The sequence below is a fragment of the Dipodomys merriami genome, unplaced genomic scaffold (genome assembly GCF_024711535.1).
Source record: "Dipodomys merriami isolate MVZ:Mamm:240054 unplaced genomic scaffold, mDipMer1.0.p SCAF_807, whole genome shotgun sequence".
Classification (NCBI taxonomy): Eukaryota; Metazoa; Chordata; class Mammalia; order Rodentia; family Heteromyidae; genus Dipodomys; species Dipodomys merriami.
In genome coordinates this window covers 86-72,174 of record NW_027206410.1, presented here as the reverse complement: position 1 = coordinate 72,174, position 72,089 = coordinate 86, and the positions used below count along the sequence as shown (strand labels likewise).

The following is a 72,089-nucleotide window of genomic DNA, read 5'->3' as shown; positions in this document are numbered from 1 at the left end:
GGCCCATCTTGCTTCTTTCAAGCTAGCTCCATACACATCTGATTGTTACTAGGGAGTCTTTCCTGACTTGTGCTTTTCTCTTTTCAAAATGCCTGATTGTGCAGGACATTGAAAGGAATTCCTGAATTTTCTCAAGAGTGTAAATGACTAATTCAAGGCTGTTAACAGTTTCCCACTTAAACACACAAGTAGTAGGCCAGGATTGGTGGCTCACATCTGTAATCTTCGATACTTAAATCTGGAGGATGGTGGTTCCAAGTCCAACCTAAGCAGAAAAGTCTTGAGATCCCACCTTCAAAATAATCACAAAAGAAGGGCTGTATGTATAGCTTAAAGTGACTCTACAATCTGAGCAATAGCTGTCATAGTATAGGTCACTTTGTGCTTCTTGTACCACAGGGTCTTTAGTCCCAGGTTTGTACTAATAGCAACTCTTTAATTCCAACTTTGCGTATGTGAGTGTATGTGTACAACTTTACACACTCATGCACTTTTTGTGTACATTGAGTATTAATTAAGGTGCAGGTGCTTATGTTGCAGAGACTTCAAACAAATTTGAATCTTTCCAAATACAATGAACCATCAAGAATTCTACCACTGTCATTATTCAGTACAAAGTTTCCATTTCCAAAATGCCATTTCGCTAGATGGTGTTTATCTATCCAAATTTACTTAGTCTTTCCTCTAGTTGACCCTCATCCTTCCATACCATTGTACATCCATACACTCCCCAGATTATTGCTTATAATGATCATACCATGTTCCTGAAATAAGGATTCTTTAGTGAAAGAATTAGCATTTAATTGTTAGCAAGTCACCTTCTTCAGTAATAACTCACAACGAGCTTAAAGTTCTACCCTTAATTTGGTCGGGCTAGGTGGACACAGCATAATAAAATGGACAAAACATCATTTCAATGTCAGGTAGAGCACTATGGGACCTGACCTCATACCAATTTGTGCTAAACATGGCCCTCACAGGTGAGGGCAGAATACCTTTTTGTCCTTGTGGGACTCCTGAATTTCAGGGAAGCAGGACGCTGAGACTGAGCCCAACCCTTACACTTCTCAGATTGCTGGCCAAGTTTCAGAAAAACTCAATAATCTGCTCAAGGAAGGTATGCCAAGGTACAGGTGAAGAAAAGACAGGAGCTAAAAATTTGGCATGGGATTTCTGAGAAGACACCTTTATACTTACTAAGAACTTAGGGCTTTTATAAATGGCTCAGGATTGGTTGTGGTCAGACAGTGTGGGTATGCAAGCCAATGAGGGGACTGGCAATTTCAATACAGTGTCATACAATAGTGACAAAAAGAGAATAACCCCAAATGGGGCTTCACTAATCATCTACCTGATATCAAAGTATTGTGTCTGACCAGTACTGAGTGTGAACCTGGACTGCTGGGCATAGGACATAGGATGTGAATTGAGTTATAAATGGAGGGATGGGTTGATGAAAATAATTGTCAAAAGCAACAGTACACTCACATCTACCGGGGATCAGTCATAAAGGGACAGTGCACTCAACCATATGAACCCATTAGCACTGCTCATTCTTGGTTGCTGGCCAATCACTTCCTGGCTTATCAAACAGCATGCCATGTGGCAATGGTTTGGTGGACACAGAGGGCTAGCATATAAATATCAGTGAATACCTGGCATGGTAGTGGAGAGAACCAAGTCTTGGCCACCCTGCACTGCTCATTCCCAAGGTTCTCAGCCTGTTAGCTCCTTGTGGCAAACTCACTTCTCCGATGGGAACAGGTGCTGCCTGCAGGCCTCCCTGTTTTGCGCTCCAGGTCTCAAAAGTCCCCCAAAGGCTGGTCTAAAAGTGTGGGATCCTAATGCAGGCAAAGCCCAAGTGTTGGAAGTTCCAATTCATAGCAGTGACAGGGTGCTGCAGAGCTCTGTAATGTGTTGTACTTCCAAGGGAAGGAGGCACTGACTGTTGGTACATGAATGCAACAGGGTTTCCTGATCCTCCCTGCCCAACAGCAGCTGTTCTGGCTTGAGCAGTACAAAGGAATGAGGCATGAGACACCTTGGGGACAAGCACCCACCAGTAGAAGGGTGGCTAGGGCAGGTACATCTACAAAGAACAGTGCCAGTACTGGGGGCTGTGCTCTTTTATCAACTTCTCCACATTTCACTTTTCAAAAACATCTTAGACTTTAGAGTAAGTTTCAACCTATGGACAATTTACATTAGTGTTTCTCTGGACTGTCCCAGCTCTCCCTCAATGCACATGTCATAAAACATATGAATCAAAGCCAGAACATTTCGACTGAAGTCAGATTAGTCACTAAACACAAACCCTATGCCAACCTCACCATTGCCTACTTCTGCCCACCCTTCTCTCACTCAGGAGTCTATCTGGCCCTGCAGATTCCTGCTCTCTTTCCCTTTGAGGAACAAAAGTGCCCACCATACCTCCATGGTTAGACATCGTGAAGGGTTCCACTCAGCATTTGCTGTCTTTGTAGGCATACATTGTCGAATGTCAACAGACTCTTCCTCTTTGCCAGCAGTCCACAGAGCAACATATGCTACAGTCATCTCAGCGAATCTCACTGGGACACGAGTTCACCAAGCTTACACTTGTTCATGGTACTCGTGTTAGAAGTCAGAGTCTTGTACTTAATAGGTAGGTGACCTATACTCCAATTTTGTGCTGGTCATTTTTAAGTTGTGATCTTGCTTCCTATCCAGGTAGATGCCAGGGCCTGGACTCACCTATTTTAAGCTTCCTATTTTAATGAAGTTGATATGCATCCCTAGCTTAAGAGGAGATGTCACCCACTTTTTGGCTTGGGTTGGCCCTGAATAATGATCATCCACATCTCAGCATCCTAAATAGTTAGGATTACACAGGCGACTCACAGCTCCAATGTGCCTTCCTTCTCAACACTACCCACTCAGCAATGACTGACAGTTTTCTCTCCTGTTACTCTTACCCTCTGGAATTTCAGAGAAGAGACACACATTTTCTTCTTCATTGTACTCTAATTGCTCCCAAGATTGCCTGAAATTGTACTGTCTATCTCCCCTCATTGTAGGCTCCATAAGGAAATGATACCCCCAGATCCTGGATGTTTATGCATGAGGAGGTAGGTCCCAGTGACACAGAGGTAAACTTAGTTATGAACCCCAAAGGGAAGTCCTGCTACTCCATCTGTGGGCTGTCAGTTCCTTCTGCAACTCCCTCAGCTACTCCCTCAGCTACAGTCATCCTCCATGCACTCACCACACTGATGGGTATGAAGACAGCATCATGCCAATTGGCCAGGTCAAACTCCGGGCACCCAGTGATGGAGCTGGAGGAGTTGCACTTGTCCCCCTATCCAACCTGACATCCAGTCCCTCCCTTCAACAGGGTTCAATCTCTGTGGATGCTCCTCTCTACAAACTCTCTCAGTCTCTCTCTAGAAGTAAGGAACAGGTATATGTAATTGAGAAAAAGCAAACACAATCTCTCATCATGAATGGGCTAATTTAAATAGTGAAAAAACCCACAAATTTATACTGAACCCCTCTCCCCACTTCTTTTATTTATGTACAAATCTCGAGGCTCCTCATGGGAGGAATGGCCTCCTGGGAAGGATCACAGCACTACCTGAACCAAATAGATTTGATGAAATGTCCCCAGAGAACACACTGGATACTCTGAGTAGAACAACACACAAACCACAGATTTTAAAGAAATTGTCTAAAATAATTTTTTAACCAAGGTACTCACAGATGCCCCTCCCATAATCTTGGGAAAGATAACAGTAGAGCAGCCATCTGGATCCTGTCCAAAGTGGTTATAGGGTGTTTGGAACCAAGCGATTTCCTTGGCCCAATCCACATCACAAAGAGGCAATATGGATGCTCCTACTCCAATGGCTGGGCCCTTTACTGCTACAATATTAGGCTTCTTAAACTGAATGAAAGTATTCACTAAATTTCTAAATTAAAAAATATAAATGGGGAACAAGTAATAACATTGCATGTGTGAGCAGATGACAAAAATCTATTCTAGATTGCAAGTTGCCAAACAGAAAACGTGCAAATCATAAAAGCTAAGATTTGTTAAAAAGCCTTCTCCCAGAAAAGGTAGACTGTGGATCTACTGGTTGCATGCCTGGATATCACGCAAAGGTGGCTGCTCCCACCGGTTGTAGATGACATAGCCAGAAGTGCTTTGGGTATTTACAGTGGCTCTTGGCCACTCTGACCATTATATGTAGCATTTCCAACTTTCTCTTTGAATACCCAAGGATCATACTGACTTTAGGGCGTTCTTGTGTTGAAGAAAGAAAATTCAGAGTGAACTTGGCACCAAGATTGTCTGGTAGTGACTAAATGGTATTGACTAAGGGTAATAACCTGCCCCTGCTAGGAGACTTTACACATTGAATCTGGAAACAACGGGTATTTTCTAAGGTCTTATAAACTGAACTAAATTAACTTAGGGATATGGAGCTAGGCTAATTTAAGACATGAGGTTGGAAAGAAACATCATCAAACATCCCAATGCCTGTATCCCATTATGTGTTGGTGGATGCTACTGGCACAGGAGATTGGAGAGCAAAGCAGGCTTGGGGGAAGGTGGCCTTTGCAGGGGACAAGAAATTGACACAAAGCACAGCCAATGCTTTGTTGGAGTTTGTTTTTACAAGCTTTGTAGTTCCAGGGAGGTTGATGCTTTACTATATAGGGAATCTGCTTCTTCCTCCCCTGCCATATAGCTGATTCTGTTTTCAGAGGTGGTTTCTTGTTCTGATTTCACACAGTAGAGGAAAGCATGAACTTATACCTACATATATACAAAGTGATTCTTTTTATGTAGTTTGATTCTGACCATTGAAGAACAACTACAAGTTTTCATATACAGAGTTCTAAGTCAGGGCTTTACTGAAAACAGCCATTGAGACACTTCCTACTAATTCCCCATCCTCTGAACACTATCAAGATGGAATATAGTCCTGCATCTCCCCTTGCCCCCATGTACCTCCCCACCACAAGTCCTGAGGGTTGAACTCAAGATCTGTTTAGTTGGCTGGCATTTGACTATTTGAATCACACTTCGAGTCCTATCTTCACTAAGCACATGGAGGCTCAATTTTTACAGAGATTTCTTTTTTGGGGGAGAGGGTCTGGTCGTAGGACTTGAACTCTGGGCCTGGGCACTGTCCCTAGCTCTTCAGCGCAAGGCTAGCGTTCTACCACTTAGGCCACAGCGCCATTTCTGGCTTTTTTTCTTTTTGCGTATGTGGTTCTAAGGCATCAAACCGAGGGCCTCAGGCATGCCAGGCAAGTGCTCTACCACAGAGCCACCATCCCAGCCTTTAACAGACTTTTCAAATTGAGCTTTCCAAGATTGTCTGGATGGATTTTAGACATTTGAGTAGCTAGGATTACAGATGTGAACCACCTGTATCCCTCTAGATTATATTGTAAGGAGGGAGGTTGGGAGGTTTATAAAGAACACAGGAGTACAGGGCTTGCAGAAGAAGATTCCAGCAACTGGTGTGAGGTGTAGTCCATTAGGTGAGGCCGACCTCATCTCAACTTTGCCATTTTCCCCCAAGGTTAGTACTGTTTTTACAGTGCAAGAATTAATTATTTTAAATTAGCAAGCTACACTAATATCTGAGTATTCCAAATGAGATGGCACAGGCCTTGTTAGAAAGTTCACACTGCGGTTTAATGATAAATCTGTGGTGCATAAAGACATAAGAATCAAAAACTGTCCACTATTCCATGCTTTTCCCATGATATATTTGTACATATATAAAAAATTCTGGTCTCAAAGTCTATGATGAAAATCAATACCAGGATTGATACAGGGTTGATACATTGTTTTATAACTGCAATTTCTATTTTTGCCTGGTGTGATAATAATGTCAAATGAAGTTATGTCTCTGTTTTAGAGATCCATGCTAAATTTACCATCAGCCCTCCTCAGAGGAAGAGTGCCATGATGATGTGTGAATTCATTTGTAAATATGAGTTGAACAGAAACTCAATTTGTTAAAACACAGCGACCCATCAAAGCTCTGTAGAAATGACCTGTCAGGAGAGACCTCTCCAGGCCACAAAGCTGTAGTTTCATGAATTACAAAAATCCAGCTGCAGTACATCTAGCGGTAAGAGATCATGATGGACCTAAAGAGGAAAATGTGTACAACTTTGTTAAGTATATATAGGGTTTTGTTTGCTATCCATGGGTCTTGAACATAGGGCCTGGCGACTGTCTCTGAGCTTCTTTTTTATTGTGAAAATACCATACAGAGGGGTTACAATTACATGGGCAAGATAATGAGTACATTTCTTATCAAGCATTGTTGCCTCCTCCTTTGTTTCCCCATACTATCCCTTCCCTTCTCTACCCCACACACCCTCCTACCACCACCACCCCACCCACCCCAGTCCCTCACCCGACCAAATTTGTAAAGTTTGTTTTTCAACATAACGTCTTGTACATCTCATTGTTGTAATGAGTCCAACTCTAACCCAATTTAAACGATTTGTTTTTTTCCCTTCCCCTCCACAAATTATATAAACATCAAATACAGTGAAAGCAGGGCTTATACCATGGTGGAGGTACATACAAAGCAATAAAGAAATCATCTTTTAAGTATGTTGGAAACAATCACAAGAAAGAAAAAAAGACATTTGAATCCTTATCTTGGAGTTCATTTGAACTAACATCAACTTGTCTGACAGTTTCTGTTTGTCTTAGACATATACTAGTTATTGCAAATAAGGGAAACTATGGGACCTATATTTCTTTGGGCTTGCCTTACTTCACTTAATATAATTTTTTCCAAGTCTTTCCATTTCCTAACACATGGGACAATGTCATTCTTTCTGATGGAGAAATAGAATTCCAAGGCTAGTCTTCTACCGAGTTCCAACAACACTTCCAGTTTTTCTGAGTAGTTTATTGGAGATAAGAGTCTTATAGACTTTTTTTTTCTGGGCTGGCTTCAAACTGCAATCCTCAGATTTCAGCCCCCTGAGTAGCTATGATTACAGGCATGAACTAACAGGCTCCTGGTTTCTATATCTATATCTATATCTATATCTATATCTATATCTATATCTATATCTATATCTATATCTATATCTATATCTATATCTATATCTATATCTATATCTATATATATCTTTAAGAACTTACAATTAAAGCCCACAAAGATTAAAAGGTGCACAATGCAGTATACTCAATTTTTATTTTTTCCCACTGGTTCATCGGTTAACTGAGTTAAAGATTTGCCGCAAAATTAGTTTATGAAGACAGAATTCCTTCTGCAAAGACCCTTGACATGGTTAGATAATAAGTCAGACCCTCATAGAAGGGAGTAGGAATTGTCTCGGAAAACCAGGCAACAAGATCTGAATTAGGAAGTAGTGTGCTGCCTTCCTCAGCTTACTCAGCTTTATTATCTGAAGAAGGAAGGATTGAGTGGGAAGAGGTCAAGTTCTAGGGGCAGTTTTGGGGTTTATTTTGCTCTCTCTCCAAATCCTCTAGTACCGGACTGCTGAGTAATAGCCTCTTCCTTTGAAAACTCCCCACGTTATCTCACTCTATCATGAGAGGAGATCTCACTTCTGTGGAGAGGAGCTTGCTTTTGCATCCTTCAGACACATAGTCTGCAGACATCAAAAGACCAATGCTACAAATGGAACCCAAGCTACTCAGTTTTATAAATGATGTAAGGGCCATTTTATGACAATGAATCTGCAAACTGACCATCATCAATCCAATAGTTGAAATAGCAGCCCTAGACAGTGGATGATGTAAGATGTTATTTGATCTGCATTCTCACTTCCCTTCCTTTCCATTTTGGATATTTGCCACAATGTGGATCTTAGCATCAAAAAGTTTAAGAAATTGAGACATGACCCCAGAGAAATAAGCAAAAAAAAATATACAGAAAGATTGTTTTGTGTAATGTCCTCTTAGGCAAATAAAGTTTTTTTAAATAAAATGAGTAAGAAAGAAAAAGGTTAAGTGAAATTGATTTAAATAAGTATTTTTTCTGATTCTCCCATATTCCATTAAGAAAAATTCTCGTGACAAAAATAGATTCACTCAAAGCAGCAATAACGCAGGTTTTGCAGAAGCACAATGTTTCTGTTTCCTATAATATCAGCTGAACCTTCTATGGGAGCCAGGAGAAGAACATGGCAGTGGGACGCTGGTAGAAAAAGTAGGAGTGAGGATCTGATGAAAACATGCATCGAAACTCACCTAAAAGTGCAAGAGATGCGGTTTCTGCTTAACTATATGTATCTATCATTTTTCTTTTTCTAATCCCAGTTCTACAAGCCTCAGCCACTGTCAAGGTCAGATGTACAAAGTCACCACAGAAGACAATGGTGTGTGTGTGTGTGTGTGTGTGTGTGTGTGTGTGTGTGTGTGTGTGTGTGTGTGTGTGTGTGTGTGTGTGTGTGTGTGTGCGTGCGTGTGTGTGTGTAAAAAGTGAGGCTTAAAGTCATGCAACATATCCTAAACTATGGTTTAACAATAAGCAGTGTCCACACATTGATATGAGGTTTTGAAAGTCTAGAGCAGAATTATATCCACTGATTAAGGTTTATAATTTCAAGTCAAGTAATAAGGCAGTGCCTTCTAGTACTACATCACAAAACTCCAATTAAAGAACCCAGAATAATAATGGGATTATAGCATTTCAAACCACAGGCATGTTATTCTGGGGAATAATAGAGATGAGGAAGACTGAGGTCCCAGGCTAGTCTAGGCAAAGTGTTAACAAGAAGACCTTATCTCAAGAAATACTTCTGGCTAGGTGGTTCATGCCTGCAATCCCAGCTCTGAGGGAGGTGTATGGACTCAATGCCCCAAAATTACTTTAAATACTGAAAACAAGAAGGGGGCTGGTGGTTTGGTAGAGTGCATGCCTAGCATGTATAAGGCTTTGAGTCCAATCAAACAACAATACTATAAAAAAGCAAACAAATGTAAGATGTGTTCATTAGATGGATTCTAATACCTATGCAAGAAGCCATAAAAGTACGGCTTCTTTCCACTCTATAAGAAATATTTTGAATTTGGTGAAGTTATGAGAAGTGTGCAGCACAAGTTCTATGCAGCTGTACATTATCTATACAGCACTCTTAATCACCATGCCTGAGACTTGCTGGATTTCACTTAGACTTAAAATCAGTTATTGGCCTCTGGTAAGCAGACATTTATGTCAGACCCATAGAAAGAGCAGATAAGTTGATTGAGTCAATTGAGTTAAATGATAGACATCTGGAAACAACCTGCTTAAACTGTATACAAAGGAAAACCACCAACACTAGAACTTAATATTTGGTTATTCCCAGTGCAAATTGAGATGTGTGCAGTTGTAGAGCTTTCCTGGCCTTTGCATGCTGGCTTTTCAGATACTACTCAATGTGCATGCATAGAAAGCTTCATTGCTGTGTGCTCTGCCACAACACTAAGACCATTAGTGTTGTAGGATGATAGGGAAACTCCTCACAGAACACAACATAGCCATTGTTATCTTGCACGAATAAGAAAGCTGTCAAGCTGGGCACCAGTGGCCCATGACTGTGAACCTAGCTACTCAGGAGGCAGAGATCTAAGTATGGCAGTTAAAAACCAGGCTGGACAGGAAAGCCCTTGAGATACTTATCTCTAATAAACCACCAGAAAACTAGCAGTGGCACTATGGCTCAAGCGATAGAGAACTAGCCTTGAGCCGAAGAGCTAAGAGACAGTTCCTAGGCCTAGAGTTCAAGACCAATGACCAACAAAACAACAAAAAAAAAAGAAAGAAAGGAACAAAGAATAAAGAAAGAAAGAGAAAGAGAGAGGAAAGAAAGAAAAGAGAGAGAAAGAAAGAAAGAAAGAAAGAAGGAAAGAAAGAAAGAAAGAAAGAAAGAAAGAAAGGAAGGAAGGAAGGAAGGAAGGAAGGAAGGAAGGAAGGAAGGAAGGAAGGAAGGAAGGAAGGAAGGAAGGAAGGAAGGAAGGGAAAATTGAAAAACAGAAAGACACCTGTCAAGATGAGAGCTATGGCAAAGCTTCAGCCTCTGCAGATAAAGACATCCTGACCTGGGAGATGGCTCAAGGACAGAGGAATTGCTCTTAGTAAGAGAAAAATTTTCCACTGAGCACATACCACTACAATGCAGCAGATGCCCAGCACTTGCCTACTGCCCCAAGTCCGTGTGGCCAGAGTCATTAGCAGCCTAGCTGCCAAGTCCCCTCTGCTTACCACCTCCTGGGAACATTGTGGACCAGCTCAGAAGGAGGTTTCAGAAGAGCATAAAGAGCCATGCAGCAAAGCAGTGGTGCAAAAGCACAAAGCACATGTCTCTCACCTCTGGGTTTACAGTTATTCTCAGATGATTTGTGGATAACAAGACTTGGGGGAAGCTTCCTGAAATTACTCTGTATCCATAGGCACTCTTTGTCTGCCTCACACTGAAAGGCAACAACTTGTCTAAAGGCTGGTCTCCTCTGTTGCCAATAAATTCCTTTTCCCAGTCATCACTCCTGTAACAGACATATGTATGTTGGCTGATAGCACATCCTTGAATAGAGATGTACCTGCCAAGGTTTTGAAATCACAGTGGTCTGTGAAGTCCTATCACCAGTTGTCTTCCACTATCATCTCAGAATTAGACCCAAAGCGGGTTGCAATTCCAGGACTTATCAACAAAACACTGTCCATATGAGAACCTTGTCAAAGTCTACTTAAAGATACCTTTTAGTTTAATTCTATGTCTGACAGAATAACCACCCCCTACTTTTTTGGTCTAGGATATGTACAGCTCTAAACTGGGAGACTTTTAGAGAATGAGATTAGAGAGAATGGGTCTTCTGGACAGGATCTGCTATAGGTATGACAAGGTGGAAGGAAAAAGGAAACAGCGTAAGGAAATATGATTAACAAGGCCGAAGTGGTCAAAAGAAATCTCTCCAATGCAAGAAGGTCCTTCTGACAAACCTGTTCTTGTTGGGCCATGGCCTGGTATGGTGGTGCCACTATAGACTCTGGTCCCATTAGAGCAACATACATGTCAGGGCTTCTTCATTCCAGGGCCTAGGATGACTACGAGAAGTTCATTCCCTGTTCCTACCTCTGCTTTCTAAAAGGGTACATACATCAAGGGGCTCTCTTCTTTCCCGCTACAAACATTCTACCAGTGTTCCCTCATGACACAACTCTTCAGTGCTAATCTGGGTTTTTTTCCATGAGTCCTAATATTTTGTCTTCTGAGCCTAACATTTGTTTTTTGTTTTTGTTTTTTGTTGATATTTTATTTTTTTACATTTTATTTTTATTTTATGTTTTTTCTTGCTGCAAAAATTAATTTTATTTAATGTGCAAATACTATACAGAGTTGTTACAATTACATAGGCAAGATAGTGAGTACATTACTTATCAAGCATTGTAGCCTCCTCCTTTGTTTACCCTTCCCATCCATTCCCATCCTCCGTGCCCCCCACCCAATCCCCCTCCCACAAGTTGTAAAGTTCGTTTTTGACATGACAAATTGTACTTCTCATTGTTACAATAGGTCAACCTGTATCCTTATTTGAATAACTTCTTTTTCCCCTGCCCCTCCACAAATTATACCGACATCAAATATAGTGAAAGCAGGGGTTATACTGTGGGGGAGGGACATACAAAGCAACAAAGAAATAATCTTATAATTGGGTAAGAAACAAATGCATGAAAGAAAAAAAAAACATATAAAATACATATCTTAGGGTTCATTTTCCAAACATCTCCTTATCTGACCTTTTCTGCTTGACGCATATATATACTAGATATTGCAAATAAGGGAAATCATGGGACCTATGTTTCTTTGGGCTTGGCTTACTTCACTTAATATAATTTTTTTGAGTCTTTCCATTTCCTAACAGATGAGGCAATGTCATTCTTTCTGATGGAGGCATAGAATTCCATTGAGTATATATACCACATTTTCTTGATACATTCATCTACTGAGGGGCATCTGGGTTGGTTCTAGATCTTAGCTATGGTAAATAATGCTGAAATAAACATAGTTATGCTGGTAGCTATAGTGTGGTCTTGTTTGTAAACATTTGGGTAAATGCCCAAAAGTGGGATTGCTGGGTCATAGGGGACTTCTATGTGGTGTCTTTTGAGGAACCTCCATACTACTTTCCAAAGTGGTTGAACAACTTTACACTCCCACAAACAATGAAGTAAGGTTCCCTTCTGTCCACATCCCCTCTAGCAACTATTGTTATTAGAGTTCTTGATTTTTGCCATTCTAACTGGTGTGAGTTGGTATCTCAATGTTGTTTTGATGTGCATTTCTTTTTATGGCTAGGGAGGTTGAGCATTTCTTCCTGTGTCTATTGGCCATCCTTCTTTCTTCTTCAAAGAAGTTTTTCTTTAAGTCTTTAGTCCACTTATTTATTGGGAAGTTGTTTCTTTAAGGATTTGTTGTTGGGGGATTTAATTTTTTGTGTTCGAAGTATATTTTAGATTTGAGACCCTTGTCCGTTGTATGACTAGTGAAGATCTTCTCCCAATCCGTGGGCTTTCTATTGATCTTGCTAGCTATGTCCTTTGTCATGCAGAAGCTCTGCAACTATATGGAATCCCATTTGTCCAACATTTCTTTGATTTGTTCTGTTTCTGGGTCTCTATTAAGAAAATTTCGGGCAGCGCCAAGGAGACCTAGGGTTTCTCCTATTCCATCCTGTAATGTTTTCAGTGTCTGCTTTGACTCCGAGGTCTTTGATCCATTTGGAATTGATTCTGTTACATGGTGATATATAAGTATCTAGCTTTAGTTTTCTACAAGTAGTTAACCAGTTTTTCCAGCACCATTTACTGAAGAGGCTGTCTTTGTTCCATTCTATTTTTTTATCTCCCTTATCGAAGATTAGATGTCTATAGGTCTGTAGGTTCATTTCTGGGATTTCAATTCAATTCCTTTGGTCCTGAGGTCTGTTCTTGTGCTAGTAACAAGCTGTTTTGATTACTATGGCTTTATAGTAGAGTTTGAAATTTGGTATTGATATTCCTCCAGCAGTGTTCTTTCCGTTGAGGAGTGTTTTTCCTATTCGGGGTCTTTTATTGTTTCATATGAATTTTTGGATTGCCTCTTCTATTTCCTTGAAGAATTAGGTTGGAATGTTGATAAGTATCACATTGAATTTGTAGATAGCCTTGGGAAGTATTGCCATTTTCACGATGTTAATCTTTCCAATCCAGGAGCATGGGAGTTTTTCCCATTTTCTAAGTTCCGTTTTTATTTCATTTTTCGTTTTTGAAGTTTTCATCATAGAGGTCCTTCACTTCTTTGGTTAAGTTAATTCCTAGGTATTTTATTTTTTGTGGGGCTACTACAAATGGAGTTGCTTTCTTAATTTCAGCCACACTTTTCTAACATTTGTTACCTTTTCCTCCTTTTGGTGCTGGGGACTGAACAGAGAGTCTTGTGCATGCCAGGGATGTACTCTACCTTTGAGTTGCATCTTCACCCAGAGCTTTGTGTATCATACTAGTCAAGGACTCTATTAAGTATTTGATACAATTACCAAGGTACATGAGAATAAGGGAGATGCTGCACTTAGCATTTGGACAAAATAATCACCCTGTCTATAGGAGTCACCTCAATGTTGGCTTGTGTGGCAATGAGTGCAGACCTCTGGCTGGGAGGAAACAAAAGCCATGCCTGAGAAATATATGGTGATCTACTTATATAATTATCAAGAAGAGTTTTCTGAGGGGTGAGGCAAGAGTTATTAATTGTGAAACAAGAACTACTTCGTCAAGAGTGTAAACTAATAATCCAAAGCCACCAGAAAAGGCTCATAAATGAGTATTTAAGAGAAAACAAAAAAATATTCTTAGTTATTTGTTGTTGGGGGAATTAAATTTTTTGACTTCCAAGTATATTTTAGATATGAGACCCTTGTCCGTTTTATGGCTAGTAAAGATCTTCTCCCAATCTGTGGGCTTTCTATTGATCTTGCTAGCTATGCCGTTTGCCATGCAGAAGCTCTGCAACTTTATGCAATCCCATTTGTCCAATCTTTCTTTGATTGGTTGTGTTTCCTGGTCTCTACTCAGAAAATTCCGGGCAGCGCCAAGGAGACCTAGGGTTTCTCGTATTCCATCCTGTAATGTTTTCAGAGTGTGTGCTTTGACTTCGAGGTCTTTGATCCATTTGGAGTTGATTCTGGTGCAGGGTGATATATAAGGATATAGCTTTAGTTTTCTACATGTAGTTAACCAATTTTGCCAGCACCATTTACTGAAGAGGCTGTCTTTCTTCCATTCTATTGTATCAAATCCTCAAAGAAACAACTGCCCAATAAATAAGTGGGCTAAAGACTTAAAGACAAACTTCTCTGAAATAGAAAGAAGGATGGCCAATAGACACATGAAGAAATGCTCAACATCCCTAGCCATAAAAGAAATGCAAATCAAAACAACATTGAGATACCACCTCACAACAGTTAGAATGGCAAAAATCAAGAACTCTAACAACAGATGCTGGAGGGGATGTCGACAGAAGTGAACCTTACTTCATTGTTGGTGGGAATGTAAACATGTTCAACCACTTTGGAAAGAAGTATGGAGGTTCCTCAAAAGACTTCACATAGACCTCCCCTATGACCCAGCAATCCCACTTTTGGGAATTTACCCAAATGTTTACAAACAAGACCACACTAAAGCTTCCAGCACAACTATCTTTATTGCAGCATTATTTACCATAGCTAAGATATGGAACCAACCCAGATGCCCTTCAGTAGATGAATGGATCAAGAAAATGTGGTATATATACACAATGGAATTCTATGCCTCCATCAAAAAGAATGACATTGCCCCCTTTGTTAGGAAATGGAATAACTTGGAAAAAAATATATTAAGTGAACTAAGCCAGGCACAAAGAAACACAGGTCCCATGGTTTCCCTTATTTGTAATATCTAGTATATGTATGAGTCAAGTGGAAAAAGTAAGATAATGTGATGTTTGGAAAATGAATCCTTAGATAGGTATCTTAATGTTTTTTTTCTTTCATGCATGTGTTTCTAATGCATTTATAAGATTATTTCTTTTTTGCTTTGTATGTCCCTCCCCCACAGTATAACCCCCGCTTTCAATATATTTGATGTCAGTATAACTTGTGGAAGAGATGGGGAAAAACAAGTCCTTTAAGTATTCAGGTGGACCTGTTGCAACAATGAAAAGTACAAATTGTCATGTCAAAAACGAGCTTTACAATGTCGGTGCGGGGGAGATGGGGAAGGATTGTGTGGGAGGGGAGGGGGGAGGCTGGTAAGGGAGGTGAAGGGTAAACAAAGGAGGAGGCTGCAATGCTTGGTAAGAAATATATTCATTATCTTGCCCATGTAATTGTAACCCCTCTGTACAGTATGTTCACAAATAAAATAAAATTTAAAAAATATTCTTAGTCACGGGCTGGGAAAGTGGCTCAGTGGCAGAGTGCTTTCCTTGCACGCATGAGGTCCTGGGTTCGATTCCTCAACCCCACATAAGCAGAAAAAGCCGGAAGTGGTGCTGTGGCTCAAGTGGTAGAGCGCTAGCCTTGAGTTGAAGAGCTGAGGAACAGCACCCAGGCCCAGAGTTCAGGTCCCACGTCCAGCAAAAAAAAAAAAAAAGAAAAAAAATATTCTTAGTCAAATACTGGTAGATATGCTAGGTGGGACCTCCATCACAGCTTGGCCTCAATCCTTAACCCACTGAGGAGTGAGAGTGCTTTGGCCAGACCTGCCTTCAGTTCTGACCCAGCAGCCTTATTGGGTTTGGGGATCATCCAACCTGATCAGTTCCAGTACTAGAGACCCAGGAATGTCAATTTGCTGGCCAACACCTACTCCCTAGGACTTCCACATTAGAAGCTCATTGCACTTTGATATGCCTTGGGGCAAGGACAGAAAACATCTTGCTTCTAGTCACAGATCACCCCCTGGGGAAGTTTACTTTCTAATGAGTGAGATCAGCTTGGCTTAAAGATCTGTACCCCACTCATCTCCACCCTACCAACCTCAGGCCTGGTAGAGGAAAGCTTAGGGAAATTACTATTTCCCAACTTTACTAGCAGCAAGGAACTTGCAACTCACCCAGTAGTATCTTTTCCTTAGAGCTTTCTAATAGTTGCTAAATTCCCATAGGTCCTGTTTCTGAATAAAAAGGGGCTTACAGGTTATTGGTGGCCATGCAGGAATGCCTGGCACAGACAACCTACCTGAAGCCTCACTGCAAGAAGAGTGAAAGATTCTGGCAAAAAGAACCCTTGACTGATGTGGCCTCCTGTGAAAACAGAAGTGTTCGACCTCTTCCTGGCCATTGTAGGTTCTAAGCAATTGAGATTTCCATCTTACTCATGTAAAGTAACCATACCCAATAGGCTAGCTCCATGCATCCCTTTTGTCCTTACAACTCCCCCTGGGCCTCAGATAGCTTTGAATGCTGGAAAAGTGAGTATGAGAATGGGTCATTGGGCCATGTCTCCCCTTCTCTCCTTCACTTGGAAGGACAGAATCAAGCAGTTCTTGATACACTATGGGGCTGGTCAGCTTTTCACTCCCTCAAAGAGCTAGACTCACTTCTGTCCTTAATGTTGCCAGATGCCTTGAGAAACTACCCTGGCAACCAAGATCTTGCACTCATCCTGTGAGTTCTGCTTCACTGTAAGCACAGGGATCGGGGTTCCTGCTACAGTTTCTGGAGAATGTGACTGCAATCCCTCTGATGGGGCATGAGACAAGAACCTATCATTGTGTGAAGGAGAAGTAGATGTGTAATGGCCAGTATTCATAACTGCCTTTTGTGGTTCCATTCCCAAAGAGGAATGTGTAATGGGTGGCAGGTATAGCCAGTCCTGTGTCAGAATGAAGGAGGAAGAGGCCCTGCTACCTCAGTGCCCAGACAAGCCTTGAACGTCAATCCTGTCAGTACTCCAAACATCAAATTGGTACTAGGAAAATTGTAATATCTAGTTTCAGTTTTCTTTCTCTTCAAACTGCTTTTTTGCTACTGGCATGCTATTGAGAGATTGCTAACTTTAAAACTGGGCCAGGGAAAATAAAAAATATTGGCATTTGTCATACTCCTCTTCAAAATAGAAGAAATACCATGAATTTGAAACTCCTCTTGAGCACCAGTCCTATATTGCTAAGATTAAATCCTGCTGGCCACCTTTATATTTCAAATACATTGAAAGAATAAAAGGGATTCTTAAGAAGAATAAGGACTAAGAGTATAAAATGTATACTTCTTTATTTATATAAATAAGGCTTTCATATAATTATATTTAAAAGAAATCTGTATTTTTACATTCACCACCAGTGAGTTTCTGACAGGAAAGGCTGTGCATAATGATACACAGCAAGGATCCCACTCCAGGACAACAGGAGCTCAGGAAAGCACCATTAATTTGAGAAGTAGGCAGGCTCTGACACTCCTGTTGCACTGCTAGCAATGGGAAGTCTTAAACTAGTTCCTCCACCAAGTCTTCTTCAAATTCCCCCTGTTCATCAGCAGTGTCATCTTGGCACTGCTGGTACTCGGACACCAGGTCATTGATATTGCTCTCAGCTTCAGTGAACTCCATCTCATCTATGCCCTCACCTATGTACCAGTGCAAGAATGCATTGCACTGGAACATGCCACTTAACTGCTCTGAGATGCACTTGAAGGGATCCTAGATGGCTATGTTTTTGCCGATGAAGGTGGCCGACATCGTGAGTCCATGTGGGGGTGGGGTGGGGGGGAAGGGAAGGGGGGATGTCACACACAGCCGTCTTCACATTGTTGGGGATCCAGTCTCCAACGTAGCTGCTGTTCTTGTTCTGCACGTTGAGCATCTGTTCATCCACCTCTTCATGGACATTCAGCCTCGGAAGATGGCAGCCGCTGTCAGGTAGCAGCCATGGCGGAGATCACAGGTGACCATCAAGTTCTTAGGGTCAAATATCTGCTGGGTGAAGCTCGCGCACCGAGAGAGCATGGTACTGCTGGCTGGCACGGCTGGCCAGGGGCACAAAGCCAGGCATGAAGAAGTGCAGGCGGGAAAGAGCACCATATTCAAGGCCAGCTTGTGCAGGTCTGCATTCAGCTGGCCAGGGTAGCACAGGCAGATGGTAACCCCGCTGTTGGTGCCTGACACCAGGTGGTTCAGGTCGCCATAGTTGGGCGTGGGCAGCTTCAAGTTACAGAAGCAGATGTTGTACAGGGCCTTGTTGTCGATGCAGAAAGTTTTATCTGCATTTTTCCACCAGCTGGTGGACAGAGAAGATCGCGTTGTAGGGTTCCAGCACTGTGTTTGACACCTTCGGGGAGGGCATGACACTGAAGGTGTTCATGGTGTGGTTTGGGTACCCCTCTTGAATATTGTTGAGAATCAGGGTGCCCATGCTTGACCCGGTGCCACCTCCCAAAGAGTGGGCCAGCTAGAAACCCTGTAGACAGTCACACCTTTCTGACTTCCGCCTCACCACATCCAGTACCGGCTCCACCAGCTCAGCTTCCTCTGTGTAGTAGCCCTTGGTCCAGTTATTGGTTGCCCCACTCTGGCCTATCAGACACAAGCCATGATGGGACACACACTCCAAGAATATTTACTGTGCCATTTGCATTTTGAAGACAACAGGACTCTTCTGAGCCAACCTTTGCTTTTAATTTAGATAACTTTGGTGAAATAAAGGAAATGTTTTCATTGTATCTGGGACCCTACAAATCACCCAGGTTCTAAAGAAATAAAGACAATGTGGAGGAAGATACATTTTAACCCAAATCAACTACTTGTAGAAATGAAGAACAGAGCCTGCCTCAATACTGGAAATGTAATTAGTTTCACAGGAGGGACAGGAGCACATTGTGATCATAGGAAAGCTAAGCTGCAAGCACTTGTCTGCACCTTGCTCACACATAGCTATGCTTTGATTTCTGGTGTCCTGAAGTAGTTCTCTGTTATTGCCCGGCCTTTGAAATGACCAGCAGTGCTGAAACCTTGTTGGAGGCTTTCCCTGATTGCTGATCTTTCCCTTCAGAGGCTTCTTTGTCATGGGGGGCTTGCAGAGTTGCACTGATCTGAGCTGTCTGAGTGGCCAGGGGCATGACTCCAGTGGACTGGAATAGGTGGGTTAGGTGAGGACAATATCTAGGTGTATAAAGGCTCAGCCCAGCACTGGAGTGCCTGGATTTTAGGACCCATAGACCATGATGACATACCAAATATGAAGTTGTCTGGCCTGAAGCTCTGGCCAAATGGTCCTGATCTCACTGAGTCTAAGGTTCCAGGCTCTAGGTCCACCATGATGGCCCGAGGAACATATTTTTTGCCTGTGGAGACAAGAGTTGACGTAGGCCTATAATTGACAAGAAACTTAGGGGCAGAGCTTATGATTCTGAGTGACTCTCAGCATTCATTACAGAAATTACAGCATTTGAGACATGGAAACAGAAAAGATTGGTTCAGCCATTGAGGGATTTTTTGAAGAGGAGATTAGCAGTGGTTCTCTCACTTCAGCCCTCCCTTCTTTTCAGGCCTCCTGGTCACTTCCGCCTTTTGCACACCATCCCATCCCTGCCAATCCTCCAGGGATAGTCAGTCTTTACTGATGCAGTCAATATAAGCTAGCTTATGTGGATTCAGAACAGACAGAAGAAAGTAGAAATGCATTTGGAAGGTGGATGGAAAATGCCTCTCAACTGTGACTACCCTTTTTGCCCCTTGGCCAATGAGACAGTCATGAGACAATCAAATTGCTTCAGCTTTCTTGTCATCAAGAGGTGATTCAAACTTATCCATTCTCTTTCTTGACACTGTCTCTCAAATTACAGAGGAACAATATGGTAATCTTGCTTCACAAAAAAAAAATGGAAAAGACAACATTGAAGGAAAAGCTCATTGCTTCATGATGAGTGTTGGGCTGTTAAGAGCCAGTTGTCATTGTTGGAGTTTTTTAAAGTTACTCACCCATAAATCCTTACAGGTGTCTTCCTTGCCAAGGTAATTCAAGTCATTGATTGATATTAGCCTTTAAAACTTCCATGGAGATGTTGAATATTTTTGTGATTACCATCTTGTGAGATGAAATCCATTTCTGACTTAGTAAGGAATGGACTTGAGAATTCTGATAATTCTCTTAGAACTTCAATTCTGAAGGAAGCTAAATAAATCTTGATAGGATAAGAACAAATATATGTGAACTAATCCTTCCTCTTCATCCCTTTTCCTTCCCTAGTACTGTTAATTGGGCCACTGGCTCCTCTTCTCCAGTTCCAAATGCCTCAGGCCTTAACCCATTCCTTCTCCACCTCCTCACATTTTTCTCGTCTCCATTCCTGCCAGTTTTCATCTTCAGGTTCACCTTTAATTCACCTGCTATTGTCTCTGCACATTCCAACACTGTAGATTCCACCAAATGTGGCTTGTCAAGGGAAATAATTATACACTATTTTCTTCTCATATACTTGTACTGTACTCTATAGTAAATCCACTGGCTACATAGCATGTACCTGTTATTAAGTATGATGTCATGTAGAGACACTTGAATGTGTGTGGCAGATTATTTGTAGGTTCTATACAAATACTATTTTATATAAAGAACTTGAGTGTGTGAAGATGTTGTTATTGGTGGGGGCCCTCGAGCCCATTCCACGAGGATACTGAGGGGTGATTGAATTTTAACTAATGGTGCTGTTTTCATACTTCTTTAAATGAACTTATGAACTTATTAAAAGACTATTTTTTCAGCCCTTTGTTTACGGATCAAATCTATAATCCTAGCTAATCAGGAGGCTGAGATCTGAGGATCATGGTTCAGTGTTGTCTCAGAAGGGAAGGAATGTACTTGGAACTCTTATTTCCAATTAACCACACACACGCACACACACACACACACACACACACACACACACACACACACACACACACACACACACGCACCACAACACAACACAAAGCTAGAAGAGAAGCTCTATCAATTGAGCCACTAGTAGACTTCCATGTGAACAGTGACCTGATGGAGCCTCACAGGTGTCTGCTGCACCAGACATCCATTAAAATGGCTAAAGGATGCAGATATCTCATACAAGCTGTGTGACATCTCTGATTGGGTCTGGGATGGATATGGCCACAGACTGTCCTATGACCTTGAGAGTCATATAGCTCTCTCCTACAGACAATTAAACCCTGTACAAAGGAACCCAGTAAGTACCTTCCCTTAGGACCCCTCCTGTCTAGCAAGACATTTGATATTCTCTTCTTCAATAAATCATTGCTGTTTTATTCTTCCCTCTGCATCCATGAACTCATTTTTTGAGATCATAGAGACAAAAGATGTGATTCAGTTATTAGGTTTTCAGTATCAACATGATGGCCTGCTTCAAAACAGAACTTTTTTTTTTAATTAATTGTATTTTATTTTATTTGAGAACATACTGTACAGAGGGGCTAAAATTACATGGGCAGGATAATGCATACATTTCTTACCAAGCATTGCAGCCTCCTCCTTTGTTTACCCTTCACTTCCCTTCCCCGCCTCCCCCCTCCCTCCACCCAATTTTACCCCCCTCCCCCCACCCAATTATATCCCCCTCCCCCCCCACACCGACATTGTAAAGCTGGTTTTGACATGACATTTTGTGCTTCTCATTGTTGCAACAGGTCCACCTGAATCCTTAAACGACTTGTTTGTCCCCATCTCCTCCACATGTTATACTGACATCAAATATAGTGAAAGCGGGGGTTACACTGTGGGGGAGGGACATACAAAGCAACAAAGAAATAATCTTATAAAAGCTTTAGAAACACATGCATGAAAGAAACGAAACATTAAAATACATATTTAAGGGTTCATTTTCTTAACATCACATTATCTGACCTTTTCCGCTTGACTCATACCTATACTAGATATTGCAAAGAAGGGAAACCATGGGACCTATGCTTCTTTGGGCCTGGCTTACTTCACTTAATATAATTTTTTCCAAACCTTTCCATTTCCTAACAAATGGGGAAATGTCATTCTTTCTGATGGAGGCATAGAATTCCATTGTGTATATATACCACATTTTCTTGATCCATTCATCTACTGAGGGGCATCTGGGTTGGTTCCATGTCTTAGCTATGGTAAATAATGCTGCAATAAACATAGTTGTGCTGGTAGCTTTAGTGTAGTCTTGTTTGTAAACATTTGGGTAAATGCCCAAAAGTGGGATTGCTGGATCATAGGGGAGATCTATGTGAAGTCTTTTGAGGAACATCCATACTGCTTTCCAAAGTGGTTGAACAAGTTTACATTCCCACCAACAATGAAGTAAGGTTCCTTTCTGTCCACATCCCCTCCAGCATCTGTTGTTGTTAGAGTTCTTGATTTTTGCTGTTCTAACTGGAGTGAGGTGATATCTCAATGTTGTTTTGATTTGCATTTCTTTTATGGCTAGGGATGTTGAACATTTCTTCATGTGTCTATTGGCCATCCTTCTTTCTTCTTCAGAGAAGCTTCTCTTAAAGTCTTTCGCCCACTTATTTATTGGGCAGTTGTTTCTTTGAGGATTTGTTGTTGGGTGGTTTAATTTTTTGAGTTCCAAGTATATTTTAGATATGAGACCCTTGTCCGTTGTATGGCTAGTAAAGATCTTCTCCCAATCCGTAGGCTTTCTATTGATCTTGCCAGCTATGTCATTTGCCCTGCAGAAGCTCTGCAACCTTATGCAATCCCATTTGTCCAACCTTTCTTTGATTTGTTGTGCTTCCGGGTCTCTATTGAGAAAATTTCGACCTGAGCCAAGGAGACCTAGGGTTTCTCTTATTCCATCCTGTAATGTTTTCAGAATGTCTGCTTTGACTTCAAGGTCTTTGATCCATTTGGAGTTGATTCTGGTGCAGGGTGATATATAAGGATCTAGCTTTAGTTTTCTACATGTAGTTAACCAATTTTGCCAGCACCATTTACTGAAGAGGATGTCTTTCTTCCATTCCATTGTTTTAGCTTCCTTATCGAAGATTAGATGGCTATAGGTCTGTAGGTTCATTTCTGGGTTTTCAATTCCATTCCATTGGTCCTGAGGTCTGTTCTTATGCCAATACCAAGCTGTTTTGATTACTATGGCTTTATAGTAGAGTTTGAAATTTGGTATTGATATTCCTCCAGCAGTGTTCTTTCCATTGAGGAGCGTTTTTGCTATTCGGGGTCTTTTATTGTTCCATATGAATTTTTGGATTGCCTCCTCTATTTCCTTGAAGAATGAGGGTGGAATTTTGATAGGTATCGCGTTGAATTTGTAGATAGCCTTGGGAAGTATTGCCATTTTCACGATGTTGATCTTGCCAATCCAGGAGCATGGGAGGTTTTGCCATTTTTTAAGTTCTGTGTTGATTTCCTTTTTCAAGATTTTAAAGTTTTCATCATAGAGGTCCTTCACTTCTTTGGTTAAGTTAATTCCTAGGTATTTTATTTTTTGTGGGGCTATTACAAATGGAGTTGCTTTCCTAATTTCAGCCACACTTTTCTCATTGTTGGCATATAGAAAAGCCTTTGAATTTGGGGGTTAATTTTATAACCTGCTACTTTGCCAAAGTTTTGAATCAGCTTGAGTAATTTGGGAGTGGAGTCTATGGGATTCTTTAAATACAAGATCATGTCATCTGCAAAGAGGGAGAGTTTTATTTCTTCTTTCCCTATTTGGATCCCCTTTATGTCTGCATCTTGTCTTATTGCTGTAGCTAGGCATTCTAATACTAGATTGAAGAGAAGTGGAGAGAGTGGACATCCTTGTCTTGTTCCTGAGTTAAGAGGAAATGGCTTTAGTTTTTCACCATTGAGTATAATGCTGGCTGTAGGTTTGTCATAAACAGCCTTTATTGTATTGAGGAATGTTCCATGGATTCCTAACTTTTCCAGAACCTTCATCATAAAGGGGTGTTGGATCTTGTCAAATGCTTTTTCTGCATCTATTGAGATAACCATGTGGTTCTTATACTTGCTCCTATTGATGTGATGAATAATATTAATTGATTTGCGTATATTAAACCAGCTTTGCATCCCTGAAATGAATCCTGTTTGATCATGGTGTATGATTTTTTGGATGAATTGTTGAAGTCGATTGGCCAAAATTTTGTTGAGAAGTTTTGCATCAATGTTCATCAAAGAAATGGGTCTATAGTTCTCTTTCTTTGATGAGTCCCTGCTGGTTTTGGGATGAGGGTTATGATGGCTTCATAGAATGTGTTCGGTAGTGAGCTTTCTCTTTCAATTTCATTGAAGAGTTGGAGGAGTATTGGTGTGAGCTCTGCTTTGAAGGCCTTGTAAAATTCCGCTGTAAAACCATCTGGTCCTGGACTTTTCTTAGCTGGGAGGTCTCTTATTGCTGTTTCTATTTCAATGCTTGATATGGGCCTGTTAAGCTGGTTTAACTCATCTTGGTTTAGTTTTGGCATGTCAATATTTGCTAGGAAAAGGTCCATTTCTGTCAAGTTCTCAAACTTATTAGCATAAAGTTTTGAGAAGTATTCCCTTATAATATTCTGAATCTTGGTTGTTTCCGTGGTGATGTTTCCATTCTCATCTCTGAGTTTATTAATTTGGGTGTGTTCTCTCCTTTTTCTGATAAGGTTTGCTAAGGGTCTGTCAATTTTGTTAAGTTTTTCGAAGAACCAACTCTTTGTTTTGTTGATTCTTTCTATAGTTTTTTTGGATTCTAATTCATTTAATTCTGATTTAATTTTGAATATTTCTTTCCGTCTACTGGATTGGGGTTTATCTTGCTGCTCTTTTTCAAGTAGGTTTAGATATGTCATTAAATTGCTAGTTTCCGATGTCTCCAATTTGTTGATGTAGGAGCTCAGAGCTATAAACTTACCTCTGAGTACTGCCTTTGCTGTGTCCCAGAGGAGCAGGTAATTTGTGTGTTCATTTTTGTTGAATAGCATGAACATTTGAATTTCCTTTCTAATCTCTTCCATGACCCACTCATGATTCAGCAGTGTGTTGTTCAGCCTCCATGTGATACCGGACTTTCTTTGGTGGCTTTTGGTGTTGAGTTCTAATTTTATTCCCTTGTGGTCAGAGAGAATGCAAGGTATAATTTCAATGTTTCTGAATTTAGACAAGTTTGCTTTGTGGCCTAAAATGTGATCTATTTTAGAAAACGTTCCATGTGCTGCTGAGAAGAACGTGTATTCTGATGCTGCTGGGTGAAATGTTCGGTAAATGTCTGTTAAGTCTAGTTGATCTATGCAGCTGTTTAGATCTGCGGTGTCTCTGTTGAGTTTTTGCCGAGTTGATCTATCTAGTGGGGAGAGTGGTGTGTTAAAATCCCCAACAATTAATGTCTTTGGATCTATATGGGATTTGAGGGAAAGTAGTGTTTCTTGGATAAATTTGGGTGCTCCATTGTTTGGCGAATAGATATTTAGAATTGTAATATCCTCCTGAAGGAGAGATCCTTTAATTAGTATGTAGCGACCTTCTTTATCTCTTCTCACGAATTTTAATTTGAAGTCTATTTTATCTGATATTAGGATTGCAACTCCCGCCTGTTTATGAGGGCGGTTTGCTTGGTAGATTTTGTTCCAGCCTTTAACCTTGAAAATATGTTTGTTTTTATGGGCAAGATGTGACTCCTGCAGGCAGCAGATAGAAGGGTCTTGTTTTTTAATCCAATTAGACAGACTATGTCGCTTAATTGGAGAGTTCAGTCCGTTAACGTTAAGAGATAGGACTGAGAGGTATTTGGGAGTTCCTGCCATGTTATCCACCTTCTTGGGGGCTGTGAAAGCTGGGTTCTTCCTAAGGTTCTTGGATTCTCAGTTTAGGTGCAGTTTTTTGGCCTTTGTTGCGTTCTTGTTGGTTTTCTATGTGTAGGACATCTTTAAGAAACTTTTGTAGGGCTGGTTTGGTGGAGATGTATTGTTTCAATTTTTCTTTGCTATGGAAGGTTTTTATTTGGCCTTCAGTTATGAAGGAGAGTTTAGCTGGGTACAATATTCTTGGTTGATAGTTGTTTGTTTTTAGGGCATGGCATATGTCATTCCAGGCTCTTCTTGCTTTGATTGTCTCTGCTGAGAAATCTGAGGTTATTCTAATTGGTTTCCCTTTATAGGTGATTAACCTTTTCTCCTTGACAGCTGTAAGGATCTTTTCCTTGGTCTGGGTTGATCCTGTTTGGATGATAATGTGACGGTGGGATGTCCTATTCTGGTCTCGTCTATTTGGGGTTCTAAAAGCTTCTTGTATCTGAATAGGCCTATCTTTTTGTATGTTTGGGAAGTTCTCTGCTAGGATCCTGTTAAACAAATTTCCTAGACCATTAACTTCTGTTTCTAGGTGCTCCTCTACACCCATTATCCTTAGATTGGGCCTTCTGATGGTGTCTTCCAGGTGTTGGATAGATCTATCATATTTCTTGGACTTGTCTTGGATGGTTGTATGTTCTTTCTCTATAATATCTAGGCTGTCTTCCATCCCTGAGATTCGATCTTCTGCATGGTCTAACCTGCTGTCAAGACTCTCTACTTTGTTTTTTATCTCTTTTCCTTCTAATTGGTCAGCTTTGATGGCTTCAAGTTCTTTGTTGAAGCTCTGTTTTAGGTCTTGTATGAATTTCTTTACTTCCTTAATTTGGTGTTCAGTGTTTGTTCTCAAATCACTTAGTTGATTGGTTATGGTTTCTTTGGACTCCCATTCCTTCTGTTGGGTTCCATTCAGCATTCCCTTTGTGGTCTCCCTGACTTCCTTCAGCTCTTTGTTAATGGATTCCATGAATGCCTTTAGTGATCTTTGTGTATTCTCTACCTGGTCTCTTAATTCGTGAATTACTCTTTGATTAGTTTCCTCCCTTCTGTGGGATTCCTGCAGTTCTCTTTGAGTGTTCTCTGCCTGCTCACGCCATTCCTCCCTTTCTCTTTGAGTATTCTCAAGTTGTTCACGCAAATCCTGTATCAGTTTTTGAGAAGCTTCCTCACGCTTATGATATTCCTGTATAAACTTCTGGGATGCCTCCTCTCTCTCCCTATCACGCTCATACAGAGTCCTTTGTACATTGTCAAACTTCTCATTTATCATGTTTGCTATTAGTGTTTGTAGAGCTGTTTGGGAACTCTCATCTGGATTATCCTTTATCTGTTCTAATCCCTGATTATCAAGGTTGGGAATTGAGATACCCGAATTTGCCATTTTTCTTGTGTTTTTCCGGCTTACTCGGCCCATTTGAGATGAAGATTGCACCACAGTTTTGTGCTAGAACACTATCTTAAGGCAACCATCAACCAAAGTTTGCATTTGTACCGTCAATGGTCTACAGATACAATCTAGTTCAACAGATAGATCTATTCAACATCAAACGACTATATGTTAAAGGACTTGGAACCGCAGAAAAGATTTAGGAAAACCACAAATTATTATGATTAGGGAGAGATGTGGGTAAAAAATGGGAATAGATTGGTGTGGGGAGGCACAGGGAGAGTTAAAAATGTCCTAATCACAGTGCAGGAAATGGGTTGTGTAGGATGCAAGTAGAGAGAGAGAGAAAAAGAAGAGACGGAAAGGGGAATAAAGAGAGACCAGAAAAAGAATACAAACGTAAAAATTAATGTTATTATAGAGGCTAAAAGACCGTCTATTTAGAGAGGAACGTGAATATGTTCAGAGAAGGGGAGGGACATAGAGGAGATGTGAAAATCTTTAAGGATGGGAAAGGGAGAAGAAAAGATCAGAAGTTCAGTAGAGCTAGATAAAAAACAAAAAGATAATTAAGAAAGAAAGAAAAAGAGAAAGAAGACAAGAAAAGAAAGGAAAACTCTCATTCACGTATTCCTAAAATAAAAATTATAAGATGAGAAAAAAAAAGTTACTGGAAAACAATTATTTTTTCAGAAGAGGCAAAAATTAAAGATTAATAAAAGTTTTAGAAGGGAAAAAAATTACATATATATATATATATATATATATATATATATGGTAACAAAAAACAAAAAACAAGCAAAAAAAAGAAAAGAAGAAGAAGAAAAAAAGAAAAGAAAGAAAAAAAAAGTCTTTTGATTTTTTTTTTGGGGGGGGGAGGAGTGGGAAGAATCCTGTATCTCCCTTTTGTCTGCAACCAGTCTCTTGTTGGAGTCTCTGGTCAGCTTGAGGTCCTGTGGCTTGATTGGTTTCTTAAGTCGGTTGTTTGGAAGAGGCAGAAAAATGCTCTGCTTTACCCAAGATTTTGAGATCCCCCTCCCAAGTTAGTTTTCTGGGAGGGTGGTCTGCTTTGAGAGTCACAAAAGAGGGGGATGTGGTGATGAGGCTAGGTTCTGGGTAGAGTTGAGGCCTTTCAACAAACAGTAGCTTTTCCCTGGGGCTATTTTGTGATAAAGCTCACAGCGCCCAGCCTGGAGCCATTCTCAGGGTTTCTGTTTTTCAATTGATTGTGGTGGCTGCTAGAGGGAGGGACAGCCTCTGGCTCTGGTTACCCAGTGAGGCAAGGCACTCCGATGGCTGGCGCCTGAGCTGGGTGACTTTTCCCTGGATGGAGCTGAGTCTGGCAGGTCACTTCGCCGTTAAGTTCTTGTGACCTGCTAAATGACTCATTTTATTCCAAGGCCTGAGCTGGAGCTAGCAGCTCCTCCGAGCTTTGTCGGTATCCAAGATGGAGATCACCGGTGCTGGGGGAGAGGGGTGGCCTTCCCTCCTCTGCTCCCTGAGGAGTGAGGACCAAGGGCTTGTACTCACGCCGAGTCTTGGATCCTGGGTCATCTCTGGTCTGCAAACAGCAGGATGAAGATGTTCGCTCCTTGTCGGTTCTTGTTTGTGTTGAGTAGAATCCGCTCATCCGCTGCGTCTGGCTCCTTCGTCCCCGACTCTCTGTGTCTCAGCTATGACTCCACGGCGGTGGTCGCCGCCGCGACTCCGCCGCCGGAGCGGCAGCTGATGCGTTTCCTTGGCTTCCCCTCTCTTGTCTAACTCTTTGTCCTGTGATGGCACACTTGGTGTGATTCTCTGGCTTAGGACTGTTCACTGGAATTCTAAAACTACTTTCTATGCGAGAGCTTGTTCAGATTCCAGCTTCTCCTCCGCCATCTTCAAAACAGAACTTTTATCTGCTTCCTGGGCACCAAAGCTGGTGGATCCTGAATGCTTTTATCTTGAGCCCTTTTTGTGTTGCCACCAAACCTGTGCTAGAGTATCATCAGTGCCCAAGGGACACACCGGGAATGCGTTTGTTCCAATCACACATGGTATACCTAGGTGTTGAGTCTACAAACATGATGGGTACTCACAGATGTGTGACTTAGTGATGTCAGCCACTCAGCACAAGGTTTCCCTGGACCAGAGTCTCATCCCCATGCATTGGGTGGATGATAGGTGAAACCTTTGTTTCTCATACACAGATTATATCCTGGTTGTTCCTAGCAAATGAATTCCATAGACCCCAGGGGAAACAAGCTGAATCCTTCTTTTAGTCATTTCTTCCCTAACACTGACACATCTGCTCCTTGAAGACACCATGGCCACATACCTCTCAGTAGAGGCTTTCCAAGACCCTACTCCATCATGTCACCCACCCACTTCAGATCTTTTAGCAGCCACTTTCCTCTAATAAACACTTCCCTCACGTCCAGCCTCCCCTATGAAAGTCTTCACTGTTGGGTTTTTATCCTAATGTAGAGGTCACATGCTTAACTATCAAGGTCATGGTTATTTGATATCTTTGGGGTCTACACACAGGACTGCTCAGGGCAATATTGATCCAATGTCTATGGCTCTGTTCACAAGACTGCTCAGTGCCATGGTGATGGGATGTATAGTGTCTGCATATGGGACTGCTCAGTACTATAGTGAATGATGCAGAATATCCATAGAAGGGCACCATTTTCCCATTGAGATTTTCAGCTTTCATTACTTGTGTATAGCTGGTATTCCACACAGCACTCTAAAATCTATGGGAATTTAGGAGAGAGCCTCTTTATCATGAGTTAGCAGAGAATGGAATAAAATAGAATACTCAGCTGTAGTGGTGGTGGCTTTAGCTGGTATTTCTTGATACTCAGCAGACTAAGATCTGAGGATCTAAGTTCAAGGCCAGTCCAGGCAAGAAAATTCATTGAGATTCTTATCCCTAATTAACCACCAAAAATCCCAAAGTACAACTATGACTGAAGTGGTAGAGCACTAATCTTCAGCAAAAAAAAATCCAAATCAATGTTTATGCATTAATTTAAGCCTTAGGACCAACACACACACACACACACACACACACACACACACACACACACACACACACACACACAACCATTTGTCCAGCACTGGTGGCTCACACACCTGTAATCCTAGCTATTTAGGACGCTGAGGTCTGAACTTCAGAGTTTCAATCCAGCCTAGGCAGAAAAGTTTGAGACTTATCTCCAATTAACCACCAGAAAACCAGAAGTGGTCCTGTGGCTCAAAGTGCAAAAGCACTAGCCTTGAGGGACAGTGTCTAGGTCCTGAGTTCAAGCCTTTCGACTGACAAGAAAAATAAAATGTAACACCTGGATCAGGTCCTTTGTCTCCTTTGTTTGAGGAAAGAGTCTACAGACAAAAAGGAAGAGGTAAGACAGCATAACTTTATTGAAGGAAAAGACCATCAGAACCCTTGCTAGACAGGAGAGGCCCATGGGAGGGAAGGCACTAGTTGGTGTGGGTTATGTAGGTATTAATGAGGTGTCTTTAGGAATGAACTATATGTCTCTCATGACCATTGGACAGTCTGCAGGTCATATCACTCCCCAGGCCTAGTCAGAAGCTCCACAAAGCCAACCCAAGATCTTTATGCATTCTTTAGTCCTTCTGAGTAAGTTATAATTTTGGTACCTACCTCTGGGGTATAGTCACCTCATCACAGTGTTCATTGTTCCAGGGGCGATGGGCCATGATATGATGTCAAGGAGCCTGCACACATGACTGCTCAAGGCCAAAGTAAAAGAGAACTTCTGTGGGAGAGAGACTTTGCCTCCATTGCACAGACATGCTCTTTTTATGCTCTGATAACTCTGGGCGGTTTTTCCATGTTTTCTCATTTTTTTCTCCAATGCTTTAGATGGAAACCAGGACATCATGCATGTAAGGCAAGCACTTTCCCATTGCACTTATATTTCTTTCCTTGGATTTGTTTTTAAATGAGCAGTAGATTTCATCTTTGTGTATAGGAAAATAGTTATCAAATATCTCCATTTTAAAGCTTTCAGCTGATGAAGTAGCACAGTATTTTTTATAATCTAAAATAGAAATATTCTGCCTTGGATATGTCCAGAGGCCTCAGACATAAAAAGGCTTGGGATAACTGCTGTGCAATTGGAAAGGCCAGGCTGAAGCCTTTTCCTTTTGCCCCAGCTTGCTGTTGCACCAGTGCTCCTTTCACCAGAAATGCTCATTTTCTCCATTTCTGCTCCTTGACACTTAGCTAGAGGAGTCAGCTCCAGCCCTCTGAGAACTCTCTATGGGGGTGCGGAGTGGGGATTCCAGTATGGGAGAGGGCTTCTCTTCCCCCTCCATCTTTTGTGCTGGTCTTGGGCTTGATCTCAGGGACTGGCTCAGTCAGTTTTTCTGTTTGTGTATTTTTTCTTGCTTGTTTGATTTTTAGTCAAGGGTAGAACTTAGGCAACAGTTTCACTTCCAGATATTTGGGCTCCTAATTAGTGATGAGTCTCATGAACTTCCCTACACAGGCTGGCTTTGAACCTCATTCCTCAGATGTTTGCCTCATGAATAACGTGGATTATAAGCATGAGTCACAATCACCTGGCAGAGAGAGGGGTCTTCTTTCAGACATACCAACTACACAGTGACAAAGATCAAGAGGGGTAGCCTCTTTGTTTCAGCTGACCCCATCTTTTTCCATCACATCCAGCGTCAGCCCTGTACCAGCTATGGAGAAGAGCTTGGTGCTTCTTCATGCCTGATCTGAATTAATTCATTGATCATACTAATAATAAATAAAATATTTCATGAGTATGTTTGTCTTCTCACCAACAGGAACGGATCTAGAAATCAAGAATCATTTATACCTTAGCTTTCCAACTCCAGAATGTAGAAAATTACTCACGTTGCATATGCCTTTCTTTACTAAGTGAATTAGATCAGAACAGCCTTCACATGTGCTTCTCACCCAGTGGAGATGATAACAAGGTAGCAAGATGTTGGGCAGTCTTGTATAGAAATTGGGCAAGGACCATAAAAACAAACACATTTTGACTTTGAAAGGCTGGAACAAAATCTACAAAGCAACGGTCCCCATAAACAGGCAGGAGTAGCAATACTAATATCAGATAAAATAGACTTCAAATTAAAATTAGTTAGAAGAGATAAAGAAGGTCGCTACATACTAATGAAGGGATCTCTCCTTCAGGAGGATAGTACAATTGTAAATAGTTATTCGCCAAACAACGGAACACCCAAATTTATCTGAGAAACACTCCTTTCTCTCAAATCTCATATAGATCTAAAAACATTAATTGTTGGGGACTTTAACACACCACTATCGCCACTAGATAGATCAACTCAGCAAAAACTCAACATAGAAACCACAGTCCTAAACAGCTGCATAGATCAACTAGATTTAACAGACATCTACTGAATATTTCACCTAGCAGCATCAGAATACACGTTTTTCTCAGCAGCACATGGAACATTTTCCAAAATAAACCACATTTTAGGTCACAAAGCAAATTTGTCCAAATTCAGAAACATTGAAGTTATACCTTGCATTCTCTGAGACCACAAAGGAATAAAATTAGAACTCAACACCAAAAGCCACCAAAGAAAGTCCTGTAACATATGGAGGCTGAACAACACACTGTTGAACCACCAGTGGGTCATGGAAGAGATTAGAAACAAAATTCAATTGTTCATGATATTCAAAAAAAATGAGCACACAAACTACCAGCTTCTCTGGGACACAGCAAAGACAGTACTCAGAGGCAAGTTTATAGATCTGAGTTCCTACATCAACAAATTGGAGAGACCTGAAACCAACAATTTAATGAGACAGCTGAGCCTCCTTGAAAAAGAGCAGCAAGAAAAACCCAATCCAGTAGATGGAAAGAGATAAAGAAAGTTAAATCAGAAATAAATGAATTAGAATCCAAAAAAATCATAGAAAGAATCAACAAAAGAAAGAGTTCGTTCTTCAAAAACATTAACAAAATTGAGAGACCCTTAGCAAATCTTATCAGAAAAAGAAGAGAACACACCTAAATAAATAAACTCAGAGATGAGAATGGTAACATCACCACCGAAACAATCAAGATTCAGAATATTATAAGGGAATATTTCTCAAAATTTTATGCTTATAAGTTTGAGAACTTGCCAAAAATGGACCTTTTCCTAGCAAATATCGACATGCAGAGACTAAACCAAGATGAGTTAAACCATCTTAACAGGCCCATATCAAGAATTGAAATAGTAATAGCAATCAGAGACCTCCTTTCTGCTGTTTTACAGCGGAATTCTACAAGGCCTTCAAAGCAGAAATCACACGAGTACTCATTCAACACTTCAATGAAATTAAAGAGAAAGTTTACTACCGAATTCATTCTATGAAGCTATAATAACCATCTTCCCAAATCCAGGCAGGAACTCATCAAAGAAAGAACTATAGACCCATATCTTTGATGAACACTGATGCCAAACTTCTCAACAAAATTTTGGCAAATCAGCTTCAACAATTCATCCAAAAACATCATACAGCACAATCAAACAGGATTCATTTCAGGGATGCAGTGCTGGATCAATATACGCAAATCAATAAACATAATTCATCACATCAACAAGGGTAAGGACAAGAACCACATGATTATCTCAATAGATGCAGAAAAAACATTTGACAAGATCCACCACCCCTTTTGAAGGTTCTGGAAAAATTAGGAATCCATGAAACATTCCTCAATACAATAAAGGCTGTATATGACAAACCTACAGCCAGTATTATACTCAATTGTGAAAAACTAAAGCCATTTACTCTAAACTCAGGAAAGAAACAAGGATGCTCACTCTCTCCTCTACTCTTCAATCTAGTATTAGAATGTTAGTTACAGCAATAAGACAAGACCCAAACATAAAGTGGATCCAAATAGGGAAAATGAAGTAAAACTCTCCCTCTTTGAAGATGAGGTGATCTTGTATTTTAAGAATTCCATGGACTCTGCTCCCAAATTACTCATGGTGATTAAAAACTTTGGCAAAGTAGCAAGGTATAAAATTAATCCCCCAATATCAATGGCTTTTCTATATGCCAACAAGGGGAAAAGTGAGGCTAAAATCAGGAAAACAACTCCATTCAGAATAGCCCTACAAAAAATAAAATAACTAGGAATTAACTTAACCAAACAAGTGAAGGACCTCTATGATGAAAACTTTAAAAACCTGAAAATGGAAATCGAAACAGAACTTAGAAAGTGACAAAAAACTCCCATGCTCCTGGATTGGAAAGATCAACATGGTGAAAATGGCAATACTTCCCAAGGCTATCTACAAATTCAATGCGATATCTATCAACATTCCAACCTCATAATTCAAGGAAATAGAAGAGGCAATCTAAAAATTCATATGGAACAATAAAAGACCCAGAATAGCAAAAACGATCCTTAACAGAAAGAACACTGCTGGAGGAATATCAATACCAAATTTCAAACTCTACTATAAAGCCATAGTAATCAAAACAGCTTGGTATTGGCACAAGAACAGACCTCAGGACCAATGGAATAGAATTGAAAACCCAGAAATGAACCTACAGACCTATAGCCATCTAATCTTTGATAAGGGAGCTAAAAAAAATAGAATGAAAGAAAGACAGCCTCTTCAGTAAATGGTGCTGGCAAAAATGGTTAACTAGTTGTAGAAAATTAAGCTAGATTGTTATCTATCTCCCTGCACCAGAATCAACTCCAAATGGATCAAATATCTCAGAGTCAAAGACAGACACTCTGAAAACTTTACAGGATGGAGTAGGAGAAACCGTAGGTCTCCTTGGCACAGGCCAAAATTTTCTTAATTGATACCCAGAAACACAAGAAATCAAAGTAAAGTTGGACAAATAGGATTGAAGGAAAGTGCATAAGCTTCTGTATGGCAAAGGACATAGTTCGCAAGATTAATAGAAAGCCCACGGATTGGGAGAAGATCTTCACTATCCTTACAACAGACAAGGGTCTTATATCTGAAATATACCTGGAACTCAATAAATTAAATCCCCCAACAACAAATCTTCAAAGAAACAACTCCCCAATTAATAAGTGGGCTAAAGACGTAAAGGGAAAATTCTCTGAATAGGAAAGAAGAATGGCCAATAGACACATGCTCAACCTCTCTAGCCATAAAAGTAATGCAAACCAAAAAAATATTGATATACCACCTCACACCAGTTAGAATGTCTATAATCAAGAAGTCTAATTACAACAGATGCTGGAGGGGATGTGGACAGAAGGGAACCTTACTACATTGTTGGTGGGAGTGTAAACTTGTTCAACAACTTTGGAAAGCAGTCTGGAGGTTGCTCAAAATACTCCACATAGAGCTGCAATCCCACTTTTGGGCATTTACCCAAATGTTCACAATCAACAACACCCTAAAGCTCCCAGCACAACTATGTTTACCGCAGCATTATTTACCATTGCTAAGATACGGAACCAACCCAGATGCCCCTTGGTAGATGAATGGATCAAGAAAATGTGGTATATATACACAATAGAATTCTATGCCTCCATCAGAAAGAATGGAATTGCCCCATTTGTTAGGAATTGGAAAGACATGGAAAAAAATATATTAAGTGAAGTAAGCCAGGCCCAAAGAATCATAGGTCCCATGGTTTCCCTTATTTGCAATAACTAGTATATGTCTGAGTCAACCAGAAAAGTTCAGATAAGTTGATGTTAGGGGAATGAACCCCAAGGTACGTATTCAGATGTTTTTTTTGGTTTTTTTTCCTTTCATGCAATTGTTTCTATCATATTTACAAGATTATTTCTATGTTGCTTTGTATGTCCCTCCACCACAGTATAACCCATACTTTCACTGTTTTTGATGTTGGGATAATTTGTGGAGGAGAAGTGAAAAAACAAATCGTTTAACTAGGGATACAGGTGGACCCATTGCACCAATGAGATGTACAAGTTGTTATGTCGAAAAACGAACTTAACAACTTGGGGGAGGATCGGTTGGGGGGAGGGGAGGAGTATGGGAAGGGATGGGAAGGGGAAAGGAGGAGTCAACAATGCTTGATAAGGAATGTACTCGTTATCTTGCCCATGTAATTGTAACTCCTCTGTATGGAATTCTCATAGTAAAAAAAGTAAAAAATAAAATAAAAAGATGTTTGAAAGGGTGGCTCGTCTGAAATCTGAGCTATTCAGGAGGACAAGATCTGAGGTTTGAGGTTTGAAGCCAGCCATAGCCAAAAACTGACACTTTTGTCTCCAGTTAATCAACAAAAAACCTCAAGTGTATCTCATGTGACAGAGCCCTAGCCTTCAGCACAAAAGTGAAGAGAGAGTATAAGGCCAAAAATTCAAGCCCTAGGGCCATCACACACATATACACGCACACACACACACTCACACACTCACAGAGTGGGAGAAGCTACGTGGACTAAATGAACAATTGGGACTCTGCCAGTGGTTTTTTGTTTTGTTTGTTTGCTTTTGTTGGTCATGGGGCTTGAAGTCTGACGCTAGGCACTGTCCCTCAGGTCTTCAGCTCAAGGCAAATGCTCTACCACTTGAGCCATAGCGCCACTTCTGGTTTTCTGGTGGTTTATTGGAGAAAAGATTCTCACGGACCGGGCACCAGTGGCTCATGCCTGTAAACCCATGGTTTCCCTTATTTGCAATATCTAGTATATGTATGAGTCAAGCTGAAAAGGTCAGATAATGTGATGTTAGAAAAATGAACCCTTAGATATGTATTTTAATGTTTTTTCTTTCATGCATGTGTTTCTAACGCATTTATAAGATTATTTCTTTGTTGCTTTCTATGTCCCTCCCCCACAATATAACCCCCGCTATCACTATATTTGATGTCAGTATAACTTGTGGAGGAGATGGGGGAAAAAAGTCGTTTAAGGATTCAGGTGGACCTGTTGCAACAATGAGAAGTGCAAGTTGTCATGTCAAAAACGAGCTTTACAACGTCGTGGGGGGGGGGAAGGATTGAGTGGGGGGAGAGGGGGGAGGCTGGGAAGGGATGTGAAAGGTAAACAAAGGAGTAGGCTGCAATGCTTGGTAAGAAATGTATGCATTATCCTGCCCATGTAATTGTAACCCCTCTGTACAGTATGTTCACAAATAAAATAAAAAAAAAGAGTCTCACGGACCGGGCACCGGTGGCTCATGCTTGTAATCCTAGCTACTCAGGATGCTGAGATCTGTGGAACGCGGTTCAAAGCCAGCCCAGGCAGGAAAGTCCGTGAGACTCTTATCTCCAATAAACCACTAGAAAACCAGAAGTGGTGTTGTGGCTTAAGCAGTAGAGTGCTCACCTTGAGCTGAAGAGCTGAGGGATAGCGCCCAGGCCCAGAGTTCAAGTCCCATGACGGAACAACAACAACAAAAAAGAGTCTCATGGACTTTTCTGCCTAGGCTGGTTTTGAACCATGATCCTCAGATTCAGCCTCTTGAGTAGTTAAGATTGCAGCCATGAACGACTGGCACCCAGCTATGCCAGTGTTTTTAATGATCTCCTTCCCTCATGAGTTCTGCTTGAGAATGTGGCTTCTGCCTTTGGACAGTGGCCACCGGTAGCGCTAGCTCTGGTCAAATCCAGGCAGGAATTTCTGAAGCTTCTCTGACCCTGTGTACCCAGGCACCCTCACCACCAGCCCTCGCTGCCAACAGGAATTAGTAATGAACAATCACATGACCAGATGAAGTGCAGAAAATTCCATGCTTAGTGATCTTTTACTCTAAATAGCATTTTTAAAAGAAACGTTTGGTAACACAATGAAGAGACAAAGGTCAAGGGGGGAACCAATACAACAACAATATAAACAAAACAATATGTTGGAAATGATCTGTACAACTTGGGGCTGGGTGATGGGGGTAGAGAAAGCAGGAGAAAATTGAGGGATGGGGTAACAAGTTTGTCAAGAAATGTATTTATTACCTTATGTAACACTAAACTGTACATCATCTTGACAATAAAAATAAATAAATAAAAATGTATAAATAAAAGGAAAATTTCAGCATAGCAGACTGGGAGTGAAAAGTCACGTTTATGAAAGCACAGTCAAACAAGAATAGTTTCTTAGGTTAGTGAAGGAAAAGATGATGTCATATTCATTTTTATATTACTCAGCCTCAGAAGACAATGAGCACATATTTAAACATACATTTTATGCGAGGCACTATTGTCTCATGGATACAATTCTAGCTACTCAGGAAGCTGACATCTGAGGACCAACGTTCAAAGTCAGCATAGGCTGACAAGTTTTCAAGACTGTTATCTCCAATTAATTAGCAAAAATAATGATACTAGAGGCATAACTATATGGCATAGCACCAGCCACAAGCCAAAACAAAATAAAACAAAGAACCCCAGTAAGAATGAGAGATCCATTTTTCAAGACCTAATAGTGGGACACACGCACACACACACACACACACACACACACACACACACACACACACACACACACACACACAGGTAAGCAGGATGCTAGCACTGTATGCCAGAGATTAACTTGTAGGTATGCTAGAAACTACTTCTCAGGAGATCTCTCCCAACCCTGAGCAAAGGACAGGCTCTCTGAGAAGATCCTCTCTTCCCCTGGCAAGTCCCACATATGCACAGCCCTCTGTCCTCCAATTAAATCACTTTGTTTTGTGTTTGCTGTTATGTGGTCTTGAACTCAGGACCTTTTACTGTGATGTAGCTTATTCACCTTTTCAGTGCTTACTTGGAAATAAGAGTCTCATAAACTTTCTTCCTAACACTGGCTTTCAATCTCTTATCTTTAGATCTCAGACTTAGTACCTAGGGTTACAGGCGGGAGAAATGAGTGCATGACCTCTAAACTATTTTTAAGCCTTAAATTTCTTTTTTGTGCATTCATGGTCCCCCCTCTTCTTTTCAATGGCAGTATCTGTGGTTTTCTGACTCATTTCCTTTGGCATTCAGTGATATCAGTAACCAGATCTCTGATGGTGGGACAAATCTCATTGTTTGATAGACATACAAGGAAAAAGTTGGGGCTTGAAATTTTTCCCCAGGTAACAGGAGATTAAAAACTTGGTGAGGATAGGAGTAGAGAGGTGGTCGTTAGGATTCTAAGGTGTATTAGTTAATATTGTTTAAATAGAAATTAGGATATACTTACATAATTTTTCCAATTTTTAATGCTACTCATTAAAATCATATTCATTATGGTTCGGACCTGGAATGTCTCCAAAAAGGATAGTCATCCATTGTAGCGATTAATGTTCAGAGATGCAGCTTCAGTGAAGTAATTGCATTTGAGTGCTCTGTCCTCATCAGTAAGTAAATCCATTGTTAAGTTCCTAATTTGATAGACTTTTGGAAGCGATGGAATCTTTGAAGGTTAAAAGACCTAGTTGAAAGACCTGGGGTTTTAAAAGTGATATCCTTTCCTGGCCTGTTCCTCTCATTTATCCTCGTGCTCTGTTTGCTTCCTATTTGGTCCATGAGCTGAGTAGCTTTTTCTTAACACATGCTTCCACCACAATGTGGCAGACTCTCTGGAATCTTCCCAGATTCATCAAAGGACATAGCTGCCCTTGAGTGTGTTTACCACAATGATAAAAATAGGTAAATCTGTCATTTTTGGAGGTTAATTGCTTTTAATTAGAACAGTGATTCTCAGAGTATGGCTCAAACCTACATCATCAGCACTGAGGAATTGTCAGAACTGTCCGGTTTTTTGTCTTTTAATATTTTTTGGTAGTTCTGAGGTTTGAATGAAGGGTTTTACACATTGTAGGTAGTCACTCTAGCAATTTGAGCCATGCCTTTTAAACTTTAGTTATTTTTCCTATAAGGTTCTATGTTTACAACCCCAAGGCAAGCCTCAAACCATTATCGTGTCATCTAGCTTTCTGAGTTATTGGATTTACAGGTGGGTTTGATCCTGAGATAGGATCTTGATAATATTTTTTATGAGTTGGCCTTGCTTCCTAAGTAGCTGAGATTATTGGCTAATGCAAACCCAAATTGTTGGCTGTCCTTTTCCTTTGCCCCAGATAAGCTAATTAGAGAAGAAGGGTAAGAGTGAGCCTATCCAAATGATTTTGGGGAAATGTAGATTAAATGTAGATTGGATTTGCAGGAACTGTGTTGAGGACTGCTTTAGTAGAAATTTAAAAAAATATTCTAAGGATGATAAAGGCTGATTTTTGAAGAGATATGAGTGATGGAAAAACATGTTTATCACTCTTTAATTTGTTATCTGTCCCTTCACAAACTTGTGACATCCAAAGCTGGCAAAACTATGTCCATATTGTCAAACATAGCTAACATCCTGTCCACACACAGCCAGCAGGCAGCAGATATCCATTATTAAGTTAACATGCATAATTGAATAATAGTAGAATAATAAACTATTATTTCAGTCTTTATTAGAAAGACAGTCAGCAATGTAGGCCCATATAGTTCAAGCATTTGTGTGTCTTAAATCATTTAAATAAGGATACAGTTGGACTCATTGCAACAATGAGATGTACAACTCGTTATGTCGAAAACGAACTTTACAACTGTGATGGGGGAGGAGGATTAGGTGGCGGGGTGTGGAGAGGATGGGAAGGAATGGGAAGGGGAAACAAAGGGGGAGACTACAATGCTTGATAAGAACTGTACTCATTATCTTGCCCATCTAATTGTACCCCCTCTGTATAGTATTTTCACAATAAAAAAGTCTACAAAATATCTGGGTTCAAGTTGTAATTAATTAACTTTAATTTTTGTGCCTTTCCTGGGCTTGAATTCAGGGCCTAGACAATGTCCTCATGCATTTTTGCTCAAGATTTGTGCCCTACTGCTTCAGACATGGCTCCACCTCTGGTTTGTTGATGGTTCATTCGAGTTAAGAGTATTACAGACTTTCCTACCCAGACTGGCTATACATATGATTCTCAGATCTTAGTCTCCTGAGTAGCTGGGATTTATGAATATATCATCAGTATCCTGAAAGCTTTTATTATAGAGATCTTAACATGTTCATTTGTATGCAGAATTAGAACAAATCATTATTCTCCTTAAAAGCTTTGATTGCATATTCTAATTATAGCATGTGCATTAATTTTGTTGCTGTCATTAAAAATCCCTACAACTTCGGGGATTTAATTGACTTAAATTTTGTATATCAAAGTGACATATAAGCTTGGTACTGGTGGTTCGCACCTGTAATCTTTGCTACTCAGAAGAGTGAAATCTGAGAATCATAGATAAAACTAGCCCTATCAGGACAGCCTATGAGACTTTTATCTGCAATTAAGAGCCGAAAAATGGCAGAAGTGGGGCTGTGGCTCAAGTTGTAGGGCATTAGGCTTTTATCAAAGCAGTTTAGGGACTCAGAATTCAAGCCTCAGGACTAGCAGACATAAAAGGAGACAAGGGAGCTGCACAGAGGCAAAAGGCCTGAGAAACACTAAAGGTTTGTGTTTTTAAGTTTTAATACAAAGTTGTATAAAGTTGTAGAGATTTGATAACTCACAACGGTGGTACTTAAATGAATTAGCAGGCAACAAGTGAGTGTTTGTGGGTCTCCTTAGATGACTCAGTTTATTAGAGGGTCAATGGAAAAGTTCACCTGACAAAATTAAAAGGGCAAAGATGAATTTTGGCTATTACAATACGAGTTATTCAACTCAGCTGAAACAAAAATTGGGAGAGAGTTTGCTGTGTGTGCCAATTCTGTGGTTTAGACAGGGCCTGGGTGCTGTCCCTGAGGTTTTTATTGCACAAGGCTAGTACTCTGCTCCTTGAACCACTGTTCCACTTCAACTTCTCTGTGTTTAATTGGAGATAAGAATATCACAGACTCCTCTGCCTGACCAGTCCATGTTGCACATGTAGTGACAATACGAAATGGAACCTCATTATCAAAAAATAACCATGGTTAAGTTCATACTTATGATAAAATATTTGAACTATAATTTTTAGATATTAACAAATATATTTTTGTATGCTAGGCATTGGTGGCTCATGCCTGTAATTCTAGCTACTAAGGAGGCTGATATCTGAGGATCAAAGCCAATCCAGGCAGGAAAGTCAATGAGACTTTTTTTTTTTTAATTTTTCTTTCATTTCTTTTGTGAACATACTGTACAGAGGGGTTACAATTACAGTGGCGGGATAATGCGTACATTTCTAATCAAGCATTGCAGCCTCCTCCTTTGTTTACCCTTCACATCCCTTCCCAGCCTCCTCCCCCCCCCCCCCGCCACCCGACCCAATCCTCCCCCTCTCCCGCCCCCCCCCTCGCACCAACGTTGTAAAGCTCCTTTGCTACATGACAATTTGTACTTCTCATTGTTGCAACAGGTCCACCTGAATCCTTAAACGACTTGATTTTCCCCAATTCCTCCACAAGTTATACCGACATCAAATATAGTGGAAGCAGGGATTATACTGTGGGGGAGGGAAATACAAATCAACAAGGAAATAATCTTATAAATGCATTAGAAACAAATGCATGGAAGAAAAAAACATTAAAATACATATCTAAGGGTTCATTTTCCTAACATCACATTATCTGACCTTTTCCGCTTGACTCATACCTATACTAGATATTGCAAATAAGGGAAACCATGGGACCTATGTTTCTTTGGGCCTGGCTTACTTCACTTAATATAATTTTTTCCAAGCCTTTCCATTTCCTAACAAATGGGGAAATGTCATTCTTTCTGATGGAGGCATAGAATTCCATTGTGTATATATACCACATTTTCTTGATCCATTCATCTACTGAGGGACATCTGGGTTGGTGCCATATCTTAGCTGTGGTAAATAATGCTGAAATAAACATAGTTGTGCTGGTAGTGTTAGTGTGGTCTTGTTTGTAAACATTTGGGTAAATACCCAAAAGTGGGATTGCTGGGTCATAGGGGAGCTCTATGTGGAGTCTTTTGAGGAACCTCCATACTGCTTTCCAAAGTAGTTGAACAAGTTTACATTCCCACCAACAATGAAGTAAGGTTCCCTTCTGTCCACATCCCCTCCAGCATCTGTTGTTGTTAGAGTTCTTGATTTTTGCCAATCTAACTGGAGTGAGGTGGTATCTCAATGTTGTTTGGATTTGCATTTCTTTTATGGCTAGGGAGGTTGAACATTTCTTCATGTGTCTATTGGCCATACTCCTTTCTTCTTCAGAGAAGTTTCTCTTCAAGTCTTTAGCCCACTTATTTATTGAGCAGTTGTTTCTTTGAGGATTTGTTGTTGGGAGATTTAATTTTTTGAGTTCCAAGTATATTTTAGATATGAGACCCTTACCTGTTGTATGGCTAGTGAAGATCTTCTCCCAATCCGTGGGCTTTGTAGTGATCTTGCTAGCTATGACCTTTGCCATGCAGAAGCTCAGCAAGTCATGCAAACCCATTTGTCCAACCTTTCTTTGATTTGTTGTGTTTCCGGGTCTCTATTAAGAGAATTTCAGCCTGAGCCAAGGAGACCTAGGGTTTCTCCTATTCCATCCTTTAATGTCTTCAGAGTGTCTGCTTTGACTTCGAGGTCTTTGATCCATTTGGAATTTATTCCGGTGGAGGGTGATAGATAAGGATCTAGCTTTAGTTTTCTACAAGTAGTTAACCAATTTTGCCAGCACCATTTACTGAAGAGGCTGTCTTTCTTCCATTCTATTGTTTTAGCTCCCTTATCGAAGATTAGATAGCTATAGGTCTCTGGGATCATTTCTGGGTTTTCAATTCTATTCCATTAGTCCTGAGGTCTGTTCTTATGCCAATATCAAGCTGTTTTGATTACTATGGCTTTATAGTAGTTTGATATTTGGTATTGATATTCCTCCAGCAGTGTTCTTTCCGTTGAGGAGCGTTTTTGGTATTCGGGGTCTTTTATTGTTTCACATGAATTTTTGGATTGCCTCTTCTATTTCCTTGAAGAATGAGTTTTGAATTTTGATAGGTATCACGTTGAATTTATAGATAGCCTTGGGAAGTATTGCCATTTTCACGATCTTAATCTTCCCAATCCAGGAGCATGGGAGGTTTTGCTATTTTTGAAGTTCTGTTTGATTTCCTTTTTCAAGATTTTAAAGTTTTCATCATAGAGGTCCTTCACCTCTTTGGTTAAGTTAATTCCTAGGTATTTTATTTTTTGTGGGGCTATTACAAATGGAGTTACTTTCCTAATTTCAGCCACAGTTTTCTCATTGTTGGCATACAGAAAAGCCACTGATTTTGGGGGGTTAATTTTATACCCTTCTACCTTGCGAAAGTTTTGAATCAGCTTGAGTAATTTGGGAGTGGAGTCTATGGGATTCTTTAAATACAAGATCATGTCATCTGCAAAGAGGGAGAGTTTTATTTCTTCTTTCACTATTTGGATCCCTTTTATGTTTGCATTTTGTGTCATTGCTGTAGCTAGGCATTCCAATACTAGATCGAAGAGAAGTGGAGAGAGTGGACATCCTTGTCTTGTTCCTGAGTTAAGAGGAAATGGCTTTAGTTTTTCACCATTAAATATAATGCTGGCTGTAAGTTTGTCATATTCAGCCTTTGTTGTATTGAGGAATGTTCCATGGATTCCTAATTTTTCCAGAACGTTCATCATAAAGTGGTGATGGATCTTGTCGAATGCTTTTTCTACATCTATTGAGATAACCATGTGGTTCTTATACTTGCTCCTATTTATGTGATAAATAATATTAATTGATTTGCGTATATTGAACCAGCTTTGCATCCCTGAAATGAATCCTGTTTGATCGCGGTGTATGATTTTTGGATGAATTGTTGAGGTCGATTGTCCAAAATTTTGTTGAAAAATTTTGCATCAATGTTCATCAAAGTAATGGGTCTATAGTTCTCTTTCTTTGATGAGTCCCTGCCTGGTTTTGGGATGAGGGTTATGATGGCTTCATAGAATGTGTTCGGTAGTGAACTTTCCTATTTCAATTTCATTGAAGAGTTGGAAGAGTATTGGTGTGAGGTGTGTTTTGAAGGCCTTGTAAAATTCCACTGTAAAACCATCTGGTCCTGGACTTTTCTTAGCAGGAAGACTCTTATTGCTGTTTCTATTTCCATGCTTGATATGGACCTGTTAAGATGGTTTAACTCATCTTGGTTTAGTTTTGGCATGTCAGTATTTGCTAGGAAAAGGTCCATTTCTGTCAAGTTCTCAAACTTATTAGCATAAAGTTTTGAGAAGTATTCCCTTATAATGTTCTGAATCTTGGTTGTTTCTATGGTGATGTTTCCATTCTCATCTCTGAGTTTATTAATTTGGGTGTATTCTCTTCTTTTTCTGATAAGATTTGCTAAGGGTCTGTCAATTTTGCTAATTGTTTCGAAGAACCAACTCTTTGTTTTGTTGATTCTTTCTATACTTTTTGGATTCTAATTAATTTAATTCTGATATAATTTTAATTATTTCTTTCCCACTACTGCATTGGGGTTTATCTTGCTGCTCTTTTTCAAGGAGGTTTAGATGTGTCATTAAATTATTGGTTTCAGATCTCTCAAATTTGTTTATGTAGGAGGTCAGAACTGTACACTTGCCTCTGAGTACTGCCTTTGGTTTATCCCAGAGGAGCTGTTAATTTGTGTGTTCATTTTTGTTGAATAGCATAAACATTTGAATTTCCTTTCTAATGTCTTCCATATTCCACTCGTGATTCAGCAGTGTGTTTTTCAGCCTCATGTGTTACCAGAATTTCTTTGGTGGCTTTTGGTGTTGAGTTCTAATTTTATTCCCTTGTGGTCAGAGAGAATGCATGGTATAACTTCAATGTTTCTGAGTTTGCTTTGTGGCCTAAAATGTGGTCTATTTTAGAAAATGTTCCATGGGCTGCTGAGAAAAACGTGTATTCTGATGGTGCTGGGTGAAATGTGCGGTTGATGTCTATTAAATCTAATTGACCTACGCAACTGTTTAGATCTGCGGTTTCTCTGTTGAGTGTTTGCCGAGTTGATCTAACTAGTGGGGAAAGTGGTGTGTTAAAATCCCCAACCATTAATGTCTTTGGATCTATGTGGGTTTTGTGGGAGAATAGTGTTTCTTTGATACATTTGGGTGCTCCATTGTTTGGTAAATAGATATTTAGAATTGTAATATCCTCCTGAAGGAGGGATCCCTTAATTAGTATGTAGCGACCTTCTTTATCTTTTCTCATGAATTTTAATTTGAAGTCTATTTTATCTGATATTAGGATTGCAACTCCCGCCTATTTATGGGGTCTGTTTTCATGGTAGATTTTGTTCCAGTCTTTAACATTGAAAATGTGTTCGTTTTTACGGGCAAGATGTGACTCCTGCAGGCAGCAGATAGAAGGATCTTGTTTTTTAATCCAACTAGACAGTCTATGTCGCTTACTTGGAGATTTAAGTCTGTTAACATTAGTAGATAGAACTGAGGGGTATTTGGTATTTCCTGCCATGTTATCCACCTTCTTGGGGGCTGCGAAAACTAGTTTCTTCCTAAGGTTCTTGGATTCTCAGTTTGGGTGCAGTTTCTTGGCCTTTGTTGTGGTCTTGTTGGTTTTCTATGTGTAGGACCTCTTTAAGAATCTTTTGTAGGGCTGGTTTGGTGGAGATGTATTGTTTCAATTTTTCTTTGTTATGGAAGGTTTTTATTTGGCCTTCAGTTATGAAGGAGAGTTAAGCTGGGTACAGTATTCTTGGTTGATAGTTGTTTGTTTTTAGGGCATGGCATACATCATTCCAGGCTCTTCTTGCTGTGCTTGTCTCTGCTGAGAAATCTGAGCTGATTCTAATTGGTTGCCCTTTATAGGTGATTATTCTTTTCTCCTTGACAGCTTTAAGGACCTTTTCCTTGGTCTGAGTTGATCCTGTTTGGATTATAATGTGATAGTGGGATGTTCTATATTCTTCTTGTGTATTTGGGGTTCTAAAAGTTTCTTGTATCTGAATAGGTCTATCTTTTTGAATGTTTGGGAAGTTCTCTGCTAGAATCCTGTTAAGCAAATTTCCTAGAACATTAACTTCTGTTTCTAGGTGCTCCTCTACGCCCATTATCCTTAGATTAGGTCTTCTGATGGTGTCTTCCAAGTGTTGGACAGATCTATCATATTTGTTGGACTTGTCTTGGATGGTAGTATGTTCTTTCTCTATAATATCTAGGCTGTCTTCAAACCCTGAGATTCGATCTTCTTCATGGTCTAACCTGCTGTCCAGACTTTCTACTTTGTTTTTTATCTCTTTTCCTTCTAATTGGTCGCTTTGATGGCTTCAAATTCTTTGTTGAAGCTTTGTTTTAGATCTTGTATGAACTTCTTTACTTCCTTAATTTGATGTTCAGTGTTTATTCTCAAATCACTTAGTTGATTAGTTATGGTTTCCTTGGACTCCCATTCCTTCTGTTAGGTTCCATTCATCATTGCCTTTTTGGTCTTCCTGACTTCCTTCAGCTCTTTGTTAATGTATTCCATGAATTCCTTTAGTGATCTTTGTGTATTCTCATCCTGCTCTCTCAATTCCTGTATTACTCTTTGCTAGCTTCCTCCCTTTTGTGGGATTCCTGTAGTTCTCTTTGAGTATTCTCAGCCTGCTCATGCCATTCCTGCCTTTCTCTTTGTGTATTCTCATGCTGCTCACTCAAATCCTGTATCAATTTTTGAGTAGCTTCCTCGCGCTTATGATATTCCTGTATAAACTTTTGGATTGCCTCCTCTCTCTCCCTATCACGCTCATACAGAGTCCTTTTTATGTTTTCAATCTTTTCATTTATCATTTTTGCCAGCAGTGTTTGTAGAGCTATTTGGGAACTCTCCTCTGGATTATTCATTATTTGTTCCTACCCCTGGTTATCAAGAGTGGGAATTGAGATACCCGGGTTTGCCATTTTTCTTGTGTTTTTCCAGCTTACTCTGCCCGTTTGAGATGAAAAGAGCTCCAGTGTTGTGCTAGTACACTATCTTAAGGCAAGCATCAACCAAAGTCTGAATTTGCACACACAATAGTCTACAGATACAATCTAGTTCAACAGATACATCTATTCCACATCAAACAACTATATGTTAATGGGCTACGTACCGGGAAGAAGAATTTTCACAACCAGAAATTATTAGGGTTAGGGAGAGATGTGGTTTAAAAAAGTAATAGATTGATGTGGGAAGGCACAGTGAGAGTTAACTAAGTCCTAATCTCAAAGCAGGAAATAGGTTGTGTAGGATGAAAGTAGAGAGATAAAAAAGAAGAAATGGAAAGGGAAAAGAAAGAGAATAGAAAAAATATAAAAGTAAAAATTAATAATATTATGCAGAACAAAAACAATCTATTTAGAGAAGAACGTGAATATATTGAGAGAAGGGGACGGATATAAAGGAGATGTGAAAAACTTAAAAATAAAAATGCTTAAGGGGCTGGGATGGTGGCTCAGTGGTAGAGTGCTTGCCTTGCATGCATGAGGCTCTGGTTTCGATTCCTCAGCACCACATATAAATAAAAAGCCGGAAATGGTGCTGTGACTCAAGTGGTAGAGCACTTGCTTTGAGCTGAAGAGTTAAGGGACAGCGCCCAAGCCCAGAGTTCAGGCCCACAACCGACCAAAAAAATAAAAATAAAAATAAAAATGCTTAAAATATTATATAGGTATAAAGAGGTAGTACTGCTATTAAGGAATTTAAGCCTCAGAGGTTTTGAATTGAGTAATAAATTTGTGGATTAAGTGTGTACACAATGGGGGATATTGTCTAATAGTCAACTAAGAGTTTATCTGAGGATGTGCAGGACAACAATTAAGTCACATAAAGAAGAACAAAAGAGAGGAAATGGTGAAAAGGACAAGAAAGGAAGAAAAAAAGATCAGCATTCCAGTAGAGCTAAACAAAAAACAAAAAGATAATTAAAAAAGAAAAAAAGAGAAAGAAAACAAAAAAAGAAAGAAAAACGCACACTCATGTATCCCTAAAATAAAAATTATAAGAGGAATAAAAAGTTACTGGAAAACAATTTTTTTTAAAAAACGCAAAAATTAAAGATTAAAAAAAGTTTTAGAAAAGAAAAAAAAAATTATATAAGGTACCAAAAGAAGAAGAAGTAGAAGAAGAAGAAGGAGAAGGAGGAGGAGGAGAAGAAGAAGAAGAAGAAGAAGAAGAAGAAGAAGAAGAAGAAGAAGAAGAAGAAGAAGAAGAAGAAGAAGAAGAAGAAGAAGAAGAAGAAGAAGAAGAGGAGGAGGAGGAGGAGGAGGAAGAAAGTTCTTTGATTTTTTGGGGAGGGGTGGGAAAAATCCAGTATCTCCCTTGTGTATGTAACCAGCCTCTTGTTGGAGTCTCTGGTCTGCTTGTGGTCCTGTGTCTTGGTTGGTTTCTTAAGTCAGTTTTTTCTAACAGGCAGAAACATGCTCTGCTTTACCCAGGATTTTGCGATCCTCCTCCAAGGCTAGTTCAATGGGAGGCAGATCTACTTTGAGAATCACAAAAGAGGGAGTTGCAGTGATGAAGCTAGGTTCTGGGTAGAGTTGAGGCCTTTCAACAAACAGTAGCTTTTCACGCTGGCTAGTTTGTGAGAAATTCACAGCACCCACTCTGGAGCCATTCTCAGGGTTTCTGTTTACTGAATTTCAATTGATTGTCGAGGCTGCTGAAGGGAGGGGCAGCTTCTGGCTCTGATTACCCAGTGAAGAAAGCCACTGCTAGGGCTGGCGCCTGAGCTGGGTGACTTTTCCCTGGGTGGAGCTGAGTCTGGCAGGTCATGCCGTCGTTAAGTTCTTTTGACCTGCTAAATGACTTGTTTTATTCCAAGGCTTGAGTTGGGGCTAGCAGCTCCAACGAGCTTTGTCGGTATCCAAGATGGAGATCTCCGGTAATGGGGGGGTGGGAGGGGTGGCCTTCCTTCCTCTGCTCCCTGGGAAGGAGTGAGGATGTCAGGCTTCTACTCCCGCCGAGTCTTGGTTCCTGGGTCATCTCTGGTTCTCTGAACTGCAGGATGAAGATGTCCGCTCCTTGTCGGTTCTTGCTGGTGTTGAGTAGAATCCACTTGCCCGCTGCATCTGGCTCCTTCATCCCAGACTCTCTGTGGTTCAGGTATGGCCCCTGCAGTCGCTGCCACCACTGCTGCCGCCGCTGCCGCCGCCGCCGCAGCTGCTAGCAAGAGCTCAGATCTGTCTCCTAGCCTGGATTTTCTCTCTCTGGCCTGACTCTCTTTTCTGTGATGGCACACTTGGTGTGATTCTCTGGCTTAGGACTGTTCACTGGAACTCTAAAACTGCTTTCTATGCAAGAGCTTGTTTAGACTCCAGCTTCTGCTCCTCCATCTTCCCGGAATTCCATCTCCATGAGACTCTTATCTCGAATAAACCACAAGATAAACCAGAACTGGCACTGTGATTCAAGTACAGTGTTAGCCTTGAGCTGAAGAGCTAACTGACAGCGCCCAGGCCCAGAGTACAAGCCCCATAACCAAAAATGTGTATACTCACACACACACACACACACACACATACGTAGGGATTGTGTTATTCTTTTACCCATTCATCATTGGTGGACCTACAGCTTTCTTAATGATTGCAATAAATATGGACAAGATCACATAGTAGATCTACTATTGCCAACTTAGATATTTTTAAATGTGCATTTACATGCAATTTAGTACATTAATGATGTTGTCCAGTGATCTACTTTGAAACTTTTTCCATCTTCTCTAATTGAAACATTGGAGAAATGCACCTTCTACAGATCTGCTTTGCTAATTACATCACCATCAATTATTTAATGCATATGGCATTCCATCAAGGTAACTGTCTTTTGAACTAGTGCAGCTGCAAGCACTTAATCATTCATATGTTTACTCATATTTTTTTTTATTTTCAAGATGATGTACAGAGGGGTTACATTTACCTAAGTAAAGTAGAATGTGCATTTCTTCTCAAACATGTTACCACTTCCCTCATTTTTCTCATAATTTCCCTCCCCTCTTACACCTTCCCCCCAAGTTGTACAATCATTTCCGACATATTATTCTGTGTATATTGCTGCTCTGTCATCTTTTCTCACCTTTCTGTTGTTCCCCTTCCTTTTCCTTATTCAGATAAATGTATATAAAATACCAGAGTACCAAAATCAAATACAGTGACAACAGGGGATATATCATAGTGGGAAGAAAATACAAAAAATTTACTTGTTTTTATTTTTTATTTTTGGCAGGGGGCGGGTGGTCATGAGGCCTGAACTCTGGGCTGGGGCCTGTCCCTCAGCTCTTCAGCTCAAGGCTAATGTTCTACTACTTGAATCATAGCATCACATCTGGCTTTTTCTGTTTAGATGTTGCTGAAGAATTGAACCCAGGGCCACATGATTGCAATAAATAGAGGCAAGTACTCTACTACTGAGCCACCATCCCATCCTGTTGTTGCACTTTTAATGTACTATGTGATTTTTTCGTTTTTTTGGTACATTCTCTTTTTTTTAATGAGTTTCAAATAATTGTGGAAAATTCTTTCATATACAAATAGATCCTGTGGAGATTTTAGCTAGAAAAATTTTCTATGTGTTTCATTATTTTATTTTTTGTCGGTCATGGGGCAAAAAAAAAGAAACTTTGCCACTTTAGCGGGGAGGGGGGGAGGGAGGAGGAAATGGGAAGGTATGGGAAGGGGAAACAAAGGAGGAGCAACAATGCTTGATAAGAAATGTACTCATTTCCTTGCCCATGTAATTGTAATCCCTCTGTGTGGTATTTTCACAATAAAAAACAATAATAAAAAATTGCTATGTGTTCTGGTATATAGGTATAATACTGTCTTCTTTGGAGGCCAAAGTAGGAAGATTTCTTGTTCAAGTCCAGCCCTAGTAGATTAGCAGAACTATATAACCCCCAAGTATAAACAAAAGGGGTTGTGGACATAACTCAAATACTATAGCACCTACGTAGCATGCACAGGCTTTGATTCAATCTTCAGGGGAAACAAAAGTGAAAAGGAAGAGAAAAAATCCTGAATTATCAAAGTTGATACTGTGCAGATATTTCTAGATAACCATTTAGCCATCAAAACTATACAGGAATTTTTAGAAAGAGATAAGAATTTCAACAAATTGCAATTGCAGCAAACATGGCTTATTTATCTTATTTATATTATGGTGGGAATAATAGGCAATTAGAATGAATATGAGAGCTTCAGAAGAAATTGGCAATTTATCGAGGAAGAATGTCAAGCATTGCTTTGAGACACTAAAAATGGAAGCAGCAGGTCAGATTTCAGACATATTTGCAGCTGAACTGGGATGTAGACCAGCCCTGCCCTTACTACAGTCCCCTGAAAAAATTTTTGCCAACCTCTGCTATCCTTCTGGGCTGTAAAGCCATTCTCCTAACCTGCTCAGAGACAGGGGCTTCACCCCAACCAACGTCTTACAAAACAGTTCACCTTTTGCCAGCCCCAATCAAAAGTCCTGACAAATAAGCAATGGAATTCCCATCTCTCCTTCGTGTTTTTGAGCTAAAATTCTGCAGCCATATTTTAAGAATGTATTTTCAAGATTGTTTGAATTCGTGTTTCCTGGATGGGAAACTGGAATAGCCCCAAATGCATCTATTTTTATTTGTTTCCCACTCTGCTGATGTTGTACTCACTTGACACCATGGAAATCATTGTGGGTAACCCTTGAAGTTGAGCTAATTTTTCAAGGCCCCTGGGCAGTGGGATAGATCACCCTCTCAGATTAGCTATTACAACCAGTGATTAAAGTGTAACCTGGTCTTTCAGAAATAACAGAAATTCTGCCACGTTTTTCAGTTCTGTTAAATGTGGTGGACAGAGCTAACCCTGAATGCTGGCTGCATGTTGGGTTGCCATAGAAGCAAGCAGCATCCTTGGCCACTTGTTCCACAGAGAAGCTCCTCCCTGTGCCAGCTTAATAAAGCAGAAAGTACCTTTCTTTGTTGCTGACATAGCTATCTCTGCCCTCCCCAAGATAGCTGAACAATAGAAGGGGTATCTCACTAATATGTGGCATGGAAAATACAGGCAACAAAGTGATGGACTTAGCTGTGTCCATCGCTGGCCTTAATGACCCTAGGGGATAGGTGAGATTTTACATTAGACAAGATCATCAGTAATGCCAGTGGGAGATTCTTGTCTAAGCATTGGGAATAGCTCTCAGTGTTTCTTTTGCCTACATTAAAGGCTGCTTAATGCACTAGAGCTTGTCTTGGAAAAGACACTGAAAGGAAAAACATAGGGGATCGAAAGGGCCACAGAGACACAGAGTTGTCCTAGCCCCTTGTTAGGGATCTTAGAAGAGGAGGTGCACACATGTGGAAGCCCTCAATTTAAGCCTCACTTGATTTGTGAAATAAAATCATTCACTGAGTTGATGTGCCTCCTGAATTCTGCCTACCTGCATGTTTCCCTTTACAATTCACCCAAATGCCAAGGATGATACAGTACACTGTACTCAACACTCTTTAAATAAACTGAGGCTCAGGGATATGAGCCTGAGTTCCTTGGTAAGCAGCAATGCTGGCACTTGGATCTATGACTCCAGCTGTGAACCTACACTTCATTTGTCTTTTCTGACCTTGAAATAAAATTCTCTTTTCCTGCCTGCCAGCTAACTAGCTCCATGCTCAGTGCCCACTTCCCTATACTCCAGTTCTATCTAGAGAATAAAATACTCAAAGTCAACTATCTTCCACACTGATGTGTCTCTGCTTACCAGGAATCAATGCCTGGGGTGCTGGTATGGCAGCAGAGGACAGCCTCCTTCTGCCTTCCTTATTTCATGCAAGTTTCTTTGTATATACTATCTCTCTTGTAACGCAAGGCTCTGGTGGAGCAGTGTTGCTAATGGGGCAAGATAGAAATCCTAGAAGGTGGAGTTCTCTTTTAATTTTAAATTCCTTAATTCTCAGTTGTCTTACTTTCTGAGGTATAACATATAAGCAAGGGGACAAAGAAATATGCTTTTAGCAAATATCAGAAGAGTTCTCTGTGTCTATTAGAATTGTTGTTTTTGTTGATCATAGAGTTTGAACTTAGGGTCCAGGCACTGTCCCTGGGCTTTTTTGCTCAAGACTAGAGCCCTACCACATTGAGCCAAATTTCCACTTCCAGTTTTCTGGTGGTTAATTGGAGATAAGAGTCTCACAGACTTTCCTGCCAGGGCTGGATTTGAACCACAGTTCTCAGATTTCAGCCTCCTGAGTAACAAGTATTACAGTCGTGGGCCACCAGCACCTGGCAGAAATTTTTTCTTTTTTCTTTTTTTAAATACTGTGAGATTTGCAGAGAAAGCAAGAAATTAGAATCTATTGTTGGGAGAGCAAATTAATTAAATGTTTTGTGGACAGCTTGACAAAGTACATTAAGTAATGAAATATGCCTCATCTTTGACCCAGCTAAATACATCTGAATATTCCTCAAAATAAGTCACAGAGAGAGGAAGATATTCTGGGCAAGCATGCCTCAGCACCATATGTCCGTCCTAGGCAAGGTCTGGAAAAATAACCTAGGTGATAAAATTATTACTGCATGTATTCAACTAACTGGAAAGCAATTCTTAAAATACTACATGCCTATTGAAAGGAAAAGGTATTCTTGACACAGGAAGCAAAACAAAAACAAAGTGTTAAAAATAATAGAGTTATCTTGGGGTTCATTTCGCCTAGCATCATCTTTTCTGACCATCTCTGCTTGTCTCATATGTCTATAGTTCTAGCTATTCTGGAACCTAAAGCCAGAAGCTCACTTGAACTCTAGTTCAGGGCTCACCTAAGCAACATATTGAGATACTGTCTAAACACAAATAGCTGTCTTCATCTAACCAGACCATGCTCAAGAAATTATGTAGTCCCAAATGTTTGTATAAAGTACACTTAGGAAGAAGAGGTTCAGGTGTACCTTCACATACAAGGGTGACAGATAGGTAATGACAAATATTTAAGGCTTGAAGACAGAATTTTTATTGTGTTCACTATAAATGTTGTATTTGAACAGATCAGACAGACAGATAGAATTGTGTCCATTCATTGAGCCTAAATCAGAATAAAACATACTTAATCGAATCCATTACATGTTACCACAAATTATAAGGCAGCTATCCAACCTGGGTCCTTGCATCCAGCATAAGGAGAATTCAGGTAAGAAGAAAACATATGTAAAGATGATCGAAGGGTTTAGTAGAAGAGAAAAATAACAAAGAGCACATATTATAGACACACCACAGAGAAAAGGGCAATTCGGCCCAGGTCAGCCATCTTGGCCATTTTCCTCATTACAGAGATTGGTCTTGGGTTAAATAGGGAGAATTGTAGACCTTGAAGATGGCTTTCTGATTGGTGGCTATCCTTTCTGTTTCTTGTAATGTTATGACTTCAAAGATTTATTGCCCCATCCTTATGTACTCAACATTTTGAGCATACTCTTTATTCTTCTGTAGCCCTCTTCGCCCATATCCATGTCAGCTAGCTTTGGTTTAGCAGCTGATCATGCCATCTGCCAGTTCTATAGACCACATGTTCTGATTGACTACTTTGCACTAACTCACACTAGAATTACTCTGATTTAAAAAAATATGCCATGTTATACATGCATCTGAACAACATGTGGTAGCACATAGTACATTATGTATCAGGTAAAAATAGGGAATAAACATTTTCAGAACAAATACTGTAGTATATTCCCTAAAGTATTAAGTACTACAATTGTTTTATTGAAATGTATAATCATACGTAACTGGTATTTTTGTCAATAAACCTGCTTTTATTTAGGAGGTAGTATGTACAGAAATAGCTCTTAGACATAATATTAAGTTATCGTAAAAACAACTCCACTTCCATTTCTATTCAAGATGGGTAATTTAGGTATCAATTCCCTCACTTTCTAGAGCAATGAGTTCTCTTCTTCATAGGCAGAACACAGATTCTGATAGCCTTCTTGCTTTAGAGCTGGCCCTGACATCACCCTGACACACTGGCATGGCTTTTTCTTCCCACCAGGTTTCTATCAGATAGGGAAGCTTTATGGTTGCACACTGAAGACTGACCACCCCAATCTCCAGTCCATGTCTCCCAACTTGAGATAGGATATTCCTTACAGTACCTGAAGTCCATTAGTCCATTAGTCCATTATCTATCTATCTATCTATCTATCTATCTATCTATCTATCTATCTATCTATCTATCTATCTATCTATCTATCTATCTATCTATCTATCTATCTATCTATCTATCTATCTATCTATCTATCTATCTATCTATCTATCTATCTATCTATCTGTCTGTCTATCTGTCTATCTGTCTATCTGTCTATCTGTCTATCTATCTGTCTATCTGTCCATCTATCTATCTATCTATCTATCTATCTATCTATCTATCTATCTATCTATCTATCTATCTATCTATCTATCTATCTATCTATCTATCTATCTATCTATCTATCTATCTATCTATCTATCTTTCTGTCTGTCTGTCTGTCTATCTATGCTCTATTTTGTGTGCCAGTACTGGAGTTTGAACAGAAAGCCTCATGCTCTTCCTTAGCTGTTTTTGTTCAAGGTTGTCAGCCTCCCATTTTAGCCACACTTCTGCTTCCAATTTTTTGCTGGTTAATTAAATATAAGAGGCTATGGACTTTCCTGCCCAGGGTGGCTTTGAAACACAATCCTCAGATCTCATCCTTCCAAGTAGCTAGGATTACAAATGTGAGCCACCCCTGGGTGACTTCTTATCTTCATACACCTCCTATGGTTTGTGTCATCACCCAAAGGGCTTCTAGCCATAGAAAGCTTACCCATTCTGTCCATGGTTTCAAGATGGAGGCAGCCAAAACTGACAGTCTCAAAGCCTGTGATTTCATCCCACTAGACCCTACCGAAGCCTTCACCACATGAGGCATCTCCCTGCCATGTTCTAGCTCCAATCTTTTTATATCCTTTCTCCCTTTTCTCACCTTCTACCCAGACATGCATAATCTCATCATTACCTTGGAACTAGTCATCTATCCATCCCATTCCTGGCATTTGAAGAACCCCTGGATTCCAGTAGCTCAAGCCTGTATTCCTAGCAACTCAGGAGTCTGAGATCTGAGGATTGTGGGTCAAAGTCAGCTTAGTAAGAGTGAAGCCCACGAGAACCTTACCTTCACTTAACTACTAGAAGTTGAGCTGTGGTTCAAGTGACAGAACACGCTAGCATTAAGTAATAAAGTTCAGGGACCATGTACAGGCCCAGGTCTGTTGTGCATGTACACAAATACGCATGAAAACACATAATGTAATCTGGTTTTATTGTTTGGTGTTTGAATAAGGCTACTTGTTTACAACCTTAGGAAAGAGCACATTTCAGTTGCTTTTTCTACAGTGAACTTGGATGTAAGTCCTGTGTTGTCCTCAAACCCCTGAGTTTCAACAACTGAATATTACAAGTACTGGGATGTTATGCCTGAATGAAATCAACTGATGGTTGAGTCTGCCTTTGCCAGCTGACACTGTCCACAGGGTACTTCTAGTCTTTAGACACTTCCTATGGAAGTGACTGTCCCTTGTAATGTAAAGACTTTTCAGCGGGGGGGGGGGGGGAGGGTGTTGGGCTGGTAGGGATGGTAAGGGGAAAAAAGGAGGCAACAATGCTTAATAAGAAATGTACTCATTACCTTGTTCATGTAATTGTAACCCCTCTGTACAATGTTTTCACAATAAAACTTACTAATAATAAATCAAACAAACAAAAAAGACTTTTCTGCCCCCTGGCTCCTGAAACCTCCTCTGAAGTTTTCTTCCTCCTGTTGTCAGGATTCAGCTCATGTGTGCTCCTCTCCAAAAGGCTGAGCAAGCTTTCTTGGAAGATGCATTCTGTCTCTAGGGAGAATGAGACATAATACCTCTTTGGGCAGTAACTCAGGTTTCTGCCCAATCCCATCTGCCAGGATTTTGACTGGGCACTCAGAGCTGCAGCTAATATGGAATGAATGAAAAAGACAACAGTGAAAAAGAAGACCTCCCAAAAGAGCTTAGAGAAAGAGTCATAGATTGGAAATTGCTTGGAATATGGTCTTCCCTCCATGAGGCCTCTCCATTTACTAGCTAGCATTCCTGGGCTGGAGTGCCTCTTTGTGGCTCCACCCTTGGTCATGTATACAATTCCTATATTGCCAATGTAACATCAAAAGCTGATGTTCCCAGGGACATTGGAGGGGACAGCAAGAGGTAGCTACCTATTACTTACACACAAACTACTTAGGCTGTCTAAAGAAATGAAGTCTGGTCATTTGTAGCATTGTGTTGGCAAATTCACCATCTATGGATGGGAGTGCACCTTAATCCTAGTGGAGCTAGAAGAGTCATACAAACGGATTACCCTGAAGCTTTGAGCAGAGCTAGCTGTTGCTGCTGGCTTCTCGACTATTTTGTCTTTGAAATACCAAGAAATTGATGAAAACATCAGCACATCAAAGCAATTCTCAGTGTTCTTTTGTCACAAGAGTTCCAAAATAAGTTTCCAGCAATAGTTTTGCAAAAGCTTTGGCTGCTCTGTCCCCAGGAGAGACGTCACCTGCCCAAAGTGCCTATTGGACCTGGACATCATCTTAGAAACCAGCTCATCTGGGCTTGTTTGAGGGCTCTCGAGGTAGAGGCGGGGGTGGGAAGTTGATATCCCCAGACCTTATGTCTTTTATCGAGGCATTATCTCTTATTATAATGGTCTCTTTTCTTTTCAGTGAATATCAAGTGTTGTCCTGAATACTGGGTACAAAGCTGTGAACAGAATGAGGTACTTTCATCATGGGGCTTATTTATTGCTGCACAGCCTAATGCATCATAAATAAGTGGAGATTATGCAGAATATTATGAGAAAAAGGCATGGTAAGGAAAGCCAAACTGTATGATTTCACAATTGAGGGATGTGTAGCTTATACACAAAGCCCAAAAAACAAACAGCTTTAATGTTGTTTCTCTTTTTTTTTTTTTTTTTGGTGGTAGTAGGGCTTGAACTTTGGGATTGGGCGTTGTCCTTGTGCTCTTCAGCTGAGGTCGAGAACTCTATTTGGTTTTCTGGTGATTATTTGGAGATAAGAATCACAGGGAGGGCTGGGAAGGTGGCTCAGTGGTAGAGAGCTCTCCTTGCATGCTTGAGGCCCTGGGTTCGATTCTTCAGCACCACATAAGCAGAAAAAAAAGCCAGAAGTGGCGCTGTGGCTCAAGTGGTAGAGTGCTAGCCTTGAGCTGAAGAGCTGAGGGACAGCACCCAGGCCCAGAGTTCAGGCCCCACCACCCGACCCCCACGCCAAAATAAAAAAGAATTGCAGGGAGTTTCCTGCCCATGTTGGTTTTGAATCGTGATCCTCAGATCAGCCTCCTCAGTAGCTAGGTTTACAGGTGTGAACCACTGGTGCCTGGCTAATGTTGCTTCTTACTTGCTCACCTTTGGTGCCAACGACCTCCATGAGTCAAATCTCGAAGTGTCAAATTGAGAACTATCTTGTTCTTTGAGAAGTTATAGGGAAATAAAAAATTCAGAGATATATGCCACAGGTTAGGGAGTCAAAGTTGGATTTGAATGTTTTGTCTCCCTTTGGGTGAATGCTTCCTCTTCAAAGATTTAACACTTTTCTCAAAAACAAAACCAAAAAATATGGGATGGATATACTTAAGCCATATCTTGTCTTGAAAGCCTTCTTGTTTTGAAATTATTTTAAACTCAAAGAAGAGTTGCAAAGAGTAGTGAGAGTTCCCACATACTTCTTCACTGCTTTTTTATTATGAACATACTATTAACATCTTATATAACCACTCTCATTTACTGATTCTAAGACATTCACATTTGCACAATATTTTCAAGCTCCAGATGTTATTTGAATTGTATCATATCCCTCTCTAATGTCTTTGTGTATGTGTTCTTGTATTAAAGTACTGATGGCCACAAAAAGGGGTCAGAAATCATTTTTTCCTTACCTGAAAAGGAAGAGGCATGGGACATAGTTCTAACAGTGTGTAAGTGTGGAGACTGCACATTTTGGAAATGGTTACAAGCCTTATTAAAAGAACTATCTAGTTAATAAAAGTTGTCACCCTGGTCAATTGTCCTGGGCCACTGCCTCAAATGTTGCCTTAAAAACCAGCTGGACACCCGCCTATCAAGCCTATGCCACATATCCTTAACCAGTCTTAGTAGAAATTTGCAGCCCAGAAAAATGTGTGATAACCCTTTTGAGTCGGTGTGGGACCCTGCTGCTGCTTCTACCCACCCTTCTGGATAAAGTTCAAGGACGGCCTTATAGTCATCTGGAAGGAAATCTATGTTGTCATCCTGACCATGTTGACCATAGTGACAGTGGACTGGACTCCTGCCTGACTCCATCACCTCTGACTGCTTCCCAGTGGAAAGCTGCTTTGGATCTGCTGAAACTGAGTCTGTGGTATATTATTTCAGTGATATCCAGTAACTCTCTCTATTCCCACAGTAGATATTGAGGGCAAGGATGATATCACTGGCTTGCCTCAGGCACTTCAAGGATTAGGAAACTAGAAATCCACTCTACAATCAAATCCTTGCTTGGTTTGGGTGTGGTAAAAGGCCGCTTCCAAAAATAGCTATAAAGGAGAGATCTTTATCAATGGAGGTAGTAGGAGGAATGAAACTCACCCCTGCTATTAGAATTAAAAATTTAACAAAATTCTCCACCCAAGGGATGCCTTGAGGCATTTCTGATAACCTGGTTCCTCAAGCCAAAGAAGCAAAATGGGCCCAAAAGCCACAAAGAAACTCAGGGAAAGAAAGAGTGTAGTAAAGAAAGCCTTAGAAAGGAATTGAAAAAAAATCTCATCTGGATTAAAAAAAAAAGATATAAAAATAAGGATTGTCTTAAAATGTTTGTCACAGTGAAAAGGGGAAGAAGACAAACCCCAGAAAGTTTAAGTATGTAACAAATGGTAGGAGTATGTCTTAAAAATGAAGCTTATGAGTAAGTTGGTATGAAATTAAACTAGCTTTCATATACATAGAGTCATGATGGGTGAATTGATGTGGAACTATTCTTTATGTTTATCTGTATGGTAGGGAGGAAGGATATACCCACTTCAATCTAGATGCTGGTTTAGCTAATTAGAGCAGCCAGGTAGACTCGTTGTGAGAGGGGATTCTCTTAAATTTACCATGACTGAATGACTCCTTCCCTTTGCCCTTTTGCGCTCCCATTGCATTGTCTATTCCAAAGGGTTTATGCCCTGTGAAATGATGTTTGGCAGACCATCCTTCTTGTATCCTCGCTTAAAAACTGCAATGTTGACATAGATGACTGCTCCAGTCTTTACAGGCACTGCAGACTGTTCAACAGGAACTCCATTCCCAATTTCAGGCACTCCTGCAGGCAGCCCCTGTAGTTGGACCTAATTACTGATCATGAGACACTGTGTGGGTCATATGACATAAAAAAAACTAACTATCCTCAGTGGAAAGGACCTTATACTGCTATCCTAACAGCTCCAACCACTGTCAAGGTGAATGGGATCTGGTCCTGGATCCACGCTTCACCACTTAATGTGGCCCTGCTACCAGAAGAGACAAATGGATGGACCCTGAAAAGCCTCTCAAGCTAAGACTTATCTCATCATAATTTTTCATTTATGCTTCTGTGCTCTAAATGATGTTAACTACCACTGGCAGTTTAAAATCAGAGACAAGGGGACAGTTTTCTTACTTCTGCTATTGTAATGTCCCTGATTGTAGCAATTTAATTTTACCAACCAACTCAACTTGTGGAATATGACAAACTGCTTCAGGTATCTTGATGTCACACCCCTTCTCCTACTATGTTCTGGTGCAATGGAAGCCTATGGTCATACATTAATCCAACCTTGGCCTCTTGGATTTTGATAACAGCAGTTCCCCAATTAAATCTTTATACCAAAAGTGAAAATTTTCAGAGATTGTTATGCCACCTCTTAACCAAGAGGACAGATTTTATTCCTATAATGTTAGGGGTGAGTCTGGTTACCTCTGTTGGAGGAGCAGCTTTTGCTGGAGGTGCTGTAAGACATAGTTTAAAACTTGCTCAAGAATTTGAGGAGAGGGTAGATGAGGATACTCATGCCTCTTCAGTGTCTCTGGCATGCATACAAAGACAACTGAACTCTCTAGCGGGGGTGGCCTTGCAGAATCATACGGCACTAGACCTTCTCACAGCTTCCAAAGAGGGAACCTATGTTTTTCTAAGGGAAGAGTGCTGATACTGTGTAAATGAATCACGGCTGGAGAAGAAAACATAAAGGTTGTAGGTAAACTGTGTGAAGGACTCCACCAGCATCCATCTGCTAAACTAGATCTAGTATGGGTTCAAAGCCTTTTGGCCTGGTGGCTAGTATCCCTAGCCACCAGCAATTATACTATTTCTTCTACTTGTTATTACTGGTTCCTGTGTGGTTAAGTCTTTGATATCACTTATAGAAAAAATAATTGGGACTGTCAAGCTGATGGCCCTTCAGGCCCAGTACAGCCTCCTGAGTCAGGAAAAAGAGTCAAGAATTTGACTCAGTTACAAAAAGAAAGGGGAATGTAAGGATCTCTTAGGATTAAAGACCCCAAGACCAAGCAATGACACTGAGTCAGAATATTAACCTCTTATGGGGAACTGAGGAATGCAATAATCTCTTGCTTGAAACTGAGGAATGAAATAACAGGAAATTGCCATTGTAAAAGTCCCTTGTTTGGAAAAAAAAGTTGATGTTATCATACTAATAGAACTTTGCAGCTTGTACCTGCTTGTGTTTTTTGCCTTCATTAGCCTAGGCTGTGTTCATGTTTAGGGTCATAGTGTTAGCTCCCAAGTCTACACTGTGTCCCTGGCAGGACAACTTCTGTAACACCTAACAAACTTCTTTAATCTCTAAGCCCGCTTTGATGGACTCATTCTCAGACCCTGTAAGAATTGAAATAACAGTGATTAAGTTGTCTTAGACACTAATGAGGGGAATTTGTTTTAAGGATATCTCAGGTAACCTCAAAGTAAGAATAGAGTAGGATCAGACCTAAAATCTAGAAGTAGCCATGAACATCCATTGGCAACCTGGGAATGATTGTCTCCTGAACCCACATTCCTGTTTCAGCATTCTCACTGTTAAGAAAATGGAGGAAAACAGAAAAGGAATAGGCCAGACTCAATGATCAACAGGTGGGGACTGTTTATTGCCAGCAAGGTGCATAGACCTTTCAGGTTTGGAGGTTGTTTGAGGGACTATATTTTGGATGGACTTATATAGGGCTTGTTTTCACAAAGAAGCAGAAAATAAAAAGTGGCTTATGCTCTCTTAGGCCACAAGGAGACTTCCTTGACCAGGCCCACAAGTTGAATGTTCTACACTGGATGAAGGGCTATTGTCCCCTGGGGACCAAGTGTTATATCCTTGGCCAGGCACTGATTGGAACCTGCCTGCTGACAGGCATGTGGCCACGCTTGTTTTCTTGTACCTGGTGTCTTGCTTGAGCTGGAGGAATTAGGCAGGAATCAATCTTTCACTCACTGTAACAAATTTTTCAAGCCAAATTGCACAGATTCCAGCCTGTTACCTTTCCTGCAGCAGAATGTGGGGACATCAGGTTATACAGTGCTGTGGCGTTTTAGTGAGAGCAATGAAAAGAGTCCCCAGTATGTGACTTCTGTTAGAGTCATCGGAACTCTTGAACAGAAAAGTGTTGGTAGCTAGTTGTGATTCAGCTAGCTGCAGAAGGTCTCTGGCATCTCTAAAGGAGAACTGGGTCTCTCTGTTGACTGCTACTGGCAGGTAAGAATGTTACTGTAACAGAATAGAGTTCTAATGCCTGTTCCCAGAGCTAGGGCTGGCTCTGATTAGTAGAACCAAAGGACGAGGCTTGGGAGTGGTAGAGGCTGGTGGTCAAATGAATCTAGCTGCTCAGCAGAAAATGGAATATGAATTTTACTAAGAAATACTGGAGCATCTCTTACTCATGAGATACCCTCAAATCAGGCTTTCACTGAGCTGGATGCAGAGCAAAACAAGCACAAAGCCACTGGTAACAACCAAAAACCAGCCCTGCTTCTATTCCCTGCAAACATTCTCCAGGAAATATTGCCACACCATGCAGAACAATTCCTACCAGATCTGCTGAGTTTCTGCTAGGCCCAAAAGTCGGGTTCCCTTTCCATTTTACTTTTCATTTTCAGTCTTTTTCTCTTGCTTGTTTTTCTATGAGATCTTCTTTTATTTGTATTTATACACACACACACACACACACACACACACACACACACACGCATTTGTGAAAATACCTTACAGAGAAGTTACAATTACATGAGTACATGAGCAAGGTAATGAGTACATTTCTTATTAGGGATGGTAAGAGGAAACAAAGTGGGAGGCAACAATGCTTGATAAGAAATGTACCCATTACCTTTTATTTGTATTCTGTGACAAGTGATCTGAATTTTCCCTGTTACTGCTTCCAGCACATGCTGCCCTAGGTCCAATTGAACACTCTACCACAATGCCTGGACCTCTGCTGTAACAGCTTCACCTAGTCCTATAATTGAATCCCAGGAGGCTGGGAATATGGCTCAGTGATAGAATGCTTCCCTAGCATGCATGAATTCATGGGTTCGATTCCTCAGCAACACATAAGCAGAAAACACCAGAAGTGGTGCTGTGGCTCAAGTGGTACAGTGCTAGCCTTGAGTAAAAGAAGTTCAGGGGCAGTGCAAAGGCCCTGAGTTCAAGCCCCAGGACTGGCACAAAAAAGGAAAAAGAATTGAACCCCAGGGCTTCCGATGTCACATTTACAAGGCATGTTTTCTTCCTACATTGTCTGTCATGTGTATCTACAGCTTTCTCTAACAAAGGTTTTTCATTGAAACTACAGTTGCTTACATCTTAGCCTTAGGATCTGATATAGGGATTGATCTCTGGGCAACAGGGCTGGTTGAAATGCAAGACATTTCCTTAGCACAATTCAAGGGCCTACTCTACTTGTTTTAATGTTCTGGGAAAGTTTTCTTTTTTTTTTTTTTTTTTTTTTGGGTCCAGTCGTGGGGCCTGAACTCTGGGCCTGGGCACTGTCCCTCAGCTCTTCAGCTCAAGGCTAGCACTCTACCACTTAAGCCACAGCGCCCCTTCCGGGGTTTTCTTTTTGTTTATGTGGTGCTGAGGAATCAAACCCAGGCCCTCGAGCATGCAAGGCAAGCGCTCTACCACTGAGCCACCTTCCCAGCCCCTGGGAAAGTTTTGTAAAGCAGTTTTGAAAGTTTGAAACAAGAAAGCACCAAGCTCATGGCTGGTCTCATTAACTATTGGGTGAAAACTCCAGAAAAGTGGTGGGAGGTGGGGATGTCTTCCTGCTTGGCCCATAGTAGCATGGCATGCAGCTCTTCTGCAATCAAGCATATTTCTACTGATCATATGTGGACATGGCCAGCTCATCCTGGTACTCTCCAGGTAGTATTTCTTAGGCACCAGGAACTCCATGTAATGAAGTTCAGGGAGTTTACACAGTGCAGAGAAGAGGCGCTTGAGGGTGCAGGCTCACAGCAGGTTAGCAAGGAACTTGAGCTCCTAGAGATAGAGGCAGGAACACAGGCCCAGGATCATCATGACCACATAGCTATGGGTAATAGCACACTCCACTGGGGTCCACACCCGCACTATCTGGGCAACCTGTTGCCGGAGCTTGAGGAAAGTAGAGGGATATAAATGAAGCAGATTGTGTCTACTGAGGTGCAACACATCCAGCTGGGCAGCATGGATACAGTCTGCCAAGAAGTTCATGTCCACATGGTTCAGAGCACAATTGGCCAGGTCCAGCATTCTCAATCATGTCCTGAACGGGCTGTAGAACATGGAATAATCAGCACTAATCAGGGGAGTTCCATGTGAGCAACAATGGATGTGAGCAATCCATCTGCTTGTCTGTCACAGAGAACAAAGACTACACCTTGCAGGGCAAGTCTTGTTCTTACCTGACTGCATGCAGTCTATGAAAATAGTTTGTGACACATGATGCTACATGAAATGCAAATGTCTGTGTCCATAAATATGGTTCACTGGGATGCAGGCTGGCTCCCTTGCTTTCAGACAGTCTACAGCTGCTGGGCTTGCTGTGTGGTTCAGAATTAACCTGAACCAACGAAACCTTTGTCTTCATCTCACCTAAATGGCAGATTTTATCAACAACCATTTTCATATGAAAGGAGTTATGTACATGATCCTGGAGAGAACATCCACTCTGAGAGCTTGCTACAGAGGAAATGAGGCATTAGTAAGAAAAAAGAGCCATTACTCTAACAATAGAAGAATCCATTACTATAGAGCCAGGAAGGGAAAGCCAGACATCCCCAACTGAGGCACCATATCCACAATCCAATAATTCTGATTTAGATAGTGTTGGCAGCAAGCATCAGCAAAGGGGCAGCTGGGCCCTGTCTCTGACTGAGTCCCTCACTGTCTGTGCATGCCCCTCTTGATATCATAACTGCAAATGGGTGAAACTATTAGCTAAGACCTTATGATAATCCTGCTTATGGAGGAGGCCAGGCATTCCCCCAATTCTCATGAATGATCTTGGGTTAATATCTGCTCAGAAAGGCCAGGGTGACACTGCAGTCCCACAGTCAGCTGACAACAACCTCATGTCACCCAGCTGAGCCAGATTTCTATACCTGACCTGAGATAATGCCAGTCACACAGTGTTGGGAACTTTTTTGCACCACAATAGACAGCTACAGGAGTCACTATAGTTAGCTTTGCCTTATAAAGCAACATTCTAGACCCATTAGTTAGCATGTTCTTTTCACAGAGACCTCTCCCTCTCCCTTCCCCCTCCCCCTTTCCCTCTCTGTCCTGCTCTTCTTGCTTTCCCCCACTCTTCCTCCTATCTATGCTAGGGATTACAGCCAGGGTTTTTCATGTGCTGGTCAAACACTGTAGCATCAAGGCACATTTTAGCCCTCATTTTTCTTTCTTTCTTTTTTCTTTCTTTTTTTTCTTTCTTTTTTTTTCTATCTTTCTTTCTTTCTTTCTTTCTTTCTTTCTTTCTTTCTTTCTTTCTTTCTTTCTTTCTTTCTTTCTTTCTTTCTTTCTTCCTCTCTCTCTCTCTCTCTCTCTCTCTCTCTCTCTCTCTCTCTCTCTCTCTCTCTCTCTCTCTCTCTCTCTCTTTGTCTGTCTCTTTCTCTCTTTCTTTTCTTATTTTGAAGACCAAGACACCATTCAAACTCAGTATCTGATGCTTTTGCTCACTGGCTGGTACTCTAATATTTGAGCTACACCTCCAGACCTTGTTTTTTGAGGCAGTCTCCCCATGTTATCCATGCTGGACTTGAACTCACTTTCCTTCTTCCTCAGGCTTCTGAGTGTTGGGATTGCAAGCCTGGTTTTGATGCCTACCTTACACATTGTCTCTTTCTAACTAGAAGCAGTCCCCTGAGGTCCCTCACTATTCTGGATCACTCCTGGTCCTCCAACTTCTTTATTTCTCTTTTGTGCTCTCTTATGTGCAGCTCCAGAGAGCATTGAGCTTGGGGCTTTGTGAATAAGCTGTTCTTCTACCTATCACTCAGTGCCCCTACAGCCTGTGAAGCCAATGACCAGAGTGCTTGACCCATCCCTCCTCCTTTCAGTATCTGAGATTCACCCTAGGAGAATCTGGATCTTCCCTGTCAGCATGGAGAGGGCCACACTCAGCTCTATCAGGTAAGTCATGTGACTGAGCTCTCAGGAGATGGAGCCAAGGAGGCAGTCTTCATGCTTAGAAGTTGGGACAGAAGTGAAGGGTGTGTCAAAGGCCTTAATGGGGAGGATGAGTGAAGTCAGACGAGGGAATCCCACCTGGGCTAACAACTGCTGCACATGCCAGCATGTAGCCGCACATTGTGGGCAACTTCCAGCTTGCACAGCTAACCTGTCCTGGCTAGGCCTAACACCTGCAGAAGCTACCCAGGGCTCAAGCTGTCTTCCCTGAATGAGGGGCAGTGCATTTGCAGAGCAGCCATACCTGCTGATTCCAGGGCCTGCACCACTATCTCAAAGTTGCCTTCAATGGGCTGGGAAGGTGGCTCGGTGGTAGAGCGCTTGCCTTGCATGCCTGAGGCCCTGAGTTCGATTCCTCAGCACCACATAAGCAAAAGGAAAAAAGCCGAAAGTGGCGCTGTGGCTCAAGTGGTAGAGCGCTAGCCTTGAGCTGAAGAGCTGAGGGACAGTGCCCAGGCCCAGAAGGGCCCCACGACCGGACGCCCCCCCCCAAAAAAAGTTGCCTTCAATGACAAAGAAATAAATGAGGACTTCAATAGGTCACCTAACTGCACAGGGCTCTGCCTGTAGTTGGTAGCATATTCTAGCCAGGAGCTCAGTGTGGCTCCATATTCCCAGAGCCCTTCCACAAAGGCATTGCTGTACCTGCACATCCCGGATACCCATAAGGTCAGATCTCTGCAGCTGATAATCCTTTTAAAGAATTATTTAAGAAAGATTTTTCCTTTGTTTTATTTAGAAAAGAATATTTTAAAGGTTCATTCCCTGGAAAACACTTCCCCAGTTTTAAATGCCAAGACAAATAGTTGGGTTCCACATGAGAGTGCCATTAAGATACTAGAACTCTATGTACTTTTCAGGGATACAATGAATTTTGGGATGACTCAATGTTTTAGGTATCCATGATTCTAACACTAGATACATTTCTACTTTCTCAATACACTGAGAAGAGATTTTGATTCCAAGAGACTTTGAAAAATAGTATGAAGTCTTTCATAACTCCGCATCAACTCTTCATTTTATGAACTTATTTTCCTAATATATAGTTAATTATTTTCTCCAAAGTCACAAAATCATTTTTTGAAGATTTTCTAATATGGATAAAGCTTTGAGACTGAAAGGTCAATATAATCCTTTTTGTCTACTATAATCAAGAATCTCTTAAAATTATTGTTGAATGTTAAATTCCTCCAAAGCCTATACTTGAATGGAATCGCTTCTATCTTGAGGGTATGAATTGTGTGTGCTTGGGAAAAATTCCATTTATCCCATTAATATGTGGAGGATATTTCACAGTAAGGAGATCCAGGTAGTACTTACCCACTTTGGTCTCATCTCTGTACTCTGTGCGTTTGGGCAAACTTCAACTTTGTTCACGACTCATTTAACTTCTGTAGATTCTATGATGAAGATACTCTTTTTTTGTGTGTGGGGGGGTCTGGTTGTGGGGCCTGAACTCGGCCTGGGCACTGTCCCTCAGCTCTTCAGCTCAAGGCTAGCGTTCTACTACTTGAGCCACAATGCCACTTCTGGCTTTTTTCTTTTTGCTTATGTGATGCTGAGGAATTGAACCTAGGGCCTCAGGCATGCCAGGCAAGCACTCTACCCCTGAGCCAACTTCCCAGCCTGATGAAGATTCTCTTAAATTTAATTTTTTTCTAAAATATATCAGAAGCCTGTAAGTATTCCTCAATACATCATGTATTCCCACAACTTATGCAATCCCTTCCTTTGATAAAAAGTCCTTCCTCTAATTAATATTATCTAACTCCAATAGTATAGTATAAATAATTACTCAGGTTGAGGAGAGAAAGTTGTTCTATAAGTGAAATAAATACTTAGTTTTATCAAATTTTATCATTTTTAACCTCTGAAAAATTATAGAGGTCCTAACTAAAAGCAGCTTTCATTTACACACACAAGAAAAGAGGTTAATTAATCTATTATACACTAAGAACAATGAACCTCTGAGAGAAAAACCCATGGCATTTTTAATTATGGCTGTTATTATTATTTTAAGAACTTTTGTATCCCTTTTTATCCAAAGAAAAAAATTAGATACTATTCTTAAACAGACCAAGTTTCATTACCAAGAAAGTTAAAAAAAACCTAAATAATGTGAGAAAATAACTATATATTATAGATTTTAACCTCAGAGAATATATGAAGAACTCCTCAATCAAGTAACACAAAAGGAAATTCACTTTAAAATAGTTGTGGAACTTCAACAAACATTTCTTCAAAGCAGAGAGATAAAGCACCACTAAGCAACCCCAAAGTTGCTAGGAAAATGCCATCAAATCACAGGAAGATACTGCTTCATGCCTTCTACAATGACTGTGACTTAAAAAAAATACAGAAAATGGTCTGGGAATGTGGCTTAGTTGTAGAGTGCTTGCCTAGCATGCATGAAGCCCTGGGTTCAATTCCTCAGTACCACATAAACTGAGAGAGCTGGAACTGATGGTGTTGCTCAAGTGGTAGAGAAAAAGAAGCTCAGGAAGAGTGCCCAGACCCTGAGTTCAAGCCCCAGGACTAGGAAAAAAAGAGGAGGAGTTGAACTCTTTTGGCACAGCTAAGGTAATGAGAATGTATAATGTTACAACCACATAGAAAAAAAGTTGGTGAATCTTCAAAGAGTCTAACATAGAATTACAATATGACTCAACAATTCTATTTGTAAAGATACAAACAAACAATGGACAATAGAACTTACATGGATGCCAGTGTTCATTGTAGCCTTATTTATAAATACTGGAGAGAAACCTTCCGAATGTTCATTTATAGATGAATGAATAAACAAAATATGGCATCTCATAGTATGGAAATTAATGTGCCACAAGAAATAAATGACACTCTGTCCATGCTGTAACATGGACTGCACCAACCTTGAAAAACATTATAAAACTAAGTATTTCAAACCAGACACAAAAGCATAGCTCATGTATGATTGTACTTATAAGAAATATCTAGAATAGACAACAGAAACTGATAGCAGATTAGAGATTGTCCACAGTTAGATGGAGGAAGAGATGAGTGACAATTTATTGATTAATGATGATACAGTTTCTGTCGGGTCTTTGTCCGTCCCACGAAAGACGGACGGGGTCTGAGGAAAGGTAAGTGCGGCGCTCGCCCGTTCCCCAGCCTCCCTCAGCCCGGGAGACAATCAGACACAGGAGGGAGCCAAATCCAGCAGGTAGAAAACTCATTTATTAAAAGAGAACAGCCCTTTTTAAAGACAAAAAGGCAAGGGAGGAAGAGGAACCAATCACTGTCAAGGTCATACCCTATCATGCACCTAAGCCTTCACGGACTGGTTAGGAACTGATCAGAAGGTCAATTGGGCTCTGCCCACTCTACTCCCTCCCAGCGCCATCTTTGCTGCCCATGTGCTCTACAGTTTCTGTTTGAAGCAATAAAAAATTTAAATACTGGTGATGGTTGCACAACACTATGAATATGAGCAATGTAACTTAAACACTTATATATTGGAAATTTGGTTATTTATAATTCACCACAGTTTAAAATGTCAAAACATGAAAATTAGTATTAAAGATGTGTTTCATGGGCTGATAAAAACCAAAATGACAGCTCAACATGAGTGGCTCATGCTTGTAATCCTAGCTACTCAGGAGGCTGTGACCTGAGGATTACAGTTTGCAGCTAATCCAGTCAGGACTTTTATCTCCAATTATATACAAAATAAACTAGAATTGTGGCTGTGACTCACATGGTAGAGAGCCAGCCTTGTGTGAAAAGGGCTAAGGGACTTGGGCTCAAGCCCCAGTAGTAGCACAAAAGAACAAAAAAAAACCCAAATGATAATGGTTGTTCTCAGCACTCAAGAAACCTACTAATATTTGTTCTTTCTCAATGTTTCCCTAATGTTAGGATATGAAAACCACATCCAGGAACTTTTAAAAATTCATCTTTCCTCAGCGTTTCCATAAATGCATGGCAAATCCCAGAATTGCTATACTGATTTCTATTACAGGCTTGTGACATCATGATTTCAAAACCACACACAAGGGGCTAGGGATGCAGCTCAGTGGTAGTGTTCTTGCGAAGTGTGCACAAGACCCTGTGCTCCATCCCCACGACTTCTATGAAAAAACTCCAAATCACAACACACATACTCATAAACAAAAGTATTGTTTTAACTGATCATTTCCTATAAGAATGGCTTCTATTATTTCTTTGACTAATGTTTAGCAAATCTGTGGCTCCTAAGAGAGACAAAATTTACACTAACAGAGTTA

General features: G+C 40.6%; 1 pseudogene; it reads right to left on the bottom strand.

Annotated features, from left to right (window-relative positions):
• Positions 1 to 17,875: 17,875 nt before the first annotated feature.
• LOC138819649 (leucine-rich repeat-containing protein 14B-like) lies at positions 17,876 to 68,520 on the bottom strand (annotated as a pseudogene).
• Positions 68,521 to 72,089: the final 3,569 nt, after the last annotated feature.